Below are 61,810 nucleotides of genomic sequence, written 5' to 3' on the forward strand. Positions count from 1 at the left end.
AGCTCGGGTTCGGATCTGGTCGTGGTTAGGGTAGACATTATGAAGTAGAGTAGAGAGAATAAGAATACCGGATACAGCGTCACAGAGCACCTTGTATATATATGTTATGTCTGACATCGCCGATGACCTCACAGGTGAACTCTATGCTATGACATCATCGGTGACCCCGTAAAGTCCTGTCTGCCATCACAGTCAGCCTAGACCGCCTGACGTCGCCGATGACCTCACAGGTGAACTCTGATGTCATCATTGATGATGTCATCATCATTACGTCGTTGGCGCGCCGGCTCATGGGCATCGACTGCCCCAAGAACAGGCCTGACGGTGGGCCATTATGGACCCTTTCCTTTTCTATTTTGGAAAAAGCCACTGATTCATAAAATGACTCATCATGACTCATGAAATGTATTAGTACAATTCTATTGATATTGTGCGTGTTCACCATGTTCACCAATAAATACCAATAAATTCATCAATAGTATTTATAATAGTCAGTGTCAATGAATCAGTGTTTGGGAACATGAGCAACTTTCCCCCAATGCTAGAAACTAGGAAATCAGATAACCTAATATGTAAGGTCATAATGACGACCAGCATGGAGCTGCTCCATTGACAATAAATGGGAGACTTGACTTTGTGTATTAATTTAACTAGTGCAGTGCCTGTTCACCCCGCTGCTGCACAGAGCGCTGTTCGCTTGTTTATTGAAAGTTTATTAATATTGAACTTGTTGTGTGTCCAAATTGTACCCAAACCAACACTGCACTTCCTCAGGCCCCAGCAATACACCCACCAAGTGTGATGTCGATTGGATGAACGATTCTCGAGATATGTGAAGGACATCAAAAATTGAAGAAAGGAGCTGTTAGGAATTTAAATAACAAAATTTAATTGGAAGTAATTGTACCTGTGTACTACAAAGAGTTTAACAAACAGAGTACATCTTCATGAAGGTGATACGGGCAAGATAAATACCGCAACGCGTTTCAACCTTTATTTAGCTCAGTGGTTTCAACCGTTTTCGTCAGGCTGTATGGAAGGGCGTCGGCTGCCAAACCTGTATATAAGGATACGTGGCACCAGGTAAGAGGGAGTGACGTGAAGGGGGCAGAGCCCTGACGTCAGAGTCCAACACTACACTCTACTGGATTCAACAGATAACACAGGTAATAATGAATACAGTTGTGCCAATACAGACATCACAATAAATACATAAATAGAGGCAGGAAATCACCATAGGCTACACAGGACGCACAGTGTGCATATGTCTAGTGTCCATATAGGCTACAGAGAATGGTGGAGTGGGGTATGCAACAATATATACACACAAAGACCTTCCAGTGACAAAGTATTTAAAGCCATGTAAGCTATAGGCTACAAGCATAAAACATGCGCAGGACCAACAATGACACAAAGAGGAATCAATAATAAACAGAGACTGATTGAGAAAACAGTAAGAACACAGCGGCTCATAGGCCAGAGACCCGGGCACAGGTTAAATAAAACATGAGAGGTCTAGCTCCTCATTGAGTCCGATAGGGGCGGCCGTGTCCAGTCTGTATCCAGCGCGCCTCGCGCTGGAGGAGAGCCCTATCTAGATCCCCACCCCTCGGGTGCGGTTTCACACTGTCAATGGCCCAGAAACGAAGGTTTCTGGGCCCTAGCGGATAGCGCTCTTGTGCTCACGCCGCGTGCGTAACGGGCGGAGAGTTTTCCCGAGATACCACCGTGCGCACGGGCAGGAGATGGCGTACACCACCCCCTGCGACGCACAGGTGGTGAGATGTTTCAAGTGGATGGTTTGTCCGTTAGGGAATGTGATGGATTTGGCTTTGGTAGTTTGTGGGCAGACAGAGCAGTGGCCGCACGGGAAGTGGCCAACAGGAGGAGGGCGGGAATCGATGGTGGATTGGGTGATAGTGGGGGTGTGGAGCGTCCTGACCAGATTGTCCCTGATGTTCGGGTTTCTTGAGAAAGCAATCCTGGGAGGTGTGGAAAAAGACTTGTGTATCTGGAGCACTCTCCATTGCTTAAGCAAACACCGTTTTATTCTGTTTGCCAGGGGGGGATATTGCAGGGTAGCGGTCACTCTGGGAGAGGAGGGGTCAGGGGGTCTGGGTTGGAGCAGGATGTCTCTGTGGGAATGTAGGGCGCATTTAAACGCATGGGAGATGGGCCTCCGTCCATATCCCCTCTCCTGGAACCTGAGTTTCATGTGTGTGGCTTTGTCCAAAAAGTCGTGTTTGCTACTGCACAACCTGCGGAGCTGCATGAATTGTCCAGTGGGGAGGTTGTCTTTCAGATGGGTAGGGTGATAACTCGAGGCATGGAGGAGGGTGTTTCTGTCTGTGGGTTCTCTGAAGATGGATGAATGTAGTTTTGACTGGTGTTTATGTACTGTAACATCCAAGAAGTTGATCTGGTCATGGTGATGGTCAGCGGAGATGGGGATCCCAGGTGTTGAGTAGGGCATGGAAGTCCATGAGTGTGTTGGGAGAGCTGTTCCAGATGAAGAACACGTCATCAATAAACCTGCGCCACAGGATGATGGAAGATATGTGATACGAGATATGTGAAGGACATACACACTCACAGACAGACAGACAGACAGACAGACAGACAGACAGACAGACAGACAGACAGACAGACAGACAGACTCACTCACTCACTCATTCACTCACTCACTGACTGTGCCCATTCAAAATGTGCCTGTTCTGAATGGACTGATTGCTTGTTTGTTTTTTCTCCTGTGTGTGCTCGTTCTTCTCTCTCAAAGGACTGTGGATGTGTGGAATTCGTTTGTGACAGCATTTCAGAAAAGCAAAGGGCAAACCTTTTAAAATTTAGACCATGGTGCCAATTTTCCCTAGATAGATAGATAGATAGATAGATAGATAGATAGATAGATAGATAGATAGATAGATAGATAGATAGACTTTATCCCCGGAGGGAAATCCTTGCATTACAGCAGCAGTAGTCAATGACAGTAACATTATTAACATAACATATTGTAGCGACCCAGGGTTTGACATGTAATGTGGTGATGCGGTGTTTAGATAGGAACTGATGTGTGGGGGGTTGTTCCTGGGGGGAACGGTGTGTAAGGGCCACTTCCTCTCTCGTGGTGAGGTCAGTCAAGCTATGTGAGAGAGCTGGCTGGTTGGGTGTATAGCTAGCAGCGAAGCTACCGCTAGGAGCTATGAGAAGGGGCCAAGAATAAAAGCCTGTACCAACTACAAGTCTCCTGGTTCCTGAACGAATACCTGAAACGTTACATTGGTGTCAAGAAGTAAAGCGGTATCGCCTCTGCGTCGGCCGAGAGGGGAGAGGGTGAGAAGGAACGGCAAAAGAGACTGTGTTGGGATCGACGGCTTTTGGGGCTCGAGCGACCTAGCGGTAGCAGGCTAGCTGCGTGTACTAGCTGCTACGAGCACCACGTGCAATGGTGCGCGGCGGAGAATGGCCGTCGGTGAACGGGAGGAAAGAGGAGCTGACGACGGTGATCAGCTCGGTGCTTGCGGGCATGGAAGCCCGTTTGTTGAAAGAAGTCGGACGGTTGTTGGAAGCGACGCCTGCCTGGGCAGTAGATCTGATGCAGATGCTGCAGGAGGTGACGCAGCGTGTGGACTTGATGAGCACAGAGGTAACGCAGTGTGGAGAACGGCCGGAGGAGCCACAAAAGAGACTGTGTTGGACATGCGGGGAACCTGGGCATTTAGCGAGGTGGTGTCGCAGCGGTCCCGGGGGACAGACCAGGTACGCGGAGCAACGGTACTGGGGACGGCAGGGAGCCTGCTGGGCATGCGGTGCGTTTGGACACCTAGCCAGAGAGTGTCGAAAGGCTGTCGGGGACGGGAGGACAGCGGGAGAAGAGAGACGTGCAGGCGGCGGGCAGGTGAGACTCTGTTGGACTTGCAGTTCGTCTGAGCACTTAGCCAGAGACTGCACTGAGAGTGTGGAGGCCGGAGGGGAGAATGTGAGCGGCCAAGGAGAAGAGAACGTTGTTACGGTCAGGAGAACGGTGCTCCAGGGGAGCAGCCAGAGGGAAGAGGGAGACATCATCTGCAGCGCTGTTACAGTCGGGAGAGCGACGCTCGTGTCTCCGGGTGAGCGAGAGGGGTTACCGCCGGAGGAGCCGGCCCAACCTAGCCATTCCACACCCCCCACGGTTGCTGTGCAGAAAGCCGAGCGAGTGCTGGCTGCAAAGAGGATTGCACTTGCCACAACAGACTGGTAGTGGGTGTGATCCAAGCAACCCCCCCCCCCCACACACACACACACACACACACACACAGAGGGAGGTTGGGTTTAGGCGTGGGGGGTGGGGGACAGGTTAGGTTTAGGGTTAGGGTCTGGGGGAGGTTAGGGTTAGGCGTGGGGCGAGGTTAGGTTTAGGCGTGGGGGCTGGGAGAGCTTAGCTCCAGCCAGGTCCACCAACACGCTGCACGCCGCCTCACTCAGCTGGTTCTGCTTGTGGGCTATTGGCATTGCGGCCTGTCGGGACTGCGGCCTGTCGGCACATAGACGCGGCACCAACACTGCAGCCTCATGTCCACATGAGCTGTGTGTACAGCTGATTTAATGAGACACAACAAGACAGAAGTGCTAATAAACAACATTTACTACTGTTGTTGCCGGCACAGCCATCTCTGATTTTTTTTAGCTCGGGGCTGCTGAGGCTCCTACGAGTTTGGAATGGGAAATACCAGCTCTGGTGACGTCACCGTCCCAGCTCATGAACTTTGAACCGTAAGATTACCAGTTCCCAGTTATAAAGGAATGCACGGCAGGATAAGTCACGGCTGGTGCGATCCCATCACAAGATGGTCTCTAGTTTTTTGTGCGATTAATTTGCACCTCAATAGTATTTTTTTTACCTATATCCAGTCAATGCAACCTTAAATACTAATTGCGAAGTTTTTGCACCCTGTTGAAAATTGAATTGATGTCTTTCAGAGGCTGTAGCAGGTTAATTTCTGAAGCTAGAGTAAAGATATAATACTGGTATCATGAAACCAGAAGACCTAAGGACCTACTAAGGCATCCACTGGTAGCCTACCAACCATCTACCTAGCTTGTCGGGAAGGGGGCTAATTAACGCTCTAAAGTTAGGCAAAATTTTGGCGAGGGGAAAAACTGGTATGACCATTTTCATAGGGGTCCCTTAATTGACTCTCACCTCAAGATATCTGAATGAGAATGGATTCTGGGTACCCACATGTCTCCCCACAGACATGCTCACATTATGCTAATCCCATATCGTTTTGGCAAAAAACATCTAGTTTGTTTTGCATGCAGTGTATGATTTTTGCATGTTCTATTTGAATATTTCTGCATACTGGCGTCCCTAAACCGTCTTGGAATTGCATTACGTATGTATGACTGGAAAGCTGAGACTCTTGTGTTCATGTGTGACATAGTACTAGCAATTTCAATGTAGTGAGACCATTTTTCGAAACTTGACCTCATCTGTTCATCGGGGACCTGGCTGTACTACACTCAGAGATGGGCAGTATTTTAAATACATGTATTTCAAATACATTTGTGTATTTTGTAATTTGTATTTGGCTGGACCGAGAAAAATAAGATGTAATTTGTATCAAGATACTTTCAGATCTTGTATTTTGTGTATTTTAAATACATAAAATACTTTTTTCTTTAATTTTATGTCATTCTATTCTCAAATTGACACATTCTTACCATTGACACAGGTTTAAACTGTGGAGAAAAAAAATGTGACATGTCACTTCTACTCTACCTCTGATTGGCTTACCCTCAGAACAAACTCAACCACAAATCAGAGGCAGAGTAGGGTGGGTCTTGAGTCAGACTTCACATCACTTCTTCGTCTAGTATGAAGCTTTGTATTGGTGGAAATTCCCCCAGAGATAAATTACTAATCTAAATTTATGATTAGATAATGCATGCACTGGCCTATCTGCAAATGAAATGGTTTACTGCATATTCAAACCAGTGTATCATATTAGAAAGATTAAAATTGATTAAAATTGGCAAAGTGGGTGGCAGTGTGGGTCATGATTGTGATGTCACTCGAGCAACTGATTGCCCAACTGTGATGTCACTCAGGCAGTTGTGATGTCATCAGTGATGTCACTCTAGCAACTCTGATATAGTATGAGCAGATGGTTCACATTGCACGATGGCACCAAGGTGGGTGGGCAGTGTCTGTCTGTCTGTCAGTCATGATTTTGGGAGCCCGTGGAGCCGGCGATTTCCATAACTGCAGCCATGGCACATCATCTCCAGGGATACTGTTATGTCAGATATCTAGGGCTTACAAAAGAGGTCAAAGAGAATACCTGCACACCAGATATGACAGGGCTAAAAAAGCCACAGAGGTAGATATCTAGGGCTAACATGGTCAAAGTTCCAAAACTTGAGGTTAACATGTAGAAATGCTGCCTGTAAGTCAAAAGCTCTCACAGAAGGTGATTAACAGCTGAAGTGAGGGAGAAATTATAGTCTAGTAGGAACGGGGGTCCCCGCGCACCCGAAAGATATATTTTTCTAACATAGATTTTTGTACTCCTCAAGGTGTCTAATAAACAAATTTTGTTGTTACCCCGTTGAAATAGTGTCCCATGGGTCCGTTTGGCGGCCATCTTTGCAGGCATATTGCGATGTCTGATGAAAATGGATAAGGGTCATAACTTTTGAACTAGACGTCATACAGAGACAAATGACACCACTTTTCTGTATGATTTCTGCATGAGGAATTGATTGAGAGGGTTGTTTTAATGATTTTAACAGGTTTAGTATAGTAAAACTCAAAAACATATGAAAAAAGTGTCTAATTTACTCTCAAAATCTTGCAAAATAAATCTATCTACATATTAGTCCATGGGCCAGAAGGGTTGGGAATAATGCTCATATTGATTTTTGGCAAGGTATACATCTCTAGAGTTAGATAATATGTGAGAGCATTGCACCAATGGTAGCTAAATGTGTGTTATCACTCGATTTATAACACCATGCAAAACATAATAGTTGCGGGACTTAGGGACATTTGAGGCTAAGTTCATGCAAATCAAGTCTAAAAGCACCAGAATTTGCCCAGAATTAGCCCAGGGCATGCTCTAACAATTGAGCCAGAGTGCCCGAGCTGGTGACCCCCGGGGTCACCATGGCGGCCAAATCCAACATGACCACTGTCCGAAAAAGATTTTGGCTAGTAACTTTTGAAAGAGACGAGCTAGAAATACAGACTTAGTGTCTATCTTATGTTTTTTGACCATTAGAAAGGTGTTGGAATGCTTATCTTTACTAATGAAGATGTGTGTGGACCCCTAATCTGCATATTTCCAAGATGGCGGCTACCTGAATATGAGTTTTACCATAACTGTTGATGCTTTTAGTAAAATCGGTGTCCATTTTATGGTTTTTGAGTTTTAGAAACACATTGTAATTTAACAAATTTACCACGAGAGGAAGGGGGTTGTGGCCACATTTACCACTGGTACAGGGTTGTGGCACGAGGCGAAGCCGAGTGCTATAAACCCTGTACCAGTGGTAAATGTGGCCACAACCCCCGACCTCGAGTGGTAAATTTGTTTTCTACAACAGCTACCAAATATAAAAAATACACAATTGTAACATCCAATTCATTTATTTACAATCATTACTGGTTTCAGAATACATTTATCCTTCCGCCACAGAATATAGTTCCATACACAAGATCAATGATTGCACTAAACATTTAGTTGCCTTTGAGCCAAAAAACAACTAACCTATTCCTTAACGGGATTCACAGTTATTGATACATTGCCTGTAAAAGTACAGTTATTTAAACAGTTATCTAAAGCAGCCTGTTTTGGTGGTGGTGTGTTGATATCTGGTGATGGCAGAGGGCGTTTGTTTGTTTGACAGTCCCAGGTTCGGGGTCCGGGCGCTAGTCCGACCTCCCGCTAGTCCGACCTCCCGCTAGTCCGAACTCGTGACAACTCAAGCTCAGCCAGTTCTCTCTCCCCAATTTCACCATGTCGTTCTTTGTTCACTTCATCTTCATCTAACCACTGCTCAAAACTCAATCCACCCAGTAAATCAAACGTTACTACGAAATCGGACATTTCCTTGTGTGGCGGGGTGCGGGCAAAGGAATGAGATTTGATATATGAATGAGGAAAAAACCAACTACGCCACCTGGGGACTTCCACCCCAAGAAATAGGTAAACTGGAAAACAGTTTTGTACCAAATAACCCTTGATGTTCACAAGTACATAAGTAAGACACACAGATTCATTCACTGAGGGACAGAGACGTGTTTCAAAATAAACCTAGATTTTATTTTGCATCAATAAATTAGCAATGTGGAGAAGTCACTGAAAAACAAAAGAGCGGCAGTTAATAATTGAAGCACACTACTTTCTATAAACTGTAAACGTATTACTTTATTACAATAACAATTCTTTAAAATGTATTTAACATGTGTTACAAATTCACGGTTACTATGACTGGTATTGACAAATAAATAAAGTAGTAGGCTGAGGCCGGCAACTGAGGTGGCAGACTATTAGGGGGTGTAGAGGGGTGCAACAGATACTCACCACACGTGAAGTCACAACAACCTACACACTCACAGCAAACAGGTGAACAACTCGTGTGTCCCAGTGCCTATAGTCACAGCAAGCAGTGAAGGGACCGCACCCAGAGTGACTAGCCCCCCCAGATGACTGGCACTCAGCTCCACTAAATCAAAAGGAAAAACACTACAAACCAAATTAAACAAAATAACTATACCAGTTGGTTAAACAAAGGTTAAAATTGTGCATACAAACTAAAACTAAGCAAAACAGCAGCAGGTGGGGGCCTATAAAAGAGACATGATTATAGAGTCAATATTCATCCACCTGAAACAATCCATTAAAAATGTCCGGGGCCTACTCACCACTGTATGACAATAGTTTCCTATAGGGGCAGGGGCACCAACCAGGATGCTAACACACCAACCAGGACGCTAAAACAATAAGTTAAAGTCAGCCTACATTAAAACACCACCATAGCTTGTTCCCATAATAAAAATGTCTGCCTACATACCTCCAGTGAGGGCACATGAGGAGCACAGAGGGAGAACAAAGGCCTACACCAGGAGACAGGAGCACCCGCAAGGGAGCTAAAATAATAATTAAGGGTTAGCCAAAAGAAACAAAACACAGCACTCTAGGACCCAATTGGCAGCCTACATGTACACACCTCTGTGGGACAAATGGCAGCAGGGAGAGGGAAACTAAGGCTCACAGGTGTCTTATATACTCTGGGCTGATTAGGTAATTGGTGAGAGGAAGGAAGGTGATTGGCGTGAGGTGGAAAGTGATGGTGAGAGGTGGAGTCAGGCCTGGGGCTGCGTTCAGCAACGCTACATGTTGGGGAGCATTCCCCACTACAATCTACCCCCACACTTTTAAATCATCGACCCGATGATGATAAAACTTATTGCCAGGGTCTAAAAACAGGAACGGTAGACACAGGCCCAAGGGAGTTGATAGCCCCTATGCCTCTACTACTCGCCGCCTCCGGTAGGTGATGGGGGTTTGGGTGCCTCCCAGCGTTGGTACGCCCGGTCCTTCTAAGGGATGCCTCGCCGTCGCCTGGGAGGTCAACTGTACCGGGTGGTTGAAATGCCTGGTTGTGGTTGGCAGAAGGTGGCCCCGTCACCTCTGGCTGGGCGGATGGAAAAGAGGCAGAAGTCGACAAGCGCTGCTGGCAGTCCACTGGTGCAGCAGTAGGTTCAGGGAGCAACACGAACCATTCACCATCCAGCGAGGACCCCTCCACTGAAGGGGGTCTGATCTCTTGAGGTGGCTCACTAGAGGGGCAATCAATCACATGATCCAATTTACTTTTTAGTAGTGAACGATGGATGTGTTTTACCTTGTGAGGGTCATCCGAAGGAGCAATTGTATACACCGATCCCCCCACTGCTGGGGCCCTCAGCACTCTGTACACTACAGAGCTCCAAATGTCTTTTATTTTATGTCGGCCCCTAACTCCGACATCTCTGAGATAGACCAACTGACCTTCTTGCAGGGGGGCGTCACACACATGTTGATCATAGTTCATCTTACGCCGATCAGCTGCATCCTGCATATGCTTGGTAGCACCCTCAAAAGCATGACGCAGCCGGGTCTGGTGTTCCACAACCCAATCATGGGTACTGCCGGCCACAGGTTCCTGCACTCTGCCCAAGAGAAAATCGACAGGTAACTGAGGATCTTGCCCAAACATCAAGAAAAATGGAGACTCACCAGTGGACTGGTGTGCTGTGCTGTTGTAGGAGAATGTCACTTGGGGCAGGTAGCACGACCAATCCCTCTTCTTGGTGGCAGGCAAGGTGCGTAGAAGGTTGTGCAGGGTGCGGTTGAAACGCTCACACTGGCCATTCCCAGCAGGATGATAGGGAGTTGTGCGGCTTTTCTCGATGTTGTACAGAGTGCAGAGCTGTTGGATGAGGTTGCTCTCGAAGTTTCTGCCTTGGTCAGAGTGGATGCGACCTGGCACTCCAAACTTGCAGAACCACTCATTAACCAGCACCTGGGCCACTGTAGATGCCCGTTGGTCATGGGTTGGGACTGCCTGAGTGTACTTTGAAAATACATCAGTCATGACAAGGACATTCTCCATCCCATTCTTGGATGGCTCTAACATGGTAAAGTCAATGGCAAGTATTTGATTTGGGCGAGAAGCAAGCAAATGGCCCATGTAGGCAGAGGCAGCAGTGCGAGTGTCTTTAGCTACCTGACAACGTTCACATTCCAGGCACCATTTCTTGATGTCATGGTGCATTCCCGGCCAATAGCACCGCTGGTGAACCAAATCAGTCGTTCTTTCGACCCCTTGATGTCCATGTTCATGATGCAGCTGATGCATCACCTGGCCCTTGAGAGACAATGGCAGGACCAGCTGGAGAACCTCTTCTCTGTTGGGGCGGCAGACTCTGCGATAGAGCACCCCATCTTGTTCCACTACCCGGTCCCATTGTCTCACCAGCACAAGCGTTTCGTGGGAGACCTGGCGCCGTTCCACTGCATCAGGGGCCTTCCTCCTGGTCCAAAAACACAAGAATTCTTTGATAGCAGGGTCAGCTTCCTGCAAAAGACGTAGGTCAGAGTGAGTGTGGCAGGGGAAAGCTGAGATGGTGGAGATGGTGGCCTGAGTAGCCCGAGTTGCTGGATTAGCATTTATAGCCTGCTGCAGTGGTTCTGGAACCGGAATACCAGAGGCTCTGTAGTCCAATGCAGTCGCACTGGCTGGGTGTTGTCGGGACAAGGCATCAGCATTTCGATTACTGCGACCAGGCTTATACTTCAGTGTGAAGTCAAATGCTGCCAGTTGTGAAGCCCAGCGCTGTTCTAGAGCCCCCAGCTTGGCTGTGGAGAGATGACTGAGAGGATTATTATCCGTATACACCACACATTTGTGTCCCAGCAGGTAGTCTCTAAACTTCTCACTCATGGCCCATTTAAGGGCCAGAAACTCCAATTTCATTGAGCTGTAGTTGCTCATGTTGCGCTCTGTAGGCCTAAGCCCACGACTAGCATAAGCTATAGGTCTGATTTTACCATCCTGCTCTTGCGAGAGCACGGCGCCCAGTCCACTGTAGCTGGCATCAATCTCAAGGATGAAAGGCAAGGAAAAGTTTGCATAAGCCAAGACTGGAGCGGACACCAACCTGCTTTTAAGGCCCTCAAAGCTGTGCTCACAGTCCTCTTTCCAGGCACGTTGTAGGCTCCTCCCTGATGGTTTCCGGGATTTGCTGCCAAGTAGTTCAGCGACCAGGCGATGTAAAGGGGAGGCCAGCTTTGCAAACCCCTCAACAAAGCGTCTGTAGTATCCTGCAAATCCTAGGAAGGAACGCAACTCTGACACCTGGTTAGGTCGCTGCCATTTTGAGACTGCCTCGATTTTACCAGGATCTGTGGACACACCATCCCTGGATATGACGTGGCCCAAATAGCTCACCTCTGGTTTGAAGAACGAACACTTCCCCAACTTAGCTTTGAGACCTTCTTGCAGGCGGCCCAGCACAGCTCCCAAACGCTCCACGTGCTCTTCTACAGTGGATGAGAAAACAACAACATCATCCAAGTACAATAACAGTGACTGACAGTGCTGGTCTCCAAAGATTCTCTCCATTAATCTCTGGAATGTACTTGGGGCGTTGCACAACCCAAATGGCATCCGGTTCCACTCGAACAACCCAAAGGGGGTGCAGAACGCAGTCTTTTGTTTGTCTTTTTCTGTGACTGGTACTTGGTGGTACCCAGCCGCCAGGTCCAGAGTAGAGAACCAGCGGGCCCCTGACAGCGTGTCGAGGGACTCCTCAATCCGGGGCAAGGGGAATGCATCCTTCCGAGTTTTATTGTTCAAAAGCCGGTAGTCCACACACAACCTTAGGCTGCCATCCTTTTTCTTAACCAGCACGATGGGGGAGGCAAAGGGGCTATTACTTTCCCTTATGACCTGTGCCTCAAGAAGCTGGCGTATATGGGCCTTGGCTGCATCATATTCTGAAGGGGGGATGCGCCTATATCTCTGGCGTACAGGTATTTCATCCACTAAAGGAATATCATGAGAAATGAGATTGGTGCAACCTATATCTCCCTCGTATGCAGAAAAGACACCACTGTACTTTTGCAGTAGGGACCTTACCTGACACTGCTCCTGCTCTGCCAGGGCTGTTAGATCAACTGCAGCAATTGTGTCCTGCACTGAATGGGTTACAGTCTGGGAGGAAACTGTGGCTGCTACCTCCCTCTCCTCAAGACCTGTGGATAAGCTTACGATGTGGGCATAATTCACGGTACCTAGAACAGTACGAGGGTACAGTACAACATCCTGGGTCCCTACATTGATGATGGGGATGTAAACCGTACCTCTAGTTACCTGAACCAGTGATGGGGAGACTAGTAGTCCTGCAGGCAAACCACTGCTGAGGGGCTCAAATAAGGCATCATCTGCACGGCGCTGTTGGGAACATGTGGCTGCCACAATTTTCATGGTACCCCCTGGGACTCTGAATACCCTTCCACCCTTCACTTTTACCCGGCCCGTGTGATCGGCAGGGACATTATCCTGGACATGTTGACAGTGCTGGAGAGCCTGCTGAATTTGCGTGGGAGCCTGCAACACAGATGGCAAGTTAAAAAGGGCAGGGCCATGCTGCACAAACAACTCCCAGTAACATTCCTTGATAATGTTCATTCCGAGCACACCAGGAACTGAAGGTACACTGTGTGGGGGATCCCTGACAACCAACACCCCCCGTTTTGCAATCACTTTACCACAAAGCTGTACATCCATCTCAAAGTAGCCTACATAGGGTATTACTAGCCCATTAGCAGCACTTAGTCTCAACCAGTTGCAGGAGCGGAGTTTTTCTGGGCCCCAAGTTTCAAAGTGCTGTACAAAGAAACTCTCAGTTACGGTGGACACCATTGACCCTGTGTCAACTAAACATGGAATCTCAACCCCACCCATTGATATGGTAATGTGCGGGCAAGCTGATACCAAAGTTTCAGTACCACCTTCTGTAGGCCCTGAGCCTGGAGAGCCCCCACCTGAACTTTGGCTCAACAGTTCAGGGGGTGAAAGTTTCCCTGGTCTGAATGGTGGGGCCCATCAGTGGCACTTGAGTGAGCTGCTACAGAAGCTGTCTGAGGCGGGGCGGCTACATACTCTCCAGTACACTCCCTAGCAAAGTGGCCAGACTGTTGGCACCGCCTACAAATGGTTGCTTTCTTGTCATTCCATTGAGCTCTAGGGGCATAGTTACGGTTATTCCATTGAGGTCTAGGGGCATCATTACGGACTGCCATACTTCGGGTAAGGTGATTCAGCTGTTCTTGTTGATTCTTGAGCATTTGCTTTAGTTCACCTAGCTCAGAGTTAAAAGGAGAGTTGCCTGGCTTGCTGTAGCTGGGATGACTTCCCTGAACAGTGTGCTGGAAACCAAAAACAGAGGGGACAGAGTTACTTCTACCCCTCCCACTGCCTGATGTCCCTTCTTGTTCCCACCTAATAGCCTCGGTGCGGACTTCTATCAAGGTGACAGTAGGGTGGCCCCGGACAAATTGTTTAAGCTCTCTGCGTAGGGAACAATCAGACACCTGTTCGACAAATTGGTCTCTGAGTAACAAGTCCTTATTCAATAAACTGTTAGGGGCCTTTTTGACAACCTTATCCATTAGACACATGAGTGCATGAGAGAATTCTTGTAGAGTTTCCCCCTCTTGTTTTCTTGCGAATAAATCTTCTTGCAAGGACACATATGATCTGGTGCACCCATAAAGTTCATGCAGTATAGCTAGCACCCTAGCTGGATCTTCCCTTTCTTCCTGCGACCGGTACTTAACCTCCTCTCTTGCTTCCCCCTCTAAATGGTCATACATAAACAGGGCTTGTTCAGCCGACGGTAGACGGCGAGCACATATGCAAGCCTGGACCTCTTCCACCCACTCAGCAATGCCCAGGCCAGTCCTACCCCGAAATGTCGGGCACTTCCTGTCTCTGGGAAGATAAACAAGTCTCTCCATTACCGGTACTGAAGGGGGCCCAGGGGCAGCAGAACTGGTGGACGCGGCACCATTCCCAGCTTGGTCAACGTCCCGTTGCCGACGCATCTGTCGATTCTCGGCTTGTAGCTGGGTGACCAGTTCTCTTAATTGAGCGATTTCCTCCTCCATGAGGAAACAGAGCAGAAGAGGTTAGCAGAGCAGAGGTTGGCAGTTGAGGGATCCGTCCAGGACCTGCTGCTGTTTTGCCACACAAATAATTACAGCACAATTAATAAAATTAACCAACTGGTATACAAAATAAATCTAACAAAATGACACGTCTCTGCCTTAACAGTGATCCTGCCGACTACGCCAAATGTGGCGGGGTGCGGGCAAAGGAATGAGATTTGATATATGAATGAGGAAAAACCAACTACGCCACCTGGGGACTTCCACCCCAAGAAATAGGTAAACTGGAAAACAGTTTTGTACCAAATAACCCTTGATGTTCACAAGTACATAAGTAAGACACACAGATTCATTCACTGAGGGACAGAGACGTGTTTCAAAATAAACCTTGATTTTATTTTGCATCAATAAATTAGCAATGTGGAGAAGTCACTGAAAAACAAAAGAGCGGCAGTTAATAATTGAAGCACACTACTTTCTATAAACTGTAAACGTATTACTTTATTACAATAACAATTCTTTAAAATGTATTTAACATGTGTTACAAATTCACGGTTACTATGACTGGTATTGACAAATAAATAAAGTAGTAGGCTGAGGCCGGCAACTGAGGTGGCAGACTATTAGGGGGTGTAGAGGGGTGCAACAGATACTCACCACACGTGAAGTCACAACAACCTACACACTCACAGCAAACAGGTGAACAACTCGTGTGTCCCAGTGCCTATAGTCACAGCAAGCAGTGAAGGGACCGCACCCAGAGTGACTAGCCCCCCCAGATGACTGGCACTCAGCTCCACTAAATCAAAAGGAAAAACACTACAAACCAAATTAAACAAAATAACTATACCAGTTGGTTAAACAAAGGTTAAAATTGTGCATACAAACTAAAACTAAGCAAAACAGCAGCAGGTGGGGGCCTATAAAAGAGACATGATTATAGAGTCAATATTCATCCACCTGAAACAATCCATTAAAAATGTCCGGGGCCTACTCACCACTGTATGACAATAGTTTCCTATAGGGGCAGGGGCACCAACCAGGATGCTAACACACCAACCAGGACGCTAAAACAATAAGTTAAAGTCAGCCTACATTAAAACACCACCATAGCTTGTTCCCATAATAAAAATGTCTGCCTACATACCTCCAGTGAGGGCACATGAGGAGCACAGAGGGAGAACAAAGGCCTACACCAGGAGACAGGAGCACCCGCAAGGGAGCTAAAATAATAATTAAGGGTTAGCCAAAAGAAACAAAACACAGCACTCTAGGACCCAATTGGCAGCCTACATGTACACACCTCTGTGGGACAAATGGCAGCAGGGAGAGGGAAACTAAGGCTCACAGGTGTCTTATATACTCTGGGCTGATTAGGTAATTGGTGAGAGGAAGGAAGGTGATTGGCGTGAGGTGGAAAGTGATGGTGAGAGGTGGAGTCAGGCCTGGGGCTGCGTTCAGCAACGCTACATGTTGGGGAGCATTCCCCACTACACTTGTTAGAGATCGGCCATTTCCTTGTTAGAGATTTGCAGACTGACAGGCTAACAGTGGGCGGAGTCAGCACAGGGAGCGGAGTCAGCACAGGGAGCGGAGTCAGCATCAGGGAGCGGAGTGATACTGCGGTTGGAGCCGAACTGTAGATTGTTGGCCTATTTACCACTGTTGCTAGCCAATCAGAATCCAGTATTCACTCATGCTGCTGTAGAAACTCAGATTTATGATTGAATCTATCTATAGCACTCTAATTTGCATAGTAAATAGGCTACCAATATGGCTGCTATCCCATTTCTTTTTTACATACTGTACACTTTTGTAGTTGTAAGAATGAGTTACCATCAAACTGGTGGAAACAAACAATCTACAGTATTTATCTTACATATTTTATTGAAACAATTAGTGAGTAACACTTAGGTATGTCCATGGGTTGGGGGGGTTAAGTTAGATTGAGTGTAAAGTGTTTTTTGTTTATATCCTTATATCCACAGCCAGATTAATCAAATATTGTTGTCTTGACTGCATTGTTGGTACAGGCACTCTTGCATCCACATTGAGGTGCCACGGGCTCCAGCTTTACAGCATTCACAGCACCCACTACATTACTTTTTGCAGCTGCAGCAGAGAATGATGACTCAGGCTTTACTGGTATCTGAAAGATGGGTCCAGTAAAGTTCCCAAGTCTTGGTCATGGGAGTCCCAGTACCAGCCCCACGTACTGAACTCTGGATATTTTGCTGGACAGAGGTTGCCTGATTCCAGTAGAAGCTGGTCTGCAGCAGTGCCCATTTGACATGCTGAATCAGTGCATCTTGGGTGGGAGGCAAGTTCTCAAGGGACTTGGTACCATTTGAGAAAAGCGGATGTCTGGCTTCATCTACTTGGCTGGAGACACAGCTCTTGCTGGACATGACAACAACCATAATGCTTCCAGTCTTTGGACATCGACATCTGAGTTGATCGGTTCAGGCTCCAAGGTGAAGGCGTCCACGGTCTCAGTGAGATCCGCATGTTGCTTCCCAAGCTGCCCATCCACTCCTTTTCCCATAGCCCTGGAAGGCTGATGTAGTATCACATAATTTTAGCACATGGAAGATATGTAATGCCAGTGATCTCTGGGGACCAAGAACATTGCAGATTTTGTGAACATACAGTAAATGTACTTTCCACATGTGAAGCCGATCCAGTGCTCTGTGAGGCCTAATGTGTAGAAGAAGCGTATTGCAAGTATTACAACATCACTGTCTGACGTATGGATCCTGAGTTTCTATGGCTACTGGCCCAGCATGTGCCAGGTGCTATAAATCATTATACTGTAGTGTCTGCTTCAGGATGGTTACAAGGCTGAAGTGCAGATATGTCATATTCAGATCTGTTGGAAGGTATAACATCCTTCTTGGTAGAAAGGAGAAGTTCATCCCAAAACCCTGGTCGCCCTCACCTTGGGGTTGTCATGTACAGCAAAAGCTGTGGCTCCAGCCAAGTAGATGATGCTAGACATTGGCTTTTTTCAAATGCATCAAGAGAACCTGCCTCCCACCCAAGATGCACTGATTCAGCATGTAAAATTGGGACTGCTGCAGGCCAGCTTCTACTGGAATCAGGCAACCTCTGTCCAGCAAAACATCCAGAGTTCAGTACGTGGGGCTGGTACTGGGACTCCATGACCAAGACTTTGGAACCTTACTGGACCCATCTTCCAGATGCCAGTAAAGCCTGAGTCATCATTCTCTGCTGCGTCTGCAAAAAGTCATGTAGTGGGTGCTGTGAATACTGTAAAGCTGGAGCCCGTGGCACCTCAATGTGGATGCAAGAGTGCCTGTACCAACAATGAGGGTCGAGACAACAATATTTGACAAAAACCACTGTCTTTGTCTGTCTGAAGTCTTTTATGCAAAATCAGTCACCCTGGTAAATCAAAAGGACTGAGCACTTCTAACTCAATTCAACCTATGGACATAAGTAGGCTACTACTCACTTGTACATATAGGCACCAATATATGTTTTGTTCTGTTGTTTTTGTTTCTGATATTGTAATATTTTGTTCAAATTCTAAACACCTTTGATCAGTATTGATAGCATTTCACATTTATGGAGAACATTGATGCACAGACTGGCTATTACCTGTATCAATGGGAATGGGTTCTACTCTATTTGTCTAATTGTTTCAATAAAATCTGTAAGATACATACTGTAGATTGTTTGTTTCCAGCAGTTTGATGGTAACTTATTCTTACAAGTCTACACTCAATCTGGGTGAAATTGTATGTAAAAATTTTTTTGTTTAGCTGCCATATTGGTAGCCTATTTACTATGCAAAGTAGAGTGCTATAGATAGATTCAATCATAAATCTGAGTATTACAATGTGTTTCTAAAACTCAAAAACCATAAAATGGACACCGAGTTTACTAAAAGCATCAACAGTTATGGTAAAACTCATATTCAGGTAGTCGCTATCTTGGAAATATGCAGATTAGGGGTCCACACACATCTTCATTAGTAAAGATAAGCATTCCAACACCTTTCTAATGGTCAAAAAACATAAGATAGACACCAAGTCTGTATTTCTAGCTCATCTCTTTCAAAAGTTATAGCCAAAATCTTTTTCGGACAGTGGTCATATTGGATTTGGCCGCCATGGTGACCCCGGGGGTCACCGGCTCGGGCACTCTGGCTCAATTATTAAAGCATGCCCTGGGCTAATGCTGGGCAAAATCTGGTGCTTTTAGACTTGATTTGCATGAACTTAGCCTCAAATGTGCCTAAACGTCCCACAACTATTATGTTTTGCATGGTGTTATAAATCGAGTGATAACACACATTTAGCTACCATTGGTGCAATGCTCTCACATATTTTCTAACTCTAGAGATGTATACCTTGCCAAAAATCAATATGAGCATTATTCCCAACCCTTCTGGCCCATGGACTAATATGTAGATAGATTTCTTTTGCAAGATTTTGAGAGTAAATTAGACACTTTTTTCAAATGTTTTTGAGTTTTACTATACCAAACCTGTTAAAATCATTAAAACAACCTTCTCAATCAATTCCTCATGCAGAAATCATACAGAAAAGTGGTGTCATTTGTCTCTGTATGACGTCTAGTTCAAAAGTTATGACCCTTATCCATTTTCATCAGACATCGCAATATGCCCGCAAAGATGGCCACCAAACGGACCCATGGGACACTATTTCAACGGGGTAACAACAAAATTTGTTTATTAGACACATTGAGGAGTACAAAAATCTATGTTAGAAAAATATATCTTTCGGGTGCGCGGGGACCCCCGTTCCTACTAGACTATTAGCTGTGCTGAAAAACAGCTAAAACTGAAATGAAAGAACTGTAATGTGTTAGAGCTAGAGGGTAGCCTACACAAAGGAGAATACTGTCACAGAGGACTAAGAGATGATTTATCATCTAAGGAAACCAGAAAATGTCACATTTGAGAAGCTGGAATCAGAGAATTAGGACATTTTCCTTACAGAAATGGCTCAAAATGATGAATAGATTATCAAAATAGGCAATTAATGTAATATTTGGCAATGAATTGATGGATTGACTCATTGTTGCAGCTCTTTATCAGTTTTTATAAAATGTATTTTTATGTATTTTCAAAATACAAAATACGTATTTGTATCTCAAATAGGCTACATTTTTCAGACCAGTATTTTGTATTTGTATTGTGATACATTTTTTGAGCAAGTATTTGTAATTTGTATCAAAATACTTTATGATGTATTTTCGCCCATCTCTGACTACACTAATATTAGGCTACTACTATATATTTTCCAATGCTGTTGCCAGCCCGCACTGTCGCTACTAGTACACCTCCAATGCACCGTCATCTTTTATTCTGGAACAGTGACTGTCTGACAACGGTTGATGGCAGCAATGCGTCTGCAAGCGTCTACTCTACTCTCTCTGCAGTCAATTCAAAAGAACAAAATTGAAAGATCTTATATACAATTATTTTGTGGGACCTGAATGCAGCATGCTCGGCGGCATTATATTAGCATTGACCAGGCATCACTTCCGGTAGATGAGGTCAACTCCCCCCTCTCAGATCCGCCATTTCAGCCCCTGAGTTTCTTGTTGCGAATTACTTTTCGAATTAATTTTCCACGTTTTACCATTTGAATGTAATATTTTGTGACGCAACATTTATTTAGTCAACTAAAGGTCCGTACCTTAATTCGTGGAAGTTGGCCGAAGTCATAGTCTTACAACGTTTTTTGCAGGGGCAGCGTTAGTGAACCAAAGTTTTTGTATGAGTTGCGGATAGAGAGAGGCGAAGGGGAAGGCCTCAAGCCTCGGATTGGATATTGCAGCTATGGCCGGTAATTTCGATGCCGAAGACCGTGCTAGCTGGTACTGGGGCAGGTTAAGCCGCCAGGAAGCAGTGTCCCTCCTGCAGGGACAGCGACACGGCGTGTTCCTGGTCAGGGACTCCATCACCAGCCCTGGTGACTACGTGCTGTCCGTCTCTGAGAACTCCAAAGTGTCACATTATATCATCAACAGCATCAGTAACAACCGGCAATCTGGATCAGGTAACGGTGAATTATTTTCTAAATATCGTTAGCTAACTTAGCAGAGCTTGCTGCTACACATCATGACATGTACACAAAAATAATGTATTTTCATTGCAGTTTTGTCTTGTTGGATAGACTCCATTCTGTCTCTGCATCAATCTCCATTAAAATCTGGCAATTTATTGTGTTCGCAAATGTTATGTACATTGACAGGTTATCCTACATGATATGACTCAAGACTGACTGAATCGTTAGGAGCCACTTTTAAATTCGGCGTACATACAAAAACAGCACTTATTCCTATCAAATTCCAACTTTTACAATCGGTTGCCACTGCTCGCTACCGTCCACCACTGTGTTTTGGTTGAATTGTGGGAATAACAGGCAAGCCAGCAGGGGGAAGTTGATATTTGACATAAAATGCCTCTTACAGTATCTGGTGTATGCCGAATTGATCAGTGGAGCCTAGCGATTCAGAAAATGTATCAAGTCGTGTCCTAGGAGTAGGAGGTGTGTATGTTTACAGAATACATAAGCCAGCATTAAGAGAGTGATTTTGAATGGAGTTTAGCAGCGTTTCCCCCCCTTCTTTAGGCAGGGCCTGGTAGCACAGAGGTGGGCTGGGCTGCTGCTGGGAATGAATGGGAACTGGGGAGGCTGGGCTGTCACAACTGGATGATGACTGGTCAGATTGGTGTCTGTGGAATGTGTGTGTGCGTGTGCGTGCGCGAGTAGTCTAGGGAAAATAAGGTTTGACCTTATTTTCTTAATTGCAACAGAATTTATTTTCCCATTCTTATGTTGATATTGATGCCCGGCCTAAACACTATAGTAAAAATCCCAGAAAATCCCATTAGTGGAAGTATGTTAAAATTACATTTATTTCAAAATGGCTGCCATTATTCAAATTTTGGCCATATCTTGACTCCAAATAGACCTAGAATTACAAATTTGGTGTCTATTTACACATTTTTGGGGGCAAGGAATCGACAGAAATGGTTGTTGTGTCTCTTAACTCATTGAGTGCCAAGGACGAGTATGTTCGTCAATTCGTTTAGTAACGTAGAGTGCCAAGGACGAGTATGTTCGTCAATTGCGTTTTTTGACGGTGGGACGTGGATCAATGCCTAATACATCTCCTGTAAAATTTTGGGGCATGTTGAATAGGGATGGGTACCGTTCACATTTGAACCGATACCGGTACGATACCGGTACCTGGAATTCGGTACGGTACCCAAAACGGTACCATTTTCGGTACTTTACACGCTCTAATAACAAAAAAAATTACAGTTGTAAAAAAAAAAAATCCAAACTTCTCAGAGAGAGCGGTCGGTAATGGTATTCACTAAAGCCTTCATATCTCAGGCTCTGTAGCACATAGAAACATAAAATAAAAAGCATTTGAGAGCTTAACCCTTTAGCTTTTCGTATTATATTTGCCCTAATGTTCATTAATTTTTTTTAATCTTTAACCCCAAAAAATAAAAATAAAAATATTCTAATGCATTTTAAGAAATGTTAATAAAGATTATGGCAAATGTAACCCTTCCAAATAAAAAGCCACGGGTTTAAGCTCTCAAATGCTTTTTATTTCATGTTGATAGCTACTATACAGGCTGAGGAAATACGTTCTGTTGAACCCTTGACAATTACTGCAGCAAGAGTAACGTTAGCGTTTAACGTTTAACGTAGTAACGTTTGCAGTCATTGTGAAGACAGTGAAAAGCCCCGTTATCTAACAACCACAACGGCAGTGAAACAACTTATCCAGCTAACGCTAGCTAATTAAATAACATTACCTGATGTTGTAGAAGTCGATGCCTCTCTCAACGTTACAGCTGAGGAGGTGCTGCTAACGTTAGCATGCGGTGCGGTATCTGCTTCATTCACCCTCAGCCTATCTAAGACGTTTACGGTTACAGTCTTCAGCATTTAGCTAAATATATCTTGTGTTTGACCATGCTTCCTCAAGTTTGAGGTGTTTCCCTGGCCAGCTTTGCAATTCACATCACAAATGTTGCCCAGTGTTGTCTGAGTCTATCTTGGTAAAGTGTAGTCACATTTTCGGCTGGTCGTGTTTGTTGATGTTTCAGGTAGAGTGACGTACTGACGTAACGTGCTCTCGCGTGTTGCCTTAAGGTTCCGTCGGAATTTCTAATTTACCCACTCTCTTTCTATTACTCAGATGCGTTCAAGTACCGAAATTAGGTACCGTTCGTTTTTATGTGAACTGGTACGGGGCAGTACCGACGTATTTCGGTCGGTGCCTGTAAAAGTACCGAGTTCGGTACCCATCCCTAATGTTGAATGTGTATAACCTATTTTACCGACCCATTAGGTGGCGACAGTGCTCTCCAGATTAGAGAAAGTTGAGTAAAAACAGCAGAAAAAGCCGTGATGAAACCATTCTCATGAGAATAGTTTGGCTTTTCGCTGTCGCGCTGGGAGCCGGCGCACAACGGTGGGGGGCTCCGAAAATAGACTCTGGGTGCAGCACTAGAGCCCGACCGATATGAGATTTTTGAAACCGATACCGATTTTAGGGAATAAAAAATTACCGATAACCGATATATCAGCCGATTTTCTTTACATATGCGTAATATATACATAAACACACTCTTTTTGCAGTACTGATCAGTAAAAATATGGTTAGCAAACATGTGGCAAAGATATGTATTGGAATCAGGATAATGTAGTTTAAAATTAAACTTTATTCTCCAACAATAAGAATAGAAACATCTTTAGGCAGGTTTATGGTGGAAACTTATGTTTCCCTTTAACACGTTCACTGCCAATGACGTGTTAATACGTCAAAAAAAATCCAACGGTTGACTGCCAATGACGTGTTAACTCATTCACCGCCAAAGACGTCTTTGACGTCTTATCAGAAATAGCCATCCACGCCAAAGACGTGTTTGACGTGTTTTTGTTTTTATGAGTGCAGCGCGTAGTTGAAACACTTACCCAGCCTCTGACATGTCATCTGGTCCCTATCCTCAAAGGGTAGCCGACAGCACGTTATCAAACACATACCGCAGCTGTTGTTTGAAACGAGGAAGGAGGAAAAGAGGAAAAACAGAGAAACGCGCTTCCTTGTACAGAGGAAAAAACGCCATTGAAACGCCTCTCGGCGCGCTGCACTGCTGCCTTGCTGCAGGGCGAACCTGGATTGCCTAGTCAAACCCGTGACGAACATGATCGATCCGGTTCCAGCAGCGCCTGGTCCCAAAGCCAAGCCGCGGACCCGTTCCTGTGTCGTGTGACTCGTGTCGCAGCATTCGTCCCACTCCCAGCCCGAACGAGAGGAGGAAAACGAGCAGCAGAGGAGGCAAAACGCTGATGGGGAAGGAGGGGGAAGGAGGTGCGATCTAGCTGCAGGCAGCTGTGGACAGAACTCTCTCTCTCTGTGTGTGTGTGTGTGTGTGTGTGTGTGTGTGTGTGTGTGTGTGTGTGTCTGTGTGTCTGTCTGTCTGTCTGTCTGTCTGTCTGTCTGTCTGTGTGTCTGTCTGTACACTCACTCACACTGAGCAAACTGTATTGTTGAATGTAAAAAAAGCACTTCATATATATATATATATATATATATTTTTTTTTTGTCATTTGTGTCATAATGAATAATATTTACATGTCTGATGTCAATACAGTTCAAAATAAAAGAATTGAGAGCGAGTTCTGCATGATATTGTGTGCTGTACATAAATGCCATTTTCTGCAATTTCTTTTCTCAGAGAGGCATTTTGGGTGAAAACAGGGTGTATATAAATGGCTATAAGTAGAGTACAGAACATGCTAAAAGCTCACTTTTTTTTCCTGGTGAACCCAGAGACGTACATCTTCATTTTGAGGTATTGCAAATCACTCTGGTGCTAATAGATAATTTACTGTGGGTCTTGAAAGATGACCAACAATTATGAAAATCTTTGGCCTGTGCTAAATATTGGCAGTCCTAAACTGGCGGTGAATGAGTTAATACGTCAAAAAAAAGATTTTTTTTTTTTTGACCGTGGGATGTGCATCTAACCCTTTTACATCTTCTATATAAATATGGGAGCCACCGAACGTGTACAACCCATTCCACCGACCCACTAAGTGGCGACAGTGCTCTCCAGACTAGAAAAAGCCCAGCCAAAACTGCAGGGGAACGCGCGATGAAACCATTCTCATACTGTAAAATGGATTGGCGAAAACGCTTTCGTTTTCGCGCTGGTTGCTGGCGGTGGGGGATTGCAAATTTGCATAATAGATTATGGGTGCAACACACTTTGAAACACGCAGCATAAATAAGACCAGAATCGCAAAAGCTTAATCAAAGCTCTCAACCGAAACCCCAAGAAACGAGCGAGCCCATCCAGACTTGCCCAAAGAGCGGCCGCCAGCAGACAGGAGCAGCAGCAGCAGCAACTCGCTTGTGACACGCCCGCTGCAGCCAAGAAGAACACACACGGAGGGAGGAGTTTGAAAGAGAGGGGGGTTTCCTGCTGTTATGGAGGAAATTACTGTTCAAAACTATTGTTTAGATGTCTGACGTCTTACTGATGCCAAAAATGAATGGTTAAAGTGACTGTTCTATCGAATTTCACAAAAAGCTATTTATCTCAGCTTAAATTTTCAGACGCTGAAACCATGCTGTATTCAAGTGCTAATGCCTACATAACTACTAACTCTACAAACTAACTCTTTTAGACAGAGAAAGCACACATTCTATTAGTTCTTTTGAGATATTTTGTGTTCACAAAATCTTAGCAGAAAAGAATCCTCGGGTCTTGAAAGATGAGCCAGAATCCTCAAAAAAAACCTCTGGCAGAAGCTACCTACAGTAAAAAAAAAATGGCTGGCAGTGAATGTGTTAAGATGTGCCCACAAGTTGGATGTGTTTTTCTGTCTGCCGCTGCTTGATCCCTGACTGACAGAGCACTGACAGATCTTACAGGTGACTGTTCCAGATTCGTCCTTGGTGAAGTGTTCCCACACCATGCTTTTTCCACCGTCAGCCATCTGTAAAAAAAAAAAAAATACATAAATAAAAATGGTCATTTCTAACTGAATTATATATTATATTTGAGCTGGAACCAAACTAGTTTCCAGTGCATGTGTTCTGTTCTATTCTGTACTATTCAAAATAGCTTAATCTTAATTATTTCATTTTCCTATTTATATTTAGGGCCTGTATTTCAATGGATTGGTCAAAAAAATAAAAAATAAAAGTTGTTTTCTTCATTTTTTCTTGTTAATTTCAAAACATGTCATCTTCAGCAATATTTGGCTGCTAATGTTTGTGTATAAGGTTTACTTTATGGTCACAACTCGGTTGTTGTGACATTTTGATAACCGCATCAGCCGTGTTATTTGCTATACAGATTCAGGGCCTGGGCGACGGTAGAAAACTTTGTAATGCAATGACTGAAATTGTTCGGTTTGAGGGCGTACTGAACAAAACAGTTTCATATGAATGAAAACATGCTCAAAACAAACGGAGCGCTACTCACACGTATCTAATTTACTACTGTATAACGTTAACAGTCACAACTCATGAGACCGATTCAGGACAGTCTGCAGCGTCAGCCATGTTATTCGCTATACAGATTCAGGGGCGACGGTGGTAAACTAAATAAATACGACTGGAATTATTTGCTTTGATGACGTACTGAACAAAACAGTTTCATGTGAATACATGCTCAAAACAAACACAACTCACACATCGATAATCTTATTTATTGTGGACAAAAAAACTAACGTGTTTTTGGTAAGAAGCCATCAGCATGTGAAAACATGTACACATCCACTGACAAGGCATTTAACGTTAAGTAGCTATGAATTACGCTCGTTTTCATGGAGAGTAAATAATGGGGACGTTATATCTAACGCTACTTTCCTGCAATGCACGGTACGGTAAGGTAGCGTGAAATCATTATCAACACTCAACAGACTATCCTGGCAATGTTATCTGATGGGCTGCAGCCTGCATTTAATTTGCCCTGATGCGTGTTACCTTGCGGGAGGCTTAGCTAACGTTAGCATGCCTTTCAATGGGCTGCTGACAAACTACAAGTGCTTTGTGATAAACTGAGTGACATGGCGGTTTTCAGGCACATGGGGCAACATTATTGAAAGGGGAAATTAATGATGGGGTCATTGTTCCAGCATGTATTTCACAAACTAATGTTAACTTACCGTGAGGTCTTTGTAGTCAGCTGAGCTGCTGCTATCTCAGCGCATCTGTGCCGCACCGCTTCGGTTCATGCTCTGCTGAGTCATTCTGGAGAGCACACACCCCTCCTCACTACATTTGCTACAGTCAGTAATGGAGTCAGTGCACCCTCTGCTGGACAAACAATGCTAGTAGACACCCACAGCATTGTTTAATACATTTTATGGTCTCTAAAAAAAGTGGTCATATCGGCGTCCGTCGGCAAACGTGCACGCCGATACCGATATATCTGAAAATGCCGATATCGGCCGATAATATCGGTCGGGCTCTATGCAGCACACTTTGAAACGCGCAGCAGAAAGCCCAGAAAGCCCAGAATCGGACGCAGCTTCATCCCAGCTCACAACCGAAACCCCAGAAACGAGCGAGGCGAGCCCGATCCAGACTCCCCCGACGAGCGGCGGCCATCCGAACGTGGATCCGCAAGCAGCAGAGACTCGCCTGACAAGCAGCAGAGCGAGCAAAGCCACCAGAGACACACCCACAGAGGAGGAGTTTGCAGTAGAGGGGGGTGGGGGTGCTGTTATATTGAAGGAAATTACTGTTCAGATGTTTCAGGTCAGAAAATATTAGTTTCAGAGTCAGTGATTTGCTTGAAATGCTTAATTTCACAAAAGGCTCAATATCTCAGCTTTCTAGATGGAAATGCCTGTTTTTGCTGTTTTTGACCTATCTTCTCCGGCTGATAACTAAAGAACGGAAAATGATATCAATAAACTTTTTTTTGCTGCTGATACAATAGAGTCTCGTCGTTCTTTGTGCGTGTTCGGTGTTTACATAGTAATATCACACAATATTCTGTGGGCCTCGAGAAATCACTGAAAACGCTCTGAAACTCTGGCACTGGGACCGTCCGTTCTCCAAAAGTGGCTGGCACTCAATGAGTTAAGTAGAACAGATTTTTATTTTCTCATGTAAGTATGTAGTCGTTGTAATACAACATGGCATTTCTCCAGTAGCGGCTGGTGCATTTTTGTCCAGGGAGGGCTGTACCAAATATAGGCCTGGACAATAGGGTTGAAATCAATATGATAATCATAAGGATTCTTCTCAATATCAATATCATATGTTTCACGTATGCAAATACGTCTGGAAATACATAAAAAATGTGCACATCTATCTACTATCTAAGGGAGCTAGGGCTCTGTCTGGCCACACACACACACGCACACACACACACACACACACACACACACACACACTGATAATAATAATACATTTGTGTAATTTCGTTCACAAATTCAAGGTTTAGTAACACCCTTAACAGTCACTGTGGGATTGAAGGACACCTTTTGAAATGTGTCTCTCTGGTGTTAGAAGACCACCATATTGACTGAATGTTTCTGTATTAGAAGAATAACTAACTGAATGTTTCTGTGTTAGAAGAATAATGCCATATTAACTGAATGTCTCTCTGTGTTAGAACAACACCATAATGTAGGCCAGTGGTTCCCAAATGGTGTGCCTACTAGGCACACTGGTGGCTTAGGACAAGTCCAGGTGTGCCTTGGGATTTTGCATTATTGCAATTGCAAATACAGCCTAAAACTATACAAAAAGTGGGTGTGTTGCTGCTTTGATGTAGTAATTTTGCAAAGTTTCAAATTAATTCCTAGAGTAATATATTTTGTCAAATTTTATTTGACATTAGTAAATAAAAAACATTTAGAGTGATAAGAGTAATAGAGGCTATTTTGCACAGATAGACTTAGGCTATATAGGTGTGCCTTGAGATTTTGTAGTGCCATTTGGTGTGCCTTGGGCATGAAAAGTTTGGAAACCACTGTAGGCTATCTCTATGCATCTCTTAATACAATATTTCTCTTTACACTCTTTACAAATTATATAGCCATGTACATTGCACTCTTCACTACATCCTGTGATATCAGTCATTGTTTGAGACAGGTTATTTATTTTGTTGTGAAACATTACAGTCACTCAAATGCCAGTTAGGCCACACGCGCGTGGTTTACCGATGGCTCCTGAAGGCGTCATGTGCAGGACTGGAGAGGATGCAGCTGCAAGTGTTTGTCTGCTCTCAACTCCGTGAATCTCGCTTTAATCTTCATAACAGCAGCTCATTACCCGCTGTACACAACGTGCACTAGTTCTGCACAAGCACTCGCGGGTCTCTCCTCCTTTTACAGACTCTGTCACTAATCTCACCGCTGTTTACATGCTTTTCAGACTAGAACTAGCTAACACGCTAGTTATACTTAGCTTAGCTGTTAGCTATAGCTCTCTCCCTCTCGGTAAGATGTTCATGTTCATGTTCGTTACGCGCCTAACATTCATGTATATTTGCTGGAGGGGGAGAAATCTCCCGCTAGTGTTGATGTCCACCAGTGTGATGGCAGAGACACTGGGAAATGTGCGTTTGTTGCGTCGCGTGTAACGTTAAAGGAGAATTTCGTTTTTTTTTAACCTGGACCCATCTCCTGGCAATAATTATGATTTGGCCACTCACCCAGCGATGTCTGCTGCGTTTCTGGCCGTCCTAGCATTGTTTTGAGATCAATAGCGTCCAAGTCAGTTGTAAAATGGAGCTGATTTGGGGCCAAGTGTGAGCCTATCTTTCCTGCATCTAAATAGCTACCGTAAATTTCGGACTATAAGCCGTGGCTTTTTCCCCGTTTTTTGGCCCTGCGGCTTATATAACGGTGCGGCTTATCTATGGATTTTTTCAAAAAAAAAAAAAAAAAAATCTCTCTTTTTTAGCACTCTTTCTAACTATAAATCCACTTCTGTTTTAATTTCCTCTCTTGCCCTCTTTTCACCACACCGCGGACACTGTGTGCACTGTAAAAAAAAACAGGTGGTGTTGTGTTATGTTGTTTTGTTGAAATGTTAATAAATGGGAGCTTCCTCAAACAGCCATCTCTTTCCCGACAATCCCCTCTGTGCATGAACCCTTACATATGGTAATTAAACATTAAAACACAATAAAAAAAAAAATATATATTAAAACACCTGCGGCTTATAGTCCGGTGCGGCTTATATATGTAACAAACAGGCAACTTTGCTGCTGCGGCTTATACTCCGGTGCGGCTTATAGTGCGGAAATTACGGTATTTTTATTCCCGTTTTCGCCACATATGGTGGTTTTAGCGTAACCTATGTGGGGTTTGGCATAACCTTCGTTATTTCGAATCCCACATAGGTTACGCCAAACCCCACATAGGTTACGCTAAAACCACCACCGCAAAGCGTCCTACCTGTAGTTGGCCAGTCGGCAGGAAAGTATCGCGGGACTTTACGAGACTTGGTGACCGAGATCACGTTTGAGGCAATTTGATCCCTGGCAGACTCCAGGAAATGGCCTGGGGCGAAATATCACTCTGGTGGATGTTGAGGGATCACATTACGACGATATGTGGCGAAAACGGGAATAAAAATAGAAGACAGGCTCACACTTGGCCCCAAATCAGCTCCATTTTACAACTGACTTGGACGCTATTGATCTCAAAACAACGCTAGGACGGCCAGAAACGCCGCGGACATCGCTGCGTGAGTGGCCAAATCATAATTATTGCCAGGAGATGGGTCCAGGTTAAAAAAAAACGAAATTCTCCTTTAACACATTGAGTGCCAGCCGTTTTTTCAATCCTGTAGGTAAGTTGTGCCAGGTTTTTTTTTGAGGATTCTGGCTCATTTTACAAGAGCCGAGGATTATTTTCTGTTAAGACTTCGTGAACACCAATCATCTAAAAATAACTAATAGAATGTGTGCTTTCTCTGTCTAAAAGAGTTAGTTTGCAGAGTTAGTAGTTATGTAGATATTAGCCGTTGAGTACAGCATGGTTTTAGCGTCTGAGACAGCAAGCTGAGATAATCGCAGTTTTGTGAAATTCAATCAAACAGCAGAACAGTCACCTGCCTGTGATTGTGGGTGCCCTTGGGCGAGTCTGTATACTGTATTGTGTGTGTGTGTGTGTGTGTGTGTGTGTGTGTGTGTTCGCGCGTTGCTCCGCGGCTCTGGGGGGAGGGGATCTCTGTCCGTTCTTTGCCCCCGCGGCGTGTCTGTCTCCCGCTCTGTGTGCTCTCTCTCTCTCTCTCTCTCTCTCTCTCTCTCTCTCTCTCTCTCTCTCTCTCTCTCCTCTCGGGACTAGAGAGAGAGAGAGAGAGAGAGAGAGAGAGTGTGTGTGTGTGTGTCTCCAAACTCCTCCCTCCGTCTGTGCTGCGGAGTGCTCTGCTGCTGGGAGTTTGAGCAGCCTCTCTCCCTGGCAGCGAGTGTGGATAGGTCTCACTGTCTCTTGGGTTTGAGAGCCCCGATGAAGCCCCGTGCGACTCTAGGCTTTATGCTGCTCACCCAGTCCATTTCTGGAACCCCCCACCGCAGCAGCGCGAAAGCGTCCCCGCCTACAGTATGAGAATGAGGCTCGTTCGTTTCTGACTGTAAAATCGCCAAGCCATTTCCGCGGGAGGCGGCTGCTTTTGGTTGACTTTATCTCTGTCGGGAGAGGACCGTCGCCACCTAGCTGGTCGGTAAAATAGATTATACACATTCAATACTTCCAATATCTCAATAGGAGACGCGGGGGGCATTGATCCACGTAGCACCGTCAAAAAAACGCCCAGCTATTTCCTTGAAAATTAGAATGCTTTCTCCAGCACGGAAAGCCACAGCCACGGGTCCCGTGGCTGTGGCTTTCTCTCTGTCTCTGTCTGGAGAGAACTGTCGCCACTTAGTGGTCGGTAAAATAGATTATACACATTCTCTTCCTCCAATAGTGATATAGAAGACGTAAAAGGGGTTGATTGATGTCCCACCGTCAAATTTTTTTTTTTTTTATGTAAGACGAGATAGCTCGTCTATGGCACTCAACCGTTGGATTATGTAAGACGAGATATCTCGGCTATGGCACTCAACGTGTTAATTAGAAGAGGAATCCCGTGGCAGAGACACTGGGAAATGTGCGTTTGTTGCGTCGCGTGTAATGTTAATTAGACGAGGAATCCCGTTAATCACCTGTCCGAGTCAGTACTCGTTAAACACACCGCACGTGCAGCATGCATCAAGTAGGTTCCGACTGGTAATTAGTAACATCGGTCCGATTATAACAGCAATAAAATATCACATATATGTCACTCACAACAAGTATTAAAACATATTTATTTGGTGTATATTTTGCTGTTTGTTGCTGTACATATTTTTTTGCATGTTAAAACGTGGTTGCCCCTGGGGCAACCAAAGGCCAAGAAATGGTTGCCCCATTTTTTTTTGGGTTGCCCGGGGCAACCGGGCAACCGTTAATGTCGAGCCCTGATATTAGCCACTAAGGCTGGGCGATATGACGATATATTTCGTCTGGACGATAGAAAATGTATTTCGTCTCATATGATGCTCTCGTTTATATCGTTGTGTTGCAAATCACACTCTTTACGGCAATATTGTCCGTCATTTGGATGACACTGTGCTTTCTTCATTCTGTTTTCTTTTTTACTCACGTCCACAGTCCACACACGCACCAGACTCTGTGAAGCCCCTTGCGTCCCTTTATAAGTGGCACAAATCAGCCGGTGAGTAGGCTAAAGAGCAGGGAGATGTTACCTCCACTCCGTCCGCCTAGCCTACCCAGGCATTTGCGCTGTGTTAAGTCCGCGTTTGATCCATATTTGCGTGTGTCCTCCTAACGTTAAACCTGCAAAACATCTCCTCCCATCCTCTCATCAACATCATCCCAATGAAATCCCTTGAGGGCCGACAACAAAACGTCTATCGTTAGCTTTAGCTTTTAGCTTTCCCTGGTTGAGTTGTGATGGTTGGATAACCGTGAAATCCCGGAGTGGAGTACTTTTTGTTGAGTGAACTGAACTGGTAACATGGAAATCCCGAAGTGGAGCATTTTTGTTCCTTTATAAATGAACTGAGAGAACTGGAGTGAACTATAGGCTAAATAACTTTTATTCTACCCGTTTTGCTCTAATGTAATCTTTGAAAATCGAACTGGTGGTGTGGTTCAGTTTGTGTTTCATTCTACTGCCCTGCAACTAATTATTATTATTTGTGTTGTAAAGAATAGCCATGCTTATCTGTATTCTGAATGCATGTATCCTTTGTGAGGTTTGACAACATTTTAACTGGTTTAACTGCTACATAAATAAATGGCCATGTGGTCATTTTATATAAACTATAAATTGAATTTACAGAAAATATGCTATATCGTGATATATATCGGTATCGGGATATGAAATGACCTATATCGGGATATGAGATTTTGGTCATATCGCCCAGCCCTACCTATAACTCAAAGTGACACTCTCCTAACATCATGGCCATGAAGCTCTGAGGTTTGTAGTTTGCGTGTTGAGGTAGTGAGTGTAAAGGTGTGTATGTGGGAGGAACTTCAGCAGGTGGAGGAGGGGGACACAGGAGATGACAGGTTGAAGCCGGCATGGGAAGTGGCAGCTCACACTCCTGGGCCTCATATACATTATGTCATTCATAATCCTCCTCTTCAGCCTCGTCTTCATGGTAGGATTTTTAATTAACCTCAGCTCCACCGCAACCTGGTTTCCAAATGTGCCATCAGCATCAGCAGGCCTCCTGACTGCAATGGACATTTCTTCTAACAAATCCACCTTCCGCTTTTCAAGTGCATCAACATTTTGGTTTGTCTTGCACTTCTTTGCAGGGTTGTCAGCAGGAGAGGGACATTCCAAATGTTCTGATGTTGTGGATGACAGGTTTCCTGGATCATCAGATATCTGACCGGTCATCTGTGTCACTGACGATGTCATCGGTGTTCTCTTCTGCCATTGTATCTTTCAGCGCCTGATCAAGCTGTAACAAACAAATACATGCAAATTTAATAAATACAGACCACTAACAATACAAAAACAATTTATCTATCCTCCTGTGACCAAGCACGTAATTTTTTTCCCATTGTAGTGGACATTGTGTTTTTGCTCATATCTCTCAGACTATCCATATCACTCTGTTCAGTCCTGTTGTTTCTTGTGAGTTTTAAAATGGCATAACTTATCCACTAGAGTGGTTGTTATAACGGTTATTACAATAGAATTTACTTTTTTTCCCAGTTTTTCTTTGAAAATTGTTCTAAATCAGCCCGACACTTAATTTCAGTCAGGGAAATCGAAATTAACCCCCCAGGTCTCAGGAAGATAAACATTATCTATGTATACATATTTGTTATATGCATTGCAAACAGCAATGGTGACTGCATCTGCTAGTCTAATCTTTGTAGAGTCCTCTATGACCCATACTATAACTTAAGCCCTTTTCCCACATGCGTACCGGAAAATTACCTGTAAGTCAATATCGGACATTTCCCTTCACACTTCGGCTCGCGCATGTGGGAATCTATCAGCGAAATTGCCTGTATGTGGGGGGGGGGGGGGGCAGAGCGAGTGGGGGAGTGACGTGTCGGCAAAACTCCGAATGGTGAAATAAGTTTGCTTGTTTATCCGTTCACCTGCATCGCGTTGAAGCACTTTTTACAGACTGGCTTCATTTGATGTGTCCGGGCTTGCCTTCGCTGTCGGCAACGTAAGCAAAATACTTCCACTTTCGCTTCATGCATTTGCCCTGTCGGGCTGTGACTGAAGGAGGAGGACGGACTGTGGCCAGAGAGCGAGCAGAGAGGAGAGGGGAAAATCAGCACAGCACACCCACACATGAAGCTGACATAGGCTACTGCTCTTATTATCACAAGATCATTTCGCCAGTTTGCTTTAATGTGCGCGAATTAGGGATGTCAATTTTCGGTTAATTTCACTTTCGATTAACCGACGCTAATAATCGATTAACCTATCGGTTAATTCATAATTTTTTAATATAAAAAAAAAAAAAAAAAAAAAAAGGTTTTTTTTTTTTTTTTTTTTTTTTTTGTCTATTTACTCAATGAACTCATGCCCAAACAAGGCGTGTCTATTTAGATGCTGAAATGTTAATGCTTTTTGTGTTAGAATTTCTAACACAAAAAGCATTAACAAGCATTGACAAAAAGCATCAACATTTCAACACAAATTCTTTTTGTGTTAGAATTTCTAACACAAAAAGCATTAACATTTCAGCATCTAAATAGACACGCCTTGTTTGGGCATGAGCTCATTGAGTAAATAGACCAAAAAAAAAAAAAAAAAAAAAAAAAAAAATTTTTAATATTAACTGATAGACCGACAGCAATAACCGAACAACGACGTTAGCGACGGTTAATCGATTAACGGTTAACCGTTGACATCCCTAGCGCGAATGATTAGATTATGCCCGCTGGAACATTAAGCAACGTGTGTACACCTCGCCCATGAGAGTGTCGCGGAAAATGACTGCACCCGTTTCTCACTAGTATCCGCTAAAGCGCATACCGCTCTTCTGACAGGCTGGAAAGTGGTGAAATCTCCGCGACGACGGGGTCGCGCTTATACCGGCACGGCGCCTTTCTCACATGCAGGCATTAGACCACGTACCGGTCATTTTGCGGTACAAAGCGCATGTGGGAAAAGGGCTATAGTAAGTAGGGGTGCACCGATCGATCGGCAAGCAATCTGTATCGGCCGATTTTGACCTCAAATATGCGATTGGCTGATTGCTGATATTTTCTTATATATATATATATATATTAGGGATGGGCATTTTAACCAATTTAAATACTCGAGTACTCTCCTTCTATTATGAACGAGTAATCGGGTACTCGCTGTGGGGGGGGGTTTGGGGGGCTTTGGGGGTCCGTGTGGAAACACACGCTTAACCCAAATTTGGCTATGTTTAGCAGTTCATTTCGAATATCTATTACTATGGTAATGACACAGCAGGGATAATCTGCTGTGTATGGGGCTGTTCACACATATCGTTTGCATTTTTGCATGGAAAAAACACAACCTGCAGCACTTTTTGTGAGGAGAGGGACAATTAGGTGACGTTAGCTGCAGCTGTTGTCCCTACCTCAGATCTCTGGTGGTTGGATGGCAGCATTGGTTAGCGCTGCGTCGTCCGAGCAGACTTGTGAAACAAGCGAAGAAGGCTCATTTCCAATAGGCCTACATGCCCGGTACAATCCATTCTGCTTTATGATCAGTACAGTAACGTACATCAACGGATTACAAGGTCCGGTGTTCTGCCAAAAAGTGAAAACTGACCAGTGACCATAACGTTAGCTGCAGCTAAATAGTGATCGACATGAAGCAATAAAGTGATTCGTTCTCCACATTTCTTGTGGCGTTTTCAATGAGTTTTATCGGGGGGGCGTTGTGGAGAAGCGTGCGTCTGTCTCGTGTCGTTAACGGGAGCGCATCTCCACCAGTCAATTTTCATGATGAGCTGGGAAACTTCCTGTTAAAACTTTCAAAATAATAGTACTTAAACAAAAGTAAATAGCTTATTGATGCATGTTGGATGAGAAAAAGGTATTTCAACAAACAAAGCAGCAAACCTTGTATCAAAATACTCGTGATGTTAAGATTACGAGTGAAACTGTGGCTGTAAGGCATTACTCAAAATTAATATTAATGCCAATGTTACAATAAGGGTTTTATTTTGAAAGCCCTAAAGCAGATGACATACTTTTACATTCTGGCTGACGTGACGCCCGTGCAGTTATGCCTGTCTGAAACACAGCCATGCTGCCTGATCCACATGACGATGTGTGCGTACCATTTTTAAAGGGGTGAGGGGTGGGGCGAGTACGCGAACAGCGGAAACATTACTCGAGTACTGACGTTATGAACGAGTACTCGAGTACCCGAGTACTCCCGCCCATCCCTAATATATATACCGTATATATATATATAAAAAAAAAAAAAAAAAAGCCCTATCACTAATCAGGCTTTCCAATGATATAAAATACAATGCCAATTGGTATTATTAAAGGTAGGGCTGGTATGGATCACGGATAATCTGTGACCCGTACGGATCAGCCCCCACGGTTCGGCACACGGTTCGGAACGTCGTGGTCCCCCCCCCCCCCCCCCCCTTTCGTTTCATTTAACGTTTAACGTTAGTGTATGATAACGCCTGCAGCGCAGCCAGACACAGACAGGCATCATGGCAAGCACAAGTGTGCTTCCTCATCCCTTGTCGCCGCTGTAAAGTCTCTCTGAAGGCTGTGGCTAGTGGCTACTAAAGACAACAAACTTATTTCAACACCTCTGAAAAAGCACAGGAATGCGAGCAGCATGTTGCGGGCTGCACAAGATAGCGAGAGCCACAACACACACACACACGCGCACACGTTTCACGAACACATTATCACCGGACAGTTGAAATGTTGCCTTGGACACATAACAACAAAACAACACGTGGGGCCACCGAGTAGCATAACGTAGCATCAACGTTATGTTTCCAGACTTGCCCCGTCTGGTCTGTAGCCTATGTGTGTCAAGTGACTACGTTAGCTAGCAACAGCCAGGAAGTTAGGCGCAGTGCCACCTAAAACAGGAAGTTGGGTTGTTCTGCCTTCAGAGTAAAAGCATAAATTGTGTCATGAGAAAAAAATATTTTTTGAGCTGTGCAGGGCAACAAATGGTTAGAGAAGTATAATAGTATTAAAAATTCAAATCGAAAATCTAATTTTGAGAGAAAAAATCTGATAGCCTATATATATATTTTTTGCTGATCCGAAAAATCCTTGATCCGTGGCTCAAAATCCGTCACGCGATCCGATCCGTGGGTTTTCTGATCCGTGCCAGCCCTAATTAAAGGGGAGAAATAATCGACTGAAATAACGTTTCCAAACTTTTTTTGAGGAGTTTATATATCGGTCATCGGTGATCGGTCGATGATCGGTTGGGCAGATATTTCCCATAGGCGATCGGTGGCAAAAAACGTGATTGGTGCACCCCTAATAGTAAGCAGAGGCAACTGTTAATAGCAACACTCACGCTGGTTTCAGTGCCACGCTGGGTGACATGCTTTTTGAGAAAGTCCAGGCATGTTAACAGCCACTTCTGCTTCGAGGTCAGTGGAGTGTCCCCACTCCCGCTGGCTTTCTGCTTCGAGGTCAGTGGAGTGTCCCCTCTCCCGCTGGCTTTCGGTTTCAGGAGTTTGGAGTACTGGGTCCGTAGTGATGTTGTCCTCATCTTCACGTCTTCAACTGCAAACGACACTTTACTTGTAATTCTCGCTGCCAAACAGTTGATGCCCAAATTTGCAGCTACGTCGTTAGCGTTAGCATTTGCTAGCATTCACTCACCTGTTACATCCAACGGCGCCGCAATTTCGACCCATGCCCTTTCCTTGTCCGTCCTATTGTGATATGTCTTGCTCGATATATTGTACAGGCACTCGTGCTGTTGCCACAACTCGACGAGCCTATCTTCTTTTTGTGTATTGCATTGGCATGTTCGGTTGGTTCGGTTCCTCTTTGCTGCCATGTTTGTTGTGAGCGCTGCATTAACATCTGGGTATGACGCGTCGACGCACACACACACACAGCCAATGAGAGCGAGCAGACCGGTCTGCTCGCTCTCATTGGCTATTGTGGGTATTCCGTCGGGAGACAGCCATCGTAAATATCAAACATGTTTGATATGCCCGATTCGAGATCGGGCAGGCTCCGATTCAATCGGGAGCATTGCAATCATCTTATTGACACCACACACTATTATTTGGACAAATAATCAATTGAGACGAGCCTCGAATCGGGCCACGCCCCGCCCCCCCCCGAGGGGAATCGGGCATTAAATCGGGCCTTTATCCTCAGGGGCACTCAATTAAAATTCAAAGAGGTCCAGATAGAGAAAATTTCCTCAAGCGAAGGTCCGGAACATTGAGCTGGCATTATGATTCAGTGCCATTGAACTTAGGCTACTTCAATGATTGCAGTAGCCTAATGGTACAATGTCTGTATGTAGCTCAGTGGCCTTGTGGTTTGAGTGTCCGCCCTGAGACTGGGAGGTTGTGAGTTCAATCCCTGGCCGAGTCATACCAAAGACTATAAAAATGGGACCCATTTGCCTCCCTGCTTGGCACTCAGCATCAAAGGGTTGGAATTGGGGGGGTTAGATCACCAAATGATTCCCAAGCACGGCACTGCTGAGAACAAATTTCGCACACTCAGGTGTGTGACAATCAGTGGGACTTTACCTTTACCTTTAGTCAATGACTGACTGTTAAATCAAAATAAACATCAACAATGTTTATTTACAGTTTTCAGATTTAACTGGATTAATAATACACTACACTACTACTACTACACTATGTTCTTTTCTCATTTCAAGTAAAATAATGGCTGCATTTAGAAATAACACAACAAAGTGCTTTGGAAAAATTTGCATCTTAAAATAAAGTGCTTTAATTTGAGAAAAATAAGTTCCCCCTTTTCTTAACTCCATTTCACATTTTATCAGTCAGGCTCTCAGCCAACAAACCTCCTTTTCTCTTGATATAAGTGAGCTCCCACTCTGTCTGTGTGTCTGTCTTTCTATCTATTGGTCGCTCGCAATGCAAACTTTGCATGCCATTGGGCATGGGCAGTGAATGTGTGTGTGTGTGCGCTCAGTCTGGATTTGAGTGTGTGTTTGCTCATCATGTGGCGCTTCCATAGACAGCTGGTCAGGATCGCATCACACTTCACGAGACATACTGGTTTTGAACTGCTCGTGAGACCAATGAATGAACATGAGTCTGCCTGCTCTGGGGTAAAACTTAAGCTACTCGTTTCTTTTGAGCACGCGATGTGAAATTACTTCTATCTCTCGCATTTCTCAGAGTCTCGCCTCTCCTCCGTCTGTCCGTCCGTGTGTCAACTCTCCCGCAGCAGCAGCAGAATCGATTCACTTGTTGATTGGCTGAGTAGCGTCACGTGTGATGATTTACAGCGCATGCATTGGTCTGTGAGCTTCCTGACAGATAAACCAGTACCGTAATGGCTAGAAAAGCATGTGCCGGTTAAAATAGAAACGCTCTGTGAAAATGTAACTATTCAATGATTTGTAGGTTATAGGGCTCGGCCCGGATAGGACGGCGTCTGGGTCCGGATGCCGACCGGAGTCCGGACTTTGAGGATCGCTGCTCTAGTGTGTAGGCAGCTTTAGGAGCCAGGCAGAATGAACATCACCACTTCTTCATGTCATCCTCCAACTCATTAATAGTCTGAGGGTGTAGCACCAAGTTGCCATTTCCATTTTGATTGTTTTGTGGAGGTCCTCATGTACAACATTATAACGTTAGCGCAAACTGACTTTTCCCAACCCGGATGTTTTTCCCAAAGACGGAAGTCCCGCCTACCGTTTACTTCCGCGTTGAAAAATAAGGTGAATAGGGAGAAATTTAGTTAGTCATTGTAAACCCACAGCACAGTAAGGATGACATGTTCTTCATAGATCTAGCCTTTTAATTTTGCTCTCAAGCGCTTTCTCAAAGTACACCAAATTCATGCATTTTACTTTAAAATGTAAAAAAAATATCTTGCGGCGGGGCATGCCTCCACACCCCTCTAGGGGGTCTGTGGTCCCCCACCACAACAACTCAAGAATCCTGTGGGAAACACTGGTATTCAATAAAATTAGGATCGATTGTTTCCCCCCCTCCAAATTATTAATGCCATTAAATAGGAATAGGTCTCTTTATCAAAAAATTATAATAATTAAAATGACGGCCAATTAATAGATTATGGTGATTCGATCGTCTATCGCCAATCTCTAATCACCACGATTGGATGATATGAAAATAACATCCCTAGCTAACCGTGATACTCTGTAACTCAATGTTGTATAAAAAGCACCATCCACCAAAAAAAAAAAATTGGCGCTTGGTCGGTGATAATTCCGAACACTTTTTTTCTTTTTCTTTCTCTCTCTTTCTCTTAACAAACTTACCTACTGTCCTTTCCTCACCAGGTTTGGCTCCCCCTCGGTTTCGCATCGGGGACCAGGAGTTTGAGGCGCTGCCGGCCCTGTTGGAGTTTTATAAGATACACTACTTGGACACCACCACGCTCATAGAGCCCATTAGCAAGGCCAAGCACACAGGCTTTGTCAGCGCCTCAGCCGGGGTCCCCCAGCAGCCCGAGGAGGCGGAGTTTGTCCGAGCGCTGTTCGACTTCCTCGGCAACGACGAGGAGGACCTCCCCTTCCGCAAGGGCGACATCCTGCGGGTGCTGGAGAAGCCCGAAGAGCAGTGGTGGAACGCGGCTAACCAGGAGGGCCGAGCCGGCATGATCCCCGTACCCTATGTCGAGAAATACCGGCCCACCTCGCCCACCTTGGCTAGCCCGGGGCCCCCCGCTGTGGGGGCCCCAGGGCAGGGGGGACACATTGGAGGGGTAGCGGGCAGTACAGACGGAAGTTCGGCCACCCTGCCGGCTAACCCACTAGGCGACCCAGGCCAGTACGCTCAGCCTGTGGTCAACACCCAGCTTCCCAACCTCCAGAACGGGCCAGTCTTTGCCCGGGCCATTCAGAAGAGGGTGCCCAACGCCTACGATAAGACGGCACTTGCTCTGGAGGTAGCTATTCTTCCACCAGCCCTTCATTTTCTCCAAGGCCGTACTGCTCTTTCTTTTGATTTGACCTCTCTTCTTTTTGTCGGGCTGCCCTATATCTTCTCTCAGCTGAGGGGGAGTCGACTGTCCCAGCTTTGAATGGCTTACTCATGCATGTGAGCATACACACACATATCTTCACAAATGCAAGCAGAGAGCGTACATGCAGACACAATCTAGAGATGGCTGCATGCATAGAGAAAGGCAGGCACACAGCTTTCACAATGGCCTCTGTTTTTGTACACAGTGGGCCTTGGATGAATGTGAATGTTACATTCTACATTCATTAGCACTTGCGCTGAGCGAACAGAGTGTTGGCTATCCCACTTATCAAAGAGGGATTAGATACTAATGAAACAAGTGCTCCCCCTTGTTGCCCTCATCTTTCTCACATAGCTGTGCCACCCCCACCAGCATGTGCAAGGAAGTAGAACAATTACCCAGCAGCTGAACAGGAGCCAGTAAACCAGGCGCACTTGGTAAGATTAGGAAGAATTTGTGCTTTGGGTGCCAGAGACCGAGCAAATGTTACATCACTCATATTAGTGCTGCACGATTAATCGAATCGCAATCGCGATGTCAGCACATGCAATTGCATAACCTCAAAAGGGTGCGATTATATGTATGTATATATATATTACAAAAAATGCCTGTGTGTGTGCGCGCACCTCGTCTAACTTTACGTTACAGGCGACACAGCAAATAAACAAACACACGTTTGTCTGCCATCACACTGTACATCAACTTAGCTTAGCTAAGTAACTAGCCGATCAGAAAGAATGTAAACAGCCATGTGATTAGTGAGAAAGTCGGTAAAAGAAGGAGAGAGCGGCGGGTGATTATGCAGAACTAGTGCACCTTTAAGTGTACAGCAGGTAATGAACCGCTGCAATGAAGAATATAGTGACATTAACCGGGCTGTGATGGTGCGTTCCTTTATCGCAAAATAACTGGGATGTGGAGGCTAAATGACGTCACATCCGTTTTGTCAGCGTTCCATTTGCAGATAACTTGACCTGGGAAGTTCACTGGACACTGGCAGTGATGTGTGTACAGCTGATTTAATGATACACAAACAAGACAGAAGTGCTAATAAACAACATTTACTACGATTATACTACTGTTGTTGCGCGGTGCAGCCATCTTGGATTTTTTTAGGTCGGGGCTGCTGAGGCTCCTACGAGTTTGGAATGGGAAATACCAGCTCTGGTGACTTCACCGTCGCAGCTCGTGACCTTTGAACCGTAAGATTACCAGTTCCCAGTTATAAAGGAATGCACGATGAGAACAGAGAAAACACTTGGAGCTGCAGAAGCACACTTCAGGGTCTGCATGTAAAGTCTCTGCACGTACTGTAACTCTCTCTCGCAGCTGCAGAAGCACCCTTCAGGGTCTGCATGTAAAGTCTGCACGTACTGTAAAGGTCTCATTATAGTCGAGCGAGGCTCCGCGAGTTATTTACGCAGTCTTTTGTTTTTGTGCCCTCAGCCTCTGATGGAAAATACAATCGATCTCATTGCAGCCTTAAAGGACGGCTTTTCCGTGGGGAATATGAATATATATTAAATCTCACGCCCCTAAGGTTTTCGAATCCGTTGAAATTTTTGAAATTGGTTTTTCACAGCCAAAGCTATCAACCATCTCTCACATATTTTTTGGCCCTGCCGACGCGTTTTGCGTCATCTGGGCCAAGTCCACCTTGCGGAAGTCGAGCACCTATGAACTACACTACTTGTGGGCCTGTGCTGCCATGGTCCCGCCTCTAGAGGTCCTCCACGCCCCTTCAGAGGTCTGAAGAAAAACAAAAGGCAGCCATCTTTTTCAATCACCTAGCCTACGGTAGCTAATGTTAGCTTTCCATAGCTCCTTGCAAAGAGACCATATCTCGGGAACGGAAGCACGTCCAGACACGGGACTGGCGGCATTGGAAAGCTCGTCAAATTTTACATCTAGTAGTAGGTGCGTTGAAGTAACGAAATCAACGCTGAGCAATGTACCCGTTTTTACACATTTTTACATGAAATAGTTACAACATCAGATGCGCGTAACTCCTTGGAAAATGCCTTAAAATGCATGAAATTTTTTTTATGAAGACATCTCCCGACATATATACTTCGGTTTAAATTTGGTGCAATTTGGAGGCAATTTTATTTTTGATTTTTTTCTTCTTCTCATAACTTTTTTATGTCGAAGCCTTCTTCTTCTTCTTCTTTGAGTTTTATGGCGGTTGGCAAACATATATGTGCATTACCGCCACCTACTGGAGTTTGATATCAGCCAAATGCCTGAGGGGTGGGCGTGGAATCTAAGGCCACGCGAGCCCAGTGCATTGTGGGAACTGTAGGATTTCGGCTCCCCGCACCCGCCCCTCCCCCCCACCAGCCCCCCCCCCCCCCCCCCCACACACAGAGTGGATTTTGGTTGATATCTCTGGCTGTAAACAACCAATTTCAAAAATTTCAATGGATTCGAAAACCTTAGGGGCGTGAGATTTAATATATATTCATATTCCCCACGGGAAAGCCATCCTTTAACAATGCGGTCGTTTTCAATTGTTTGAGAGAGAAAAAAAGACAGACTGGACTAGGCCGCAGCCGCGGGCTCTCCTGGCAACTGGCCGAGCATGGCTTCACTGCCCGGCTGCTCTGCTACAGCCTACTCCGGTCCTGAGCGGTGCGCAGCATTGTAATATATGGAATATGCAATCAGTTTAAAAGGGATTTAATTGTAACGTTACTTACAAACATTATGTCCCGTTCTTTTTAAAGAGATACTTAACACTTTTTCCACTTTTTTCTGCTGTAAATAGCCTAGGTTGTGTTTGTAAAAAAATAAAAATAAATGTTCGTCTGTTTGCATAGGTATGTGAGAAGAGATGAGGAATTACTCAGTTTTACAGTAAATGTCAGGACTTTGACCTGGATTCATCAAGAACACAGCTAATTTCCAGTACAATATTGATTTTCAGCAGGAAAAAGTGGAAAAAGTGTTGAGTATCTCTTTGTAGTATTTTGTAGTTTAGGTTTAGAGTAGTACGTCTGGTAGTACGTCAGATAGCCTAGGTTATGTTTTTTGTAAAAATAAGTGTTCGTCTGTTTGTTGAGTTTAGTTTAGTGGCCAGTAGGGCAGCGCCGGTGTCACGGCCACCACCAGCAATATGCTGTGTTTTATTTAATATTTCGGCTGGTTAGAATGCATTTCAAGAAACTGCTCTAGCTAGCTTTCATTGCAAAACTTCGGCCGATGCTAATTAGCCGACTCCTGTCTGCCTGCATCACGTTAGCATGTTAGCCAGGCTAATATGCTTGAGGCTAATTAGCCTCGAGCTACACTGAATAACACAGAATCCGACAGCTTTGACTTGTGTTGGCTCGCTCCCCCAGTGGTCCCAACGCATCCATATAGTTCTACTACCTTCAGATAAAGGTTGTAAGCTCACCTGTAACTATCGGTGACAATAGGCTCGTTTGAGTTGACTGCCGCCTCGCCTGGAAAGCAGACGAGTGCAGGCGAGCACAGTCGGGCGAGGCGTCAACAAGTCGAACACCCCCGCAGCACACTCACTACACTTTCACAACAATGAACAAGGCTCATTAAGGCTTAGTTTTATAACTTTTACCTGCTGCTCCTGCACATCACAGCACAGGCTAAATGATGCGACATAAATATACATTATGTAAAGTCATTGCATAAATGTGTTTTTATTGAAAAAGTGGCATCAAGTAAGCAAGTCTTGTTGGCGTGGATATCACAGTGTGCAACCATGTTACGTTACATGTTACAAACTGCCCATTTCACTATTCACGTTGTATTTGCGAGGGGTATATATTGTAACAAAGTGGGTATTTGTCCAAGGAACTGGAGACTTGAAGTTGGTACAGGCTCTTTATTCTTGTCTTCTCAATATAGCTCCTAGCAGCTAGCTTCACTGCTAGCTCTGCAACCACCCGGTCAGCTTGCCCACCATGGCCTGACTGGCCTCCGCCCCGGCCGCTGGTCACATATATCCCCTTCCCCCTAGGAACACACCCACACATATCAGTTCCTAGCCAAGCACGGAAACACCCCAATACACGTAATTACCCGATACGCTACATTTCCCCCACACAAATTTAATGTCGCTTCCACGCGACATGCACAACCCACCCACATCCCCCTGTACCAAAACACACCCAACACAATATTTTTTCCCATCACCACATCAAATTCTAATTCCCCAACAAACAGTCTTTTCTTTTCAGCACCCCCGTCATAATGTCCAGTTTTTCATTAGGTACTCCGTAATGTCTAGTTTTCCATTAGGTACCCCCATAATGTCTAGTTTCCCATTAGGCACTCCATATGTCTAGTTTTTCATTATTTCCTTCTTTTTCACACATTTCAATTCAAACACAAGCCCCCACATTTCCCTTAGCTTTTCTTTTAAACCCCATTTCCATCCCCCCTTTTCCCAGCTTCTGTCCCGCCTGAAGCACTCTTTTCGGTCCCCCCTTTTTGTTTGTTCCAGTAGCCAAATGCCCGAACGAGCACCGGATCGACATCCTCGTCCTCCGGTCTCCACTCGCGCCCGTCGACTCTCCAGCTGACCCTGGCGTCGTTCTCCCGGCCTCGCACTCGCTCGTTTTTCCGTCCCCCTCCTCCAGGGTTGAGGACAGCAGAGCGAACACCACCGGCGTCGATCTTCCCCTCGGCTCTCCGCTCGTTTTTCCGTCCCCCTCCTCCAGGGTTGAGGACAGCAGAGCGAACACCACCGGCGTCGATCTTCCCCTCGGCTCTCCGCAGTGCAACGTTAGGGGGTGTATAGCGGTTAGGCTGGGCTGGTTCCCCCGGCGGTAACCCCTCTCGCTCACTCGGAGACACGAGCGTCGCTCTCCCGACTGTAACAACGCTGCAGACGATGTCCCTCTCTTCCCTCTGGCTGTTCCCCTGCAGCACCGTTCTCCTATCCGTCACCACATTCTCTTCTCCCCGGCTGCTCACGCTCTTCCCAGCCTGCGTCTCACCTCCGGCCTCCACACTCTCAGTGCAGTCCCTGGCCAAGTGCTCCGGTGACTGGCAAGTCCAGCAGAGTCTCACCTGTCCGCCGCCTGCACGTCTCTCTTCTCCCGCTGCCCCCCGATCTCCGACAGCCTCTGGACACTCTCTGGCTAGATGTCCGATCGCGCTACATGCCCAGCAGGCTCCCTGCTGTCCATGTCGTTGTCCCGCATACCCGGTCCGTCTCCCGGGACCGCCTCGGCACCACCTCGCCACGTGGCCCGGCTCTCTGCAGGTCCAACACAGTCTCTTCCGTGGCTCCTCCAGCCGCTCTCCCCGCTGCATTACCTCCGCGCTCATCAAGTCCACCCGCTGCATGACTTCTCGCAGCGCCCGCATCACCTCTACTGCCCAGGCAGGAGTCTCTTCCACCAGCCGTCCGACCTCTCTCAACACACGGGCCTCCATGCCCGCCAGCATCGAGCTGATCCCCGCCGTCAGCTCTCCTTTCCTCCCGTTCACCGATGGCCATTCTCCGCGCACCATCGCACGTGGTTTTAGCAGCTAGCAGTTAGCAGTTAGCACCCCTGGTAGCTAACTTACTAGCGCTAGATCTAGAGCCAAAAAGCCGCACCACCCGTCTCTTTTGCCGTTCCTTCTCACCCTCTCCCCTCTCGGCCGAATCAGAGGCGTTACCGCTTTACTTGCTGACACCAATGTAACAAAGTGGGTATTTGTCCAAGGAACTGGAGACTTGAAGTTGGTACAGGCTCTTTATTCTTGTCTTCTCAATATAGCTCCTAGCAGCTAGCTTCACTGCTAGCTCTGCAACCACCCGGTCAGCTCGCCCACCATGGCCTGACTGGCCTCCGCCCCGGCCGCTGGTCACATATATCCCCTTCCCCCTAGGAACACACCCACACATATCAGTTCCTAGCCAAGCACGGAAACACCCCAATACACGTAATTACCCGATACGCTACATTATACACCCCACCGGTGGATGTGTGTTTCTCTTAGGGTTTCCATTTAATTTAATTTAATTTTGTCCAATATTCAAATATTCCTGAATTGCATTTTGTGTTACAAATAAGTATTATCGGCCGCCTCAAAGCCTTCTGGGTAATATCAAACAATAGAGAGGCAAAGTGACCGCCTACGCCTACTTCCTGCTTCAGCACTGTACCAGAGATTTTCATCTGCCATTTATTTTCCCATGCACATTTTGTAAAATGCTTATAAAAAGTTTTACTGGTTCAAACCAAACGGTACAGATATATTTAAAAACAGGGGAGATCGCATAACATCTCACTGGGACCAAAACGTAAAAAAGAATGCGTGTTTAAAGAAAATATCTTTTCGATGTTTTTTTAAGTTTTGGTCAGAGTGAAATGTTCTATGATCTCTCCCGATTATAGCGTTAGCTGAACCGTTTGGTTCGATGAAGTAAAACGGTATGCTGGTGTTTGGACTGGGAGAGCCTGGTGACGCTTGCTGGGTATGCTGGCGGGGGGAAATCTTCCACCTCCAATGAGCCCTCTGAGGAGGCGTGTGAGCTGCTGTCACTGTCTGTCTCCATTCTGTCCAGCTTGCTAGATGTCTGACAGTGTCAGACAGTACTATCTTCCCTCTTCTTCCTCTTCGCGTTTTCTGGCAGATTGCAATCCAATTGCAATTGTATACCGCCACCTATCTTCCCTCTTCCGCTCGTGTGTCTCAAAGAGCTGTCTCGTCACATCCTCACCTGATTAATATTTTTATAATTATTTAAGAAAATTAAAATACTAATAAAAATAGTTTTACTTGGTCAAACCAAGGGATTTAACTATGTTTAGAATCAGGAGAGACAACATTTCACTCGGACTGAAACAAACAAACAAAAACCTTTTTATATACTGTATATACAGGGTTTGTATGGTCATGGAAAAACCTGGAAAATCATGGAAATTTTAAATACAATTTCCAGGTCATGGAAAAGTTTGGGGGGAAAAGGAAATCCCCAAATTTCCAGGTCATGGAAAAGTTTTGGGGGAAAATGAAATCCCCAAAAGTTTTGGAAAATTAATGGAAATTGGTTTAATAAATATTTTCATGACGTTCATTTACACTGAGTTTAAAATAATTTGCATGCAATTTGCATGCATGCATGCTTGCAAGCCCTGCTGCTGCAGCTTGATTGGCTGCCTTGCTGTATTTCCGTCTTCAATTGGTCTACCGGTAGTTAGATTTTGTCCCCTCCTCTCTAGGGATGGGTACCGTTCACATTTGAACCGATACCGGTACGGTACCGGTACCTGGAATTCGGTACGGTACCCAAAACGGTACCATTTTCGGTACTTTACACACTCTATTAACAAAAAAATTACAGTTGTAAAAAAAAAAAAAAGTCCAAACTTCTCAATTTCAACATTGTTCTTTATTTAGCACATTATTTATTTAGCACCAGACAAAATAAAACTCCTCCCTACAATACCTCCCTACCTCTCCCCTCCCAAACCAAGAGTTGTAGCAGCAAGGTTAGTTTAGTGGGGTTGGGGAAATAGTACTTGATGTCCAACACAGCTTCCAGCAGGGCCTGGTCTTCATCTTCAAAGAGCTCCCCAAGTGCTGAAAGTTTCTTCTGTTTATTGAGTGGTATCTGAAAATAAAAAAAGGCATCGTGATTCATCAAGCATTATTTGTGTTATCAATAGAAAGAAGTGTCAGTGCTATGCACATCTTAATAGAAATGACAATTGATTGTTAGTAACATAGCTTAGGCTACACTATGAATAACACACCCATTATCACTCGTCATTATGCAAAATAATAATTTACCTGAACCATATCCACCGCTGAGAAGAGGGTGAATCGTGTCCTCCTGTGCGGCTGTCACTGGCACATGGTTACCTAGCAATGAAAGCAAGAGTGCAACGTTAAATAACACGTCTCACGGTCGGTGATACGAGCTGATGATAATTATTATAGAACGTTAACAACGCTAAGCTATAAAGCTAACTCAGCCAAGAAGACAGTGAAAAGCCCTGTTATCTAACAACCACAACGGCAGTGAAACAACTTATCCAGCTAACGCTAGCAAATTAAATAACGTTACCTGATGTTGTAGAAGTCGATGCCTCTCTCAAGTTCCGTCATCATCCTCCTGCAAGACTTCAGCTAACGTTACAGCTGACGAGCTGAGGAGGTGGCTAACGTTAGCTGCCGTGCGGTGTCTGCTTCATTCACTCAGGTTATCTAACACGTTACAGTCTTCAGCATTTAGCTAAATACATCTTGTGTTTGACCATGCTTCCTCAAGTTTGAGGTGTTTCCCTAGTCAGCTTTGCAATTCACATCACAAATGTTGCAACCAGTGTTGTCTGAGTCTATCTTGGTAAAGTGTAGCCACAGCTTTCGGCTGGCCCTGTTTTGCTTTCAGGATCTTCAGGTAGAGTGACGTATTGACGTAACGCGCTCTCCCGTGTTGCCTTAAGGTTCCGTCGGAATTTCTATTTTACCCACTCTCTTTCTATTACTCAGTTGCGTTCAAGTACCGAAATTTGGTACCGTTCGTTTATATGTGAACTGGTACGGGGCAGTACCGACGTATTTCGGTCGGTGCCTGTAAAAGTACCGAGTTCGGTACCCATCCCTACTCCTCTCGTCTTGTCGTTCGCGATGTCCTGTCACGGTATATAAGCTTTGATAACACTGATTATTGTAGTAAAATGACATGATGGCTGTGCATCATCAATAAGCTATATCAGCATAGCAAGTATTCATTGTTATAATAATCTACAGTTGGTCAGTGCTCAAAAGCAGGCAGGAACAGGTTGGTCAAGTGAAAGTGGATTCCTGGATTTAGAGTCAACCACAAAGCATTTTAAGCAACCTGAATTCCTGCAAAAGAGTGAAAGTGAGTGATTAAAATTAATAAACTACTGACCTCAGGCTCATTTAACTTGACAAGATGCATTTACATCAGAAATAAGTTGAAAGCAGTGATTGATAATCGATGAAATCTAATGATGTTTTTTCTGCAAATTGCATCATTGGGAGGTTGATTCTGGCACTCAATATTAGATCGTTTTTATATCAATATTGTGCTATGACAGTAGATATTGTCTTAGATGTTGGATATGGTAATATGGTGATACGGCATAAATGTTGTATTTTCCTGGTTTTAAAGGCTGCGTTACAGTAAAGCCGTTTTCCCACATGCGCTTTGTACCGCTAAATGACCGGAACGTGGTCTAATGCCTGCATGTGGGAAAGTCGTTGTGCCGGTATAAGCGCGACCCCGTCGTCGCCGACATGTCACCAGTTTCGAGCCAGTCAGAAGAGCGGTATGCTCTTAAGGGCACACAAGTGGGAAACGGCTCCAGTCATTTTCCGCGACAGCGGTCCTTCAATCATGGGCGAGGTGTAGCCTACACACGTTGCTTAATGTTCCAGCGGGCATAATCTAATCATTCGCGCACATTAAAGCAAACTGGCGAAATGATCTTGTGATAGCCTAATAAGAGCAGTATGTCAGCTTGCTGATTTCCGAAGGCGAAGGCAACCCCGGACACATCAAACGAAGCCAGTCTGGAAAAAGTGCTTGAACGCGACGCAGGTGAACGGATAAACATCGAACCAGCAACTATTTCTCTCAGACACGGATCCCAACTTCTTCAAAGTGCATCATCTAATCATTCGCGCACATCAAAGCAAACTACTTCCACATTTCGCTTCCTGCATTTGCTTTCTCTACATACATACAAGCTCCCCCCTCCCCCTGCCCCCCAACATACAGGCAAATTCGCTGCTAGATTCCCATATGCGAGCGTGAAGGTGTGAAGGGAAATTCAGGGAAATTTCCGATATTGACTTACAGGTAATTTTCCGGTACGCATGTGGGAAAACGGCTTATGTGAAGTGTAGACTAGTGACATTTTAAAATAGAATGTCATAACTCACTCACTTTTTCATGTATGCACTGAGACTTCACAAAATGTTTGGTCATGGAAATTTGTTTTGAAGTCATAGAAAAGTCATGGAAATCCATTGGTCAAAATGTGTATGAACCCTGTATATATATATATTTTTAATTTGTATTAACACGTTCACTGCCGTTGACGAGTCAACTCGTCAAGCAGAAACCAACGGTTGACTGCCAATGACGAGTCAACTCGTCAAAAAAAAAAAAAAAAAAAATTTGACGGTGGGACGTACCTTTTACGTCTCCTATAAAAATATGGGAGCCACCGAACGTGTACAACCCATTCCACCGACCCACTAAGTGGCGACAGTGCTCTCCAGACTAGAGAAAGCGAGCCAAAACTGCAGGGAAAAGCGTGAGGAAACCATTCTCATACTGTAGAATGGTTTGGCGAAAACGCTTTCGCGCTGGTGCACAACGGTGGCGCACAACGGTGGGGGGTTCCAAAAATAGACTGGGTGGAACACACTTTGAAACACGCAGCATAAAGCCCAGAATCGCAAAAGCTTCATCAAAGCTCTCAACCGAAACCCCAAGAAACGAGCGAGCCCCATCCAGGCTCGCCCGACGAGGGGCCGCCAGGCAGCAGACAGGCAGCAGAAACTCGCTTGTGACACACCCGCTGCAGAGCCAAGGACGGAGGAGGAGAACGCCCACAGAGGGAGGAGTTTGAAGGAGAGGGGGGTGCGGGTGCTGTTATGGAGGAAAATACTGTTCAGAACAAATTGTTTAGATGTCTGATGTCTTTGATGCCAAAAATAAATGGTTAAAGTGACTGTTCTATCGAATTTCACAAAAAGGCATTTTTCTCACCTTTCATTTTCAGACGCTGAAACCATGCTGTATTCAACTGCTAATGCCTACATAACTACTAACTCTACAAACTAACTCTTTTAGACAGAGAAAGCACACATTCTATTAGTTCTTTTGAGATATTTTGTGTTCACAAAATCCTAACAGAAAAGAATCCTCGGCTCTTGAAAGATGAGCCAGAATCCTCAAAAAAAAACCTTGGCAGAAGCTACCTACAGTAAAAAAAAAAAACTGTTGGCAGTGAATGTGTTAATTAGAAATTCATAAAAAATCGATACGTGGATCAATGCCCCCCACGTCTCCTATAAAAATATTGGAAGTATTAAATGTGTATAATCTATTTTACCGACCAACTAAGTGGCGACAGTGCTCTCCCGACAGAGAGAAAGCCAACCAAAAACAGCCGCGGGAGCAAGCCATTCTCAAGGAAATGGCTGGGCGAAAACGCTTTCGATTTCTCACACACACACACACACACACACACACACACACACACACACACACACACACACGCGCGCACACACACGCACTCGAGTACCTTTGAGCATAAATAAGACCAGAATCGCAAAAGCTTCATCAAAGCTCTCAACCGCCCGTTTTACAGTAATCCAGACTAGGGATGGGCATTTCTAGCAAAAACACTATTCGAAATTCGCTGGCCAAATTCGAATTTAATTCGAAATTCGAAAAAAAAAAAAAAAATGTAAAAAAAAAAAAATTTAATTTTTTTTTTTTTTTTGTGAGTGAAATGTTGCATTGTCTCCCCTGATTCTAAGTCTACGGCTTTATTAATTAATATAAAAAGCTTCTGCTGTGGATTTTTAGCTCAAACAAGCATTGTACCACTGAAGTAAAGAACATGTTACATGACATTGACATTTTCGAAAATAAAAAACAGTTTTGACAATCATGAGTGGTTCATTAAATATTTAGTAGGCTCAGGTCTGAGTGCCAAAGGGGTGCCAAAGTCACCCCCTCTCCCTCTTCATGGGATTTCATCCGCCATTCATTTTTCCATAAACCTTGCTTAAAATGCTTATAAAAATTGTTTTACTTGCTCAAACCAAGCGATTTGACTATACGGTACTTAGAATCAGGGGAGACAATGCAACATTTCACTCAAATTTTTTTTTTTTTTTTTTTTTTTTTTTTTCGAATTTCGAATTTCAATAATAAAAGTCGACCTTGATAATAACAACGATTATTCGAAAATTCGAAATTCGATGCCCATCCCTAATCCAGACTCGCCCGAGAGCCGCCAGCAGCAGCAGCAGCAGCAGAGCGGAGTAGGCTACGCCTCAAGATTGGAAGAAGGGGATCGCGAAGGAATTTCTCTCCCGTGTCTAACCCCCCCCCCTCGCCTCTCCTCTCCTCTTCCCAGCTCCTGCGATTCCATTCTCTTTTTTTGGGATCTGTGAGGCAACAGAAACTCGCCTGTGACAAAACACTGCAAAGCCACCAGAGACACACCTAAGGAGGGAGGAGTTTGGAGACACACACACACACACACACACACACACAAACACAATACAGTATACAGACTTGCCCAAGGGCACCCATAATCACAGGCACGTGAGGTGGTTCTAAAAATCCATTTATCTCAAAACTCTCTGAAAATCTCTGAAACCATGCTGTACTCAACGGCTAATATCTACATAACTACTAACTCTACAAACTAACTCTTTTAGACAGAGAAAGCACACATTCTATTAGTACTTTTGTGAACTTTGTGTTCACAAAGTCCAAACAGAAAAGAATCCTCGGCTCTTGTAAAATGAGCCAGAATCCTCAAAAAAAACCTCTGGCAGAAGCTAACTACAGTATTGAAAAACGGCTGGCAGTGAATGTGTTAAAATAATAAAGCCACTGAAAATCTAATTGTATTATATAGAGGTGCTCCGATTGATCTGCACGCAATCTGTATCGGCCGATTTTGACCTCAAATATTAGGGGTGTCTCGAATCTCCAAATCCACGATTCCATTTGACTTTCGATTTTGATTCTACATGTAGAATCGAATCGTGACCTTAAAATCGAAAGTCAAATGGAATCGTGGATTTGGATATATATATATATACATATATATATATATATTTATTTTTTTCACAGCACTGACGGCTATGCCTTTGTTAGATTCAAGTCTTGATTTACAGCAACATATCATTGGTTTTATGCCCTGCTATATTGTAATTTATTTACCACATTAACTCATTCACCGCCAAAGACGTCTTTGACGTGTTATCAGGAATAGCCATCCACGCCAAAGACGTGTTTGACGTGTTTTTGTTTTTATTAGTGCAGCGCGTAGTTCAAAGACTTCCCCAGCCTGTGGCATGTTATCAGGTCCCTAGCCTCAAAGACAAACCGACAACACGTTATCAAACACATACCGCAGCTGTTGTTTTGAAATGAGCAGGAGCAAAAACAGAAAACAGAGAAACGCGCTTCCTTGTGCAGAGGAGAAACGCCATTGAAACACCCCTCGGCGCGCTGCACGAGCTGATCGGCTTGCTGCGGGGCAGCGGACATCGATCCGCGGTAGTCAAACCCATGACCAACATGATCGATCCTGGTCCCTGGACCCCGTTCCTGTGTCCCAGCCCGAAAGAGAGTGAGGAGGAGGAGAACAGCAGCCTCGCCACAGAAATGGCTTTCACACAGAGCCAAGCAGCACGGCCACTTTCCTGTCGAGGGCGAGGAAGACTGGATTCCAATGCGACAGGACCCGGATGATCTCGCGGTAAGGAGTGTGTGTGTGTGTGAGACTACACTGATCTCTGCATTCTATTCTATGATCACACTCACTCACACTGAGTAAACTGTATTGTTGAATGTAAAAAAAGCACTTCATGTATATATATATATATATTTTTTTTGTCATTTGTGTCATAACGAATAATATTTACATGTCTGATGTCAATACAGTTCAAAATAAAAGAATTGAGAGCGAGTTCTGCCTGAGATTGTGTGATTTACAAAAATGCCATTTTCTGCAATTTCTCTTCTCAGAGAGACCTTTTTGGTGAAAACAGGGTGTATATAAAGGGCTATAAGTAGAGTACAGAACATGCTAAAAGCTCACTTTTTTTTCCTGGTGAACCCAGAGACGTACATCTTCATTTTGAGGTATTGCAAATCACTTTGGTGCTAATAGATAATTTACTGTGGGTCTTGAAAGATGACCAACAATTATGAAAATCTTTGGCCTGTGCTAAATATTGGCAGTCCTAAACTGGCCATGAATGAGTTAAGGCCATATATATGGTCAAACTTAAATTATTTATTTAAAGTGCAATAATAAATCCATCCATCTCCATATTATAACTCTGTATGAAAATAACTCACACTGCCATTCTGTCAATACCAAATAAATGATGATAAATAATTTGCTGGGATGTAGGCTATGTAACACAATTGGCAAAGCATTTCAGCACAATCAACAAATGATATAACTGATCGGACAACAAAGTAAACAAACAGTGGACATGGTCACTCTTTACACACAAAGTCTGCAATTGAGCACATTAAAAAAAATCACTTCTGCCAGTCATCGACACACCGGGATCGGAGTCTGACAATTTCGGCAATTCGGCCGTCATAAAAGTTTTCAGGACAGGTTCGGTTTTCTGCGTTCTTCGCATCAGTCAAAAGCCTTTTGCGAGCTGCTTGACCCGTGTGTCTGTGTTTGGGAGGGAGAGAGAGACAGAGGAGCGGCGGCTGAGCATAGAGGCAGGTGGAGGGGTGCTGCTCGCTCCACTCACTGGCCCCTCTCTGCTGCCTTTCCCCTGGGGAACGGCCCAGCCGCCCACGGCGCATCCCGGCTTTGGCGAGGTGAAGTCCACCTTACCGCTGCTGCGGTCAGCCCTGCTGCCTATCACCAACCTACTCATGTTGTAATGTGCCTACAGCAGAGGACGAATATTTGTCTCACATTGCCAATAGAACGGAATAGAGCGACAAACTTATCCACCTTATTTCTAGCGGCCATGATGCCTATGGGTTTTTCTTCCGGTGTGATCCTCCCAGCCTTGTTGCTGACAGCTTGACACCCGTCTGGGCGAACGGAGCAAATCACTAATCAGTTCCAGGTCGGCAAAAATCTCGTCGATAAATATCCCTTTAAGAGCGCAGTGCATCATGTGTGTAATCTAGGGCCATATGAAATCCGTTTTAATTTTTTCCAAATTCCATTTGATTTTTTCCTGAATTCCGTTTTTTCCGTTTTAATTGTTCTGAATTCTGTGTTTTGCTTTTTACGCTCATTTTACCATCAGAAATAGTGTCTAAAGGTGCTCTTATACTCGAGCAAAGCTCCGTGGGGGTGGGGCCCCGCGAGTCTCCGTGAGTCACCGTGTAGACCTCGCGCTGGGGGTGATGCCATTATACTCAGAAAGTGATCAGCATGTATTGTACAATGGTGAGAACAGCCCGTGAAAAGTCGCAATGAAACTCTGTGCAGTACTGAGTGCGCTTTCACTCTCAAACGACCGCACATCAGCACATGAAGGACTCACCAAACTTGTTTTTACTGAAAGCCGTTTTTACTTATCAGCCCTGATAGCCTATTCTGTGCTGCTTTTAATCTCTCTCAATAATGCTCTCAACACAACACATTTACTTGGTGAAATGACTACCACATGGGTCAAGAAATGTGACGAAAACACAGCTCAGTGTTCAGGGTTCAGTGGCTCGAAAGCGGACATGTTTGGAGAGAAGCCGTGCGCTGCTCGCGCTGTGAGGAAAAAAATGTCGCACCGCGCGAGTGCCCGACGGAGCTAGCGAATAACCACGCCCAACAAATTTACATAATTTGACGCGCCTGCCCCTCGCTCCACCCACGCGCCCTTCACGGCAGGGTGAGCATAATTCCCCCTTAATATGTGGGGATGAATAAATCTCCACAATTTAATAATATATAACAATCAGTTTACACAACAATGCACAATTTTTAACAAGTGATTCAAATCAGAAATACAGTAGATGACTGTACAAAACATTCTATATAATTTTTATGTTTCTAAAGTGTTTTTAAGCTTCTCATTGTGTGCTTCAAGTAAAGAAAAAACAACTGTGAACAAAACTTACTTCAAACAACAGAAAATGCTTCAAATACTATTTTATTTTGAAAGTTATAACAGGAAGTGGTGGTGTTTATCTTTGCTAACTTGAACGTCTTAACGTGAGTAGGCTATTAGAGAAAGAAGAAATTGTGTAAAAACGGCATGTGTCAACTGAACTGAGTAAGAATACACAGCCACAATTGAAACTTTTCCAGCTTCAAGAGTTTGCATGTTCTCCCCGTGTCCGTGTGGGTTTTCTCCGGGTGCTCCGGTTTCCTCCCACCATCAAAGAAAGACATGTATGTTAGGGTTAATACTCCTGTCAGTGCCCCTGACCAAGGTACTGGCAAAATATCTGGAGTTGGTCCCCGGGCGCTGCACAGTGGCTGCCCACTGCTCCTAGTTCTAGGAAGGTTCCTAGTAGAGGATGGGTCAAATGCAGAGGATGAATTTCCCCAAGGGGATAAATAAAGGATAACTTAACTTAACACATTGAGTGCCAAGGACGTCTCTGGACGTCCTAAAAAAAAGTAACGAGGAGTGCCAAGGACGTCTGTGGACGTCCTAAAATCATAATTCATATTATTCCATAATTCTGCTGTTTAAGGTCGTACCCAGCCAGTGAGCATGAATCCCTTCAAGGGATCACACGGCGCCACCTTAAAACTTTATACGGGAGCTGCGCCACCCACCTCAGATCCTTCACTTTGTGCAGGAGAAAACGGAGAACGCCGTGATCAGAGAGACACCGACGCATGCTGCAGCCAGCCAGAGCCACACAGATTGCTCTGTCCGCAGCCACAGTTGGCTGCGATCCGAGCCCACAACTGAGCTCCTCCGCCGCTGTCTATCCGCCTGCACACAGCCCCTCCACACGACCACCCGCCAGAAAGGCAGCCCGAAGCCGAACGGCTAAACCTTCTCCCTCAGTCCCGCCTGCCATTTCCTCGTTGCACTGAAATCCGCCCGGGGCAAAAACTGAGGCTGTGAAGACAGTGTGGGGAGGAGCCCGCAGCTCTGGGGTGGAGAGAGAGAGGGGGGGGGGGGGGGCACGCAGGCTGCACACAGAACCACACCATGTCACTACATCAGAAAACACCAGCCAGAGTCAGTGAATGCGCTTGAAATTAGAGTATTCATAAAAGTGACTTTATTTCGAAAAGTAAAAAAAGACAGCAGAAAACCCTTGAAAGTGCGCTTTTTTCAGAGGCTGTCATTTCATAATGGAACTGTCTAGAAACAAAATTTCTTCTTTGAAAGAAGTAGGAGTGCCCAATGTTTCATTAAAGTCCAACCCTGTTCATATAGCCCTAATAGAAAAAATTCTATAGCTGTTTTCAACTGAATGGAAGTGAATCTGGCACAGGCTCCAGACAATTTTACTGAAGCGCTGTGGCACTCAATGTGTTAACAGCAGTGCAGTAAATACAATATTCCTGGAATGTGAGTTTAACTAAACAGTTACATGTCCTCTGAATTCTACATCAAATAAAGACATTACTGTTTGTTTTATTTGGTATGTTACATACTTATTGGCCAAGTTATGTTCAGCCAGGGTACAAGGGCGTATAGGCGGCCATCTTTTCAAATCAAGTAGAATACCGTTTTAGGAAATGGCAAGCTGCAACAATAAGTCACGTTAAACCATGCGCAAATGCTAAATTAGCGCGTTTGGGAAGATAGGGCCTTCTGTGTTTTCCTCACGGCGATCTCCAATTTCCTCCTATACCAAAGCGCTCCTTTCCGACGCGTTTTACATCACAACGCATCAGAACGGAGCTGCGGAAGTTCTGCAGGAGAGGCAGAATCTGCTCCAAGGGCGGCTGTTATTGTTTATTTTTATTTTGTAAGTATGCATACATCCTCAGAGAATGCATTGAGAGTAGGGGTGTCACGATACACTAATTTCACGATACGATACACGATATTGGGTTCACGATAACGATACGATACGATATTTTAACAATATTCTTTTTAACAAAAGTAAATAATTTTCATGTACTTATTTATCATTTATTTAACCATGTGAGTCCCGTTGAAATCGAAACCTCTTTTCAAGGGAGCCCTGGGAAAATACTGGAAAAATAGTCTTTCATTTGAAATACACAAAATACAAAACAAATGCTGTTTTTGGAAATTGTTATTATAATAACTATAAAACAACATGGAAGATAATGCTTCTCTTGCAATAGAATGTGTCACACTGTCACAAACTAATTGTTTGTTGCATGGTGAAAGAAAAATAAAGTATACAATCTATTTCTTAAGTAACTCATGCTCATTGGTCCCTAAACTTATGTAATCTTATGTACCCCTTGAGCTGTTTTGCCATGCCAGTAGTAGTCTACCCCCTCACTCATGCGTGTTGATTCTGCTAAATTTGTTCTATTATTATTCAGGAGCAATTTTTTTTTTTTTTTTTTTTTTTTTATGATATAATTTTTTTCTGATGATACGCATATCGTGACGTTTCGATATCGCGATATATCGTGTGACGAAATATCATGACACCCCTAATTGAGAGCCTTAACAAGCCTTAATGACTTGCAGCTGGTGGGGGCGGAGTTTCTGCAAACAAGATCAGGAGCATTTTCTCCATGAGGTAAACACAGAGAGAAGGAAAAACACTGCCCATCTGCTTATAATACAGAGATTATATATAATACAAAGTAGGGCTGTGAATCTTCACTGGCCTCACGATTCGATTCGATTACGATTCAGAGGGCTTCGATTCGATTACGATTATCAATGCATCTCGATGCATCTTAAATCGATGCATCACTTTTTTTCCCCAATACATGATTTATCTTTTCTCACTTTCTTTTTTCTCACTGTGTGGCTACTTTTAAAATAAAAGTGCATTTGGAATTGCATTGTATTATGATCCAACTAAACAACTGCATGTACTTCCATTATATTTTATTTGATTATAATTATATATATATATATATTTTTTATAATCGATTTTTGGCATTTGTGAATTGATGCAGAATCGTGCACGTCCGCATCGCGATGCATCTTATAATCGATTATTTTTGACACCCCTAATACAAAGTGGATTGATTACCGGTAAAGCCATCCTTTAAATGTTAGCTAACTTCACTCTGCATTATGCTTGTTCTTTCATATACACATTTCTGTCACTTTTACCCAGGTGGGAGACATGGTGAAGGTGACCAAGATCAACGTGAACGGCCAGTGGGAGGGCGAGTGCAAAGGCAAGCGAGGTCACTTCCCTTTCACCCACGTCCGACTGTTGGAACAGCACCATCCTGATGACGAGAGCTGAGAAACACTGGGCACTCTTCTTTGGCCATTCGTCTCACAAGCACACAGTACGGACCTACGAGTCGCCGCTGACCCCGCCGATGACAGACGGGTTGGGCGGTCTATATCTTAATGCTATTTTGATAGAAGTCCTCACAAACGGCTATACACAAGTTCTCATACCCAGTCCATACTCATAAGAGTTTACACTAGGGTTAGGCTGATATATGGAATTGCCCGGATTGGGCCTCTACCCCCCCCCCCCCCCCCCCTCAAACAAAAAACTTGCGCCAGTCAGTATCATCCACTGCCGATATGAGCTTCCTCCCTGCTACAGCTATACAAAGTTTGTAAAAGCGGCAATGAGATTTTGGTTTAGTTTCATATTTTATTTATTAATTTAATCTGTTTTTTAGTCAATTCTTAATTTAAAGGCAGTAATGTATCCCAGTTTGACCCACCATTGAACGCAGCCCTACAAAGTGAAACGGCAATAACTGTGTGTGTAGTGAAGCACACAACCACCAGTTTTGTTGGTACAGAAGTGGATAATATATCATTTAGTAGCATTTATTGGCCCAATTTGTAATGTCAAATCTTAAGCAGGAGTCATGACTCTTTGACCTTAAAGACACAAACAGTAGGTAGGTATTGCTTTTTGCTTTTGTAGAATGGGTGGCCCACAATGCCTTGAATTTTTTAAATTCGTCTGGGGTTTAATGTTTTAGTGTCTCACGGTGGTCTAAATGCCATTTCCCACCCTGACGAGAACAACACCTGCGGGTGAAACACTGAATTAGAGATGAAACGTTATGAAAATTTCATATCACGATTATAGTGACCAAAATTATGGTTATCAGTATTATCACAGTATTGTTAAAATGTGCTGAAAATGTTCAAAAAGTACTAATACACTTTATATTGAAAGCTCAGACCCAAAATGGATTGATACACTCAATGAAATAATTTCTCCATCTTGGAGACGGTTGCCAACTTTGGTTGATAATGGACAGTACCGTATTTACCTTTTTTCAGCCATAACGTACGGTTATCGTAAGGAATTTTATCACCGTTATCGTAAGGAATCTTATCACTTTATCATTAAAACCGGTTATCTTTTCATCCCTACACTGAATACTTTTAATTCCTTGATATGAAAACGGTCAAATATAAAGACCCCATAAAGTCATGATTTAAGATGTATGTAAAATACTTATATTTTATTATATTTGTGTCAATATGGTTTTTCCAACAAAAAAGTTTAATTATCTTGTTAAAATCCTTGAAATGGCATCTACTCCATAAGAAATTCCAGATTCTATGAAAATGCAAATATACTTAATCTAA

The 61,810-nt window shown here is 44.5% G+C and overlaps 1 protein-coding gene and 1 long non-coding RNA gene across 3 annotated transcripts; one reads left to right on the forward strand and one right to left on the reverse strand.

Moving 5' to 3' along the window:
• Positions 1–20,494: 20,494 nt before the first annotated feature.
• Positions 20,495–60,556, forward strand: LOC310780467 (adapter molecule crk-like; the record flags this gene model as incomplete). 2 transcript variants are annotated; one of them, XM_083641047.1, is made up of 3 exons in its annotated part: positions 20,495–20,752; positions 40,740–41,347; positions 60,351–60,556. In XM_083641047.1, the coding sequence occupies 3 exons, from the start codon at positions 20,533–20,535 to the stop codon at positions 60,483–60,485; spliced, it is 963 nt and encodes a 320-aa protein (XP_083497173.1). In that variant the 3' UTR covers positions 60,486–60,556. The 2 variants fall into 2 exon arrangements, with proteins under 2 accessions (XP_083497173.1, XP_083497172.1); XM_083641046.1 differs by having other exon boundaries at positions 20,533–20,728.
• On the reverse strand, positions 48,865–49,773 carry LOC310780484. The gene is made up of 3 exons (XR_014552929.1): positions 49,455–49,773; positions 49,178–49,249; positions 48,865–48,998 (listed from the first exon to the last, which is right to left on the reverse strand). It is a non-coding gene; the product is annotated as an uncharacterized lncRNA (long non-coding RNA).
• Positions 60,557–61,810: the final 1,254 nt, after the last annotated feature.

The sequence above is a fragment of the Poromitra crassiceps genome, assembly GCF_964638095.1.
Source record: "Poromitra crassiceps genome assembly, chromosome: 1".
Taxonomy (NCBI): domain Eukaryota; kingdom Metazoa; phylum Chordata; class Actinopteri; order Beryciformes; family Melamphaidae; genus Poromitra; species Poromitra crassiceps.